Source organism: Ictidomys tridecemlineatus, chromosome 3 (genome assembly GCF_052094955.1).
Source record: "Ictidomys tridecemlineatus isolate mIctTri1 chromosome 3, mIctTri1.hap1, whole genome shotgun sequence".
In the NCBI taxonomy this organism is placed as follows: domain Eukaryota; kingdom Metazoa; phylum Chordata; class Mammalia; order Rodentia; family Sciuridae; genus Ictidomys; species Ictidomys tridecemlineatus.
This window is the reverse complement of record NC_135479.1, coordinates 44721873-44792758: the sequence shown is the minus strand read 5'-3', so window position 1 is coordinate 44792758 and position 70886 is coordinate 44721873. Positions and strand designations below refer to the sequence as shown.

Sequence of the window (70886 nt, the reverse complement as noted above, 5' to 3'; positions counted from 1 at the left end):
TCAATCCTCTAGGATTGACTCCAAGATTAATTTATGGTAAAAAGGTCACACAATTTTTTTTTTAATATTTATTTTTTAGTTCTCGGCGGACACAACATCTTTGTTGGTATGTGGTGCTGAGGATCGAACCCGGGCCGCACGCATGCCAGGCGAGCGCGCTACCACTTGAGCCACATCCCCAGCCCCAAGGTCACACAATTTTGACATTGTTTTATTATTTGTCTAGCTTGTTCCTTAGTTATTTTAAAACGCTTTTGTAAAGTATTAGCATTGACATGGAACTTTTTATGAAAATTTGTAGCTTCTTCTAGTGTAGAGAAAATATGTATGTCGTGTAGTTTTATCTGCTAAATCATTGCCCAAACTAAGGGCTCCAGGCAATCCTGTATGTGCCCTGATATATCCTATAAAGAATGGATCTTTTCTGACCCAGATTAGACTTTGTATAGTGGAAAGCAAGGAGAAAACAGTAGAGGAAGGGGAAATCCTACCAGCATCTTCAAGGGATACTATAGCATTAACTATATACTGACTATCGGAAAATAAATTAAATACAGAATCTTTAAACATCACAAAAGCTTGTAATACTGCATTAAGCTCTGCCTTTTGAGCTGATTGTTTGGGTACTAAAAATGTAAAAGTTTGATCAGGTGTAACTATTGCTGCTGTACCATTATTTGACCCATCAGTGAATATATTTGGAACATTCATGATAGGTGTTTTTCTTGTCATTTTTGGAAAAATTACAGGATGCAATGACCAAAAAGACAATAAAGGATTAGATGGTAAGTGGTTATCAAATGAAACATTAGATTTGCACATGATTATTGCCCAAGTATTTAACTCATTAGCTAACTCATCAATTTGATTCATAGTATATGGAGTAATAATTTTATTGGGAGAAATTCCAAACACTCCCTTTGCTGCTTTTATTCCTTTGAGTATTAATTGTCCTATAGCCTCAGGATACTTAGTAAGAATAATGTTAGGAGAATAAGATAAATGTATCCATAATAATGGACCTTCTTGCCAAAATACTCCTGTAGGAATTTTTTTTGTTGGTAGTACAATAAATAATAAAGGCAAACTTATATCAATTCTATCCAAATGCATATTTTCCATATATGTTTCAATGATTTTTAATGCCTTTCCTGCTTCAGGCGTTAACATTTGGGGTGAATTTGGATCTGATGGACCTTTTAGGATATCAAATAAAGGTCTCAACTCTCCTGTTGGTATACCTAGATAAGGCCTTATCCAATTTATGTTTCCTAATAACTTTTGAAAGTCATTTAAGTGATTTGAGTTGATCTACTCATATTTGAATTTTTGGTGGACGGACCATGGTTGAGGATAATAGAACTCCTAAATAATTAATTGGAAAATTTAATTGTACTTTATGTATTGCTATCTCTAGATTATAATTTTTTAATAAGTTTGTAAGTGTGGCATAACATTCTAACAATGTGTTTTTTATCTTTGTGTGCTAATAATACATCATCCATATAGTGAAATATTTGTAGTTCAGGATTTTGATTTCTAAGTGGCTGGATTACTTTGTTAACATAAATTTGACACATAGTTGGGCTGTTAGCCATTCCTTGAGGGAGTACTTTCCATTCATATCTCTGATCAGGACCTTCATGATTCAGTGCAGGGATAGTAAATGCAAAACGTGGACTATCCTCAGGATGAATTGGAATTGAAAAAAAAACAATATTTAATATCTATAACTAAAACATACCATGTTTTTGGCAAAGCAGACAATTGAGGAATCCCCAATTGAGCAGGTCCCATAATAACCATTTCATTATTAATGGCTCTTAAATCTTGCAGTAATCGCCATTTACCAGATTTCTTTCTTTTTTTTTTTTTTTTTTTTAGAGTGAGAGGGGGAGAGAGAGAGAGAGAGAGAGAATTTTTTAATATTTTTTAGTTCTCGGCGGACACAACATCTTTGTTGGTATGTGGTGCTGAGGATCGAACCCGGGCCGCACGCATGCCAGGCATGGCGCGCTACCGCTTGAGCCACATCCCCAGCCCCCCAGATTTCTTTTTGATGACAAAAATGGGAGTATTATGGGGAAATACAGAAGGTTTTATATGTCCTTCCGCTAATTGTTGTTTGACCAGGTCATGGGCTGCTTGTATCTTTTCTTTAGTTAGGGGCCACTGAGGAACCCATACTGGTCTTTCTGATTTCCAAGTAATTTTTATTGTCTCAGTGGCCCTTTCTGAAAATCCAACCCATGTCTGTCTGTTCCTTGATCTATTTGTATTGGTGCTGCTATACCTTGTTCTTGTTTTTCTAATCTTTTTCCTTTCCTAAAACCTTGTCTAGCCATAATAGTGGGTGCATTTTGATTGATGTTATTTCTTAATGTCAAACCTAATTGATCTAGGACATCTCGTCCCCATAAATTTACGGGAAGATGATCCAATACATATGGCTGTATAGTTCCCTCACATCCTTCAGGGTCCTTCCAATCTAATACCATTGCACTTCTATGGGGATTAGTCGCCACTCCTAGGCCTCGAAGTGTTTGAGTGGCTTGTTGTAATGGCCAATATTTTGGCCATTCTTGATGAGAGATGATGCTAAGGTCTGCACCTGTATCCAGTAGCCCATTAAATTCATGTCCTTGAATATTTAGTTTTAGCATGGGGCTAGAATCTAAATTTAAAGAAAGCATAGTCCAATCTACACCTGTGGAGCCTAATCCCTTGGAACCTCTTTCTACAGTACAACTGGAAAATTTTGTAGGCTGGGTATTATTAGTAACTGTGCTATTCTATCTCCTGGTGAAATTACTGATATACCCTTTGGAGAACTGGCTATAATTTTTATTTCACCTTCATAATCGGGATCAATTACCCCAGGACTTATCATAAGTCCTTTTAGAGTAGAAGAGCTTCGTCCCAATAATAATCCTACTGTTCCTTTGGGAAGAGGTCCTTTTACCCCTGTGGGAATGATTTGAACTCCCATCTCTGGAGTTAGTACTGCTCTGGCGGAGGCGCAGATGTCCAACCCTGTGCTCCCTCTGGTTTGTCTGATGAGGAATCTGATGGACAATGTGTCCTGGGCACTACCCTGATGGGGTTGCTGGGTTCCGGGGGCCCCAGCAAACTTCCAGCTGCCAGCAAACTTCCAGCTGCCAGCTGATGATTGGCTCACAGTGGCCCCTTTGGTTGTGGCTCTCAACAGTAATTAACTTTTTTCCTCTTAGCACTGCCTTCATAATGTCCCAGAGATTTTGATATGTTGTATTGGTGTTCTTATTTACTTCTAAGAATTTTTTAATCTCCGAAATATCTTTTGCAACCCATTGTTCATTCAATAACATATTATTTAGGGTCCAGGTGTGTCTTTGTCTGGTTTTGGAATCAGGATGATATTGATTTTTATTGGAATAGCTTTTATTTTTCATTTTATCACTGATTTCTAATTTCTTTTTTTCTTTTTTTTAAAGAGAGAGTGAGAGAGGGGGACAGAGAAAGAGAGAGAGAGAATTTTAACATTTATTTATTTTTTCTTAGTTCTCGGCGGACACAACATCTTTGTTGGTATGTGGTGCTGCTGAGGATCAAACCCGGGCCGCACGCATGCTAGGCGAGCGCGCTACCACTTGATAGCCACATCCCCAGCCCACTGATTTCTAATTTCATTCCATTGTGGTCTGAGAATGCAGGGTAGTATCTCTACTTTTCTGTATTTACTAAGAGTTACTTTGTGGCATAACATATGGTCTGTTTTAGAGAAGGATTCATGTGCTGCTGAGAAGAAAGTGTATTTGCTCATTGATGGATAATATACTCTATATATGTCAGTTAAGTCTAAGTTATTGATTGTATTATTGAGTTCTATAGTTTCTTTATTTAGTTTTTGTTTGGTAGATCAATCTATTGATGAAAGAGGGGTGTTAAAGTCACCCTAAATTATTGTGTTGTGATCTATTTGACTCTTTTTTTTTTTTTAAAAGAGAGAGAGAGAGAGAGGGAGAGAGAGAGAGAGATTTTTTTTTTAATATTTATTTTTTAGTTATTGGCGGACACAACATCTTTGTATGTGGTGCTGAGGATCGAACCTGGGCCGCATGCATGCCAGGTGAGTGCGCTACCACTTGAGCCACATCCCCAGCCCCTCTGTTTGACTCTTGAACTTGAGAAAACTTTGATTGATGAATGTAGATGCTCCCTTGTTTTGGGCATATATATCTATAACTCTTATGTCTTGTTGATATATGATTCCATTAAGCAGTGTGAAATGTCCATCTTTATCCCTTCTGATTGACTTTGGCTGGAACTTTATTTTATTTGATATGAGGATGGAAACCCCTGCTTGTTTATATAGGTCATGTGAATGTTATATTTTATCCCAACCTTTCACCTTCAGTCTGTGGGTGTCTTTTTCCTATGAGTCTCTTGAAGGCAGCATATAGTTGGGTCTTTTTTTAATCCATTCTACCAGCCTATGTCTTTTGATTGGTGAGTTTAAGCCATTAACCTTTAGGATTATTATTGAGATATGATTTGTATTACTGGTCAGTTTTGTTTATTTTTGGTATTTAGCTTTACTTGGTTTCTCCTTTGGTTGGCTTTTCTTTTATTGCAATTCTTCCCTTTGCAGATTTTCATTGTTATTTTTTATTTTTCCCTCTCGTGGAATATTTTGCCAAGAATGTTCTGTAGTGCAGGCTTTCTTGCTATAAATTCTTTAGCTTTTGTTTATCATGGAAGGTTTTTTATTTCATCATCAAATTTGAAGCTTTATTTTGCTGGATATAAGATTCTTGGTTGACCTCCATTATCTCTTAAGAGTTTGGTATTTGTTGTTCCAGGATCTCCTAGCTTTGAGAGTCTGGGTTGAAAAATCTGGTGAGATCCTAATTGGTCTTCCCTTTTAGGTAATCTGATTTTTCTCTCTTGCAGCCTTTAAAATTCTATCCTTATTCTGTATAATAGGCATTTTCATTATAATGTGTCTTGGTGAAGATCTGTTGTAATTTTGTACATTTTTGTGTCCTATGTGCCTCTTGCATTTGATTTTCCAATTCATTCTTCATGCTTGGGAAATTTTCTGATATTATTTCATTGAAGAGATTGTGCATTCCTTTGGTTTGAATCTCTGAACCATCCTCTATCCCAATAAATCTTAAATTTGGTCTTTTGATGGTATCCCATAATTCTTGGATGTTCCATTCGTGGTTTCTTATATCTTCATTGTGAGGACAACTTTATTTTCAAGATTGTATATTTTGTTTTCATTGTCTGAGGTTCTGTCTTCCAAGTGGTCTAGTCTGTTGGTGATTGAATTTTTTAATTGGCTTATTGTTTTTTTTTTTTTTTATTCAAGGATTTGTGTTCTGTTCTTTTTCAGTACCTCTATCTCTTTCTTGAAGTAATCTTTTTTTTTTAAGAGAGAGAGAGAGAGAGAGAGAGAAAGAGAGAGAGAGAATGAATGAGAATTTTTTAACATTTATTTTTTAGTTTTCGGCGACACAACATCTTTGTTTGTATTTGGTGCTGAGGGCCGCACACATGCCAGGTGAGCGTGCTATCGCTTGAGCCACATCCCCAGTCCTTGAAGTAATCTCTTGCAACCTGAATTTGCTCTCTTATCTCTTTGTTGGAGTGATCTGTTTTTGCCTGTATCTCCTCACTTAGGTCGTTCTTTAATTCTCAAATCATTTTAGTTATGTATATTCTGAACTCCTTCTCTGACATTTCACCTACTTCACTATCTATGGATTCTATTGTTGTAGTGTCTTGGTTTGTCCGGGGCACTTTCCTCCCTTGTTTTCTCATGATGTCTATGAGTCTTCCTCTCTTGCATGTAGATTCGAGGTATGAAAGCTTCTGCCCTATTGTGTTATAGTATCCCTATAGGTTACCAATACCTCACTTTTAAGGGAGAGATCAGTATTACAGCACTCAATGTACCCAATGTGCAGCCATAGATCAGTTAGCTTCTATTTTTACATTTACAGTTTTGTCACTATGAACAGAAATGATGAGTTCTGTTACCTTCTACCTTATAGTCAATGGGTTACATAATGGTTTATAGTTTCTGATGGTGGAAGGGGGAACTGAGGTAGGTTGTGAGAATATAGAGGTTTTTGATTATATGACAAGTGAGAAAGTCATCGTAAGATGTTGGCTATTAGTAGAAGAAATGAGATAGGCAACCCCATGCAAGACTCCCTGTTCCATCAGCAACAGGCTACCTGTTAGCATCCCTAGTAGAGAAACCTCTGGTGCAGCCAGGCCCACAGGGACCTTGGGTGAGGTCTTATCACGTCTTTATTGTTGTCCCTTGATAGAAGCGGTGATATCCCAGTTTTGTGGCAGTGGCAGCTCAAGCCTGTATGTTTCCTGGTGTTGGACTGTGGAGCCACACTTTGGTGCCCAGCACGGTGGCTCTCAACGTGGGCATGGGGTGGCTTTGCCTCCAGAACGCCAGGCCGTGGTAGCATGGGCCCTGGATTTCATTTTTAAGTATTTGATTCTTTTCATTTCCCTTAAACAGTTTTAATTTTCAAAATGCTGCTACTTCTAGGAATATTGATTATTATATATTCTGTGACCTTGTTAAAATTATTTATTAATTCTAATAGTTTGATATAGATTTGATGGGGTTTTTTTTGTTTGTTTTTTAGTACTGGGGATTAGTACAGGGATACTCTATTACTGAACCACATCCCTAGTCCTTTTTCTTTTTTCTTTTTATTGTTTTCTTTTATTTATTTATTTTTTAAAAATATTTTTTATAGTGGATGGACACAAACACCTTTATTTTTATGTGGTGCTGAGGATCAAACCCAGTGCCTCACATGTGCTAGGCATGTGCTCTACCACCTGAGCTACAAACCACTATTTTTTATAGTGGATGGACACAAACACCTTTATTTTATTTTTATGTGGTGCTGAGGATCAAACCCAGTGCCTCACATGTGCTAACTGAGCTACAAACCCAGCCCTTATTATTTTGACATATGGTCTTGCTAAATTGCCTAGGCTGGCCTCAAATTAGCCATCCTCTTGTCTCAGCCTTCTGAATTCCTCAGATTTAAGGCCACTGTGTCTGACTTCTCTCAAAACTGTCAAGAAGAATTGTCACGAATTGGCACTAGTTTTTCTCAGACCTGTTCCAGAAAATTGAAGAAGAGATAATACTTGGCTGGGGCTGAGGCTTGGGCTTAGTGCAGAGCACTTGCCTGACACATGAAGCACTGGGTTCGATCTTCAGCACTGCATAAAAATAAAGGTATTGTGTCCATCTATAACTAAAAAAAATTTTTAAAAAGAGACAATACTTCCTAATTCAATCTATTGCTCCAGCATTTCCCTGATGCCAAAGATACTATGGAGGGCTGGGGGTGTAGCTCAGTGGTAGGGCGCTTGCCCTGGATTTGATCCCACTGCTGCAAAAACAAAAAGCAAAAATCCTAAGATGCTACAAGGAAACTACAAACTGGTATCCCTTATGAATATCAAATACTAAAAAGCCCAACTCAAAAGCATGTTAAAAGGATTATAGGGGCTGGGGGTGGCTCAGTGGTAGAGAGCGCTTGCCTGGCATGTGTGAGACACTGGATTTGATCCTCAGCACCACGTAAAAATAAAATAAAGGTACTGTGTTCATTCATCTACAACTAAAAATAGAAAAAAAAATATTTTAGAAAAAGGATTATATAGGTTTGGGGATATAGCTCAGTTGGTAGAATTCTTGCCTCACATGCAAGAGGCCCAGGGTTCAATCCCGAGCACCACACCCACCCACCCACCCACACTTGATTATATATCACAATCAAGTGGGATTTATTCCTGTGATACAAGGATGGTTCACCAGATGAAGATTGATGCCACATATACCTCATTAACAGAATGAAGGGGAAACCACGTGATCACTTCAATTAATGCAGACAAAATAGTTGAAAAAATTCAATACCCTAAAATTAAAAAAATTCAATAAACTAGGAATAGAAAGGAACTATCTAAATATAATAAAAGACATATAATAAAAGATACTAACGGATATCTCTCTCTGTATATACCTTCCAAACACACATATATGAAAAGCACTATTCAATGGTGAAAGACTGAAAATATTTTTCTAATATCAGAAACAAGACAAAGATGACTTTCATCACTTCTATGCAACATAAAACTAAAAAATCTACCCAGAGCAATGATTCAAGAAAAAAGAAGAGGCATCCAAATTATAAAGCAAGAAGTAAAATTATCTTTGTTGATAGGTGACATGTTTATGTAGAAAAACCCTAAGAGTTACCAGTTCAACAATACACAAAGTCAGCACAAGTCGGTTGCGTTTCTATACTCTAGCAACAAACATTACAAAAAATTATCTTTATAATAGCTCAAAAAGAATAAAGTCCTTAGGAATAAATTTAACCAAGGAAAGACTTGCACACTGAAAACCTGAAGACATTGCTGAAAGAAGTTGACAAAAACATAAATGGAAGTTGTGTTCATGGATTGGAAGACAATATTGTCACCCAAAGTGATCTACCGATTCAGTGTAATATCTAAATATTCCAAGGGTGTTTTTTTTTAAGTATTTTTTTTTTTACTTTTAAGAGGACACAATATCTTTATTTTTATGTGGTGCTGAGAATCGAACCCAGGGCCTCATGCTTGCCAGGCGAGCGCGCTACCACTTGAGCCACATCCCCAGCCCCCCAAGGGTGTTCTTTTCCCCCCCAGAAATAGCAAAGTCCATCCTAAAATTCATAGGGAATTTTAAGGTAATTCAAATAATCCAAACAATTCTGAAAAAGAAGAAAATAATTGAGAACTAATTTTCAAGTGTCTTTGAAACTTACTAAAGAGCTGCAGTAACCAGGCTCAGTGGTGCACGCCTGTAATCCCAGTGATTTGGGAGGCTGAGGCAGGAGGATTGAGAGTTGAAAGCCAGCCTCAGCAACTTAGTGAGGCCCTAAGCAATTTAGTGAGATCCTGTCTCAAAAAAATAAAGAGGGCTGGAGTATGGCTCAGTTGTTAAGCACCTCTGGGTTCAATCCTTGGTACAAAAAAAAAAAAAAAGAAAAGCAATCTGCAGTAATCAAAATAGCACATACTAATATAAGGACTATCATATAGACCACTGGGCTAGAATAGAAAGCCCAAAAATAAATCCTTACATCTATGGTCAATTGATATTTTGAAAAGTGTGCCAACATCAAATATTGGGGAATAAAATCTTTCAACAAATAATATTGGGAAAACTGGATATCCCCTGGTAAAGAAAGAAGTTGGATCCTCACCATATACCATATAGAAAATTGAACTCAAAATGGATCAAAAACATAAGTGCTAAAACCCTCAAACCTCTGAGAAGAAAATGGGAAGACCTTTATGACATTTGATTTGACAGTGGCTTCTTGGATATGATATCCAAAACACAAAATTAAGAACATTTTAGCATAAAAACAACAGGAGTCAGGTATAGTGGTTCTCTGTAATCCCAGTTACTTAGCAAACTTGAACCCAAGTTCAAGGCCAGCTTCAGGGAGACCCTGCTTTAATAAAAATTTGGCAGAATTACCAGGAGATGTAGGTAAGTGGTAAAGTGCCCCTGGGACCCATCCCTAGTAAAGGTTGTGGGGGAGATTAAAATGGTAAATTTAATGTATATTTTACCACAATAACATACATTGAAAAAGTAAAAAGATTGCACTCTACACTCAAATTTAATCCTTTGTTCCCTTCACATCATCACACTTTTCCCAGATAACCAGCTATTATTCATCATTAAAAATGAAAATTGCTGCATAAATTTCTAGCCTTTAGATGGACCATAAGGGAATTTATTCATTCTGTGAATTATTGAGGTAATTTCCCTGTTTATTTTCAATGTTTATTTTTTGGTTTTGGTACTGGGCATTGAATTCAGGGGTGCTCAACCACTGAGCCACATCCCCAGCCTGATTTTGTATTTTATTTAGAGACAGGGTCTCACTGAGTTGCTTAGTGTCTCGCTATTGCTGAGGCTGGCTTTGAACTCACGTTCTTCCTGCCTCAGCCTCCCCAGCTGCTGGGATTACAGATGTGCGCCACCATGCCCAACCTCAATGTTTATTTTTTTGTGGTACTTGGGATTGGACCCAGCTGTGTTGTACTACTGAGCTACATCCTCCATCCTTTTTATTTTTTATTTTGAGAGAGGGTCTCACTAAGTTACCCAGGCTGGCCTTGAACTTGGGATTCTCCTGCCTCTCTCAGTCTCCTGAGTCACTGGACCTACAGGTATGCGCCCTTACTCCTCACTGTTTTGTTTGACTGTTTTCTATTCATTGTCTTTAGAATGGTCTCTGTACTGTGGCAGTGACTGTTGACTTCTGTCCCTTCTTTCCCTTGGCTAGCACTTCTCATTCCTCTTAGTGACTCAGGGACTTCCTGTGAAAGACCCTGAGCATCCTGCCTGTAGCCATGGGTTTGGCCATGTAAGGTCAACCCTTGCCCTTTGACCCAAGGAAGTGAGTCATAACTTGGACTGAGTTATTTCTGTCCTGAGAATATAAACTAAGAAACACAGTGTTAGTAGGTAGCTGTGGAGAGCCAAATAATTGAATGTCCACTCAAACGTGGGTCTGAGGCTACCATTTTGGATCATTTCCACGCTGATGAATCAGCTGAGGAAGTGAGTGTGCTGTAGCAACCCGAGTATCCATGGACAGGTCAGTGGATAAGGCAATGTGCTAGACACATACAATGAAATGTCATTCGGTCTTTAAAAAAGAAGGAAATCTTTTTTTTTTTTTAATAAAGGTTTTCTGTTTTTTTTTTAAATATTTTTAGCTGTACATGGACATGATATCTTTATTTTTTATTTTTTAATGTGATGCTGAGAATCGAACCCAGTGCCTCACACATGCTAGGCAAGTGCTCTACCACTGAGCCACAACTCCAGCCCCAAAAGAAGGAAATCTTGCCGTTTGCAACAACATGGATGGACTGGAGGATATTATGCTACGTGCAATAAATCAGTCACAGGACCAATACTATATGGTTCCATTTATATGAAGTATCAAAAATAGTCAAAGTGAGGCAGATGAGAGCTTCTGCCTGCAATCCCAGCTACTTGGGTGGGGGTGGAGGGACTGAGGCTGGAGGATTACAAGCTTGAGGCTAGCTTAGGCAATTTAGCAAGACCCTATCTCAAAAAATACTAGAGAAGTAGCTCAGTGGTAGTTTGCCCATGTGTTTAATCCCCAGTACTGGTGGGGGGTTGTGTGTGAGGGGAGCCAAATTTATAGATGTAAAGAATACAATAGTAGTTGTCAGAGGCTGGAGGTGGAGAAAATGGGAAATGGTTCAACAGGTAAAAATTTCAGTTTTGCTGGGCGGATGAATTCTAGAGGTCTGTCGTGTGACACAGCGCCTGTAATTACCAATACTGTATTGTGTGTTTCAAAATTGGTTAAGAGAATACGTCGCATGGTATGTCCATAATCACAATCCAAAGGGACACAAGGAAACTTTGGGATAGGTTGGATACATCCGTTTCTGTGATTGGGGTAACATTATCATGCCTGGTTTGCCTATGTTCAAAGTCATCATACTGTGCATATTAACTATGTACCATTCTTTGTATATCAAGTATATGTCAATAAAGCTATTTTAAAAAAGAGTACGTGCCTGGCACAGTGGCAAATGTCTGTAAATCCCAGCAAATCTGGAGGCTGTAGGCAGGAGGATCAAAATTGAGGCCAGACTCAGCAATTTAGTGAGACCCTGTCTCACAATAAAATCAAGGTGAGTGAGGATGTGAATTTGATGATGAAGACCATGACAAAAAGAAAGCAGGGAGACAGGGAGAACATGACTAGGTTTGTTGAGGGCTGGCCTCATGAAGCGATGGTATGAGAGCTAAGACCTAAATGTCCAGATTACATCAGAGCACCAGGCAGGGCCCATTGTTACAAAGAACAAGATCTCATTCTGGTTAACACAGGTAGAAAAGAAAATGCTCTGGAAGGGTATCAGGTAGTTCAGAGAATGGGCTAGAGGCCTGGAAAATCGAGTGAACCCACAGGTGGTTGCTAAGGGAGGCTGGCAGCCAGAACCTCCATCAAAGTCACTGGTAGCAGCGCCTGGTTAGAACCCAGCTACCACTGCTCTGGACATTAGGCCTGATTATCTGCCCCAGATTACAGGTTTAGTTTCTACTGGGCAGTCTTTCGATCTCTACAAGGTAGTCAGTTAGAAATGAAGACAGACCTCATCTCAGAATGAAAACCAGTCTTTTTAAAATCCTATGAGACCCCACCCCATTCTCCCCTGTCCCTGTCCCTTCTGCTCTCATCTGTCATCTTCCCTTGTCCTGTCCTGCTCTGGTCACACTGGCCAAGCCCTCCTCTTGCCTCCAGAGGTCCTGGGGTTTCTCTCCACCTGGAACACACTTCTCCGGGTATTCCCACAGCTCTTTCTCCTCTTCCAAGTCTCAGCTCAAAAGTCTCTGGAGGCCCACCTGACCTCCCTATTTCAGCACAATCTCCCCTCCCAACCTGATTCCTTTATACTCATCTTTTTTTTTTTCTTTTTGCTTTCTCATATATCATTATTGTTTTTGCTGCTTGTCGATTATCTCAATGAATGAGTGGATAGAAAGGTCACATACTGTGGTCCTGGAATCCTAGTTTTGTCATTGACCAGCTATGTGATTTGCACACATATTTTAAGCACTCTGAGCCTCAGTTTCCCCATCAGGAACTTGGGTCGCCGCCTCAAATGGATTATTGGTGAAGAGTAAATGAGACAGTGTGCCAAGTTCATTACTTTTCCCCCTCATTCCGCCAAATCTGTTAAAAATGAGAATCTCCTAAGTCAATATGATCGCAATACGACGTTCCATTTACTTTGGATTATATGTCATTATAAATATTAACAAATAAGACTTAAAAAGGACACCTTTGGGTAGGTCAGACGAAAGTACAAAAATTGTGGGGCTGCAATTTGAGGACAGTTTCTGCAGTCGACACGTGGTAGCAAAACGGTGTGAAGCAGTGCACGACAGTCTGCGTCGACGACAGCCAGAGTCCATGCATTGGGAGGTTCACTCGGTTTGAAAATGAACAAAGGGCAGGACATGCACGGCCCGGGCTCGGCAGGCGGGCGGGCCGGGGAGGTGCAGTTCCTCGCTCTCGCCACTAGAGGTCAGAAGGTTACCGCGTCACGGTTGGAAGACGGGCCCGTCGGGGATTGGCTAGTGGTGGTGGTGGGCGGGGCGGAGACCTAGGGCGCGAGGTGGACGCAGCGCTTCGGGAGACCCCCTGGTGAGTGACACCTGACTTCGGGATGATTATGATTTTTTTTTGGCATTAGATTTCTTATCTTTGTAGGGTTGATGAATTAGGGAAAAGACGCCCATTCGGGGTCAAAGGCAGAGACAATTCTGCAGCTTCTCAAAGTGCTTTTTCTTGTGCCTGGGTTTAGAACAGCGCCAGGATCCTGGACAAGGTTCTGTCACTTCCTACAGCCCTCCTACCTGCGCCCCTGCTTGCACCTGAGCCAGCTGGCCAGAAGCCCCGCCTCGTAGCCTGACTGTTCCTGTGATCAACAACTGTCTTTCAGGAGCAGGCCCACTTTTGCATAGCCTGTGGCAGTGGTGGGCCCTGGCTTGGGTGCCAGCAATCCTGGTTTGTTTCAGCTGATTTCCTTCCCCTTGCTGGCCTCAGTTCCCATGTGTCCAATGAGGAAGTCATACCAGGTGGGACTCAAAGCCCCTTTTAGCTCTTCCACCTCTTCTCAGGTTGCTGAGGCTCTAAGCTGAGAAGATACTCAGCTCAACTAGACAAAGGTCCCTTAAAAGTAGGCCACTTTTCACCTTAGGCCCCACAGAGTCTCCTTCCTTGCCCTTTTCCCCTTGATCACAGACTCAGAGGCCAAGGGGGCAGGTGAATTCCAGGGCAGGGGTGTGGGCTTTGGTAGATAGAGCCCTAAGTGGCACAGATGGTTTAAAGCCAACTAGAGGGTGAGGTGGCACCAGATTTTACCGAATCCCCAACATCCCAGGAGAGAAGGACCTCTGGGGAGTCCTGACCCCCAATCCATCAAAGAGTCTGTGTTTGCCTCCTAGTGTACCTCCTCCCAACTATGTGGCCTTGGCAAACTACTCAACTTCTCTGCACCTATTTTATGTATAAAATGGTGGTGACCACTCTACCCATCTTATAGGGTTGTGAAATTTCATTAGGGACAATGTTTGCTGACCCCTAAGATGGGGAAACCAAGTCTCCTTGAGCAACAAGGGAGGTCAGATACTGTGGGGGGAGGGAGGCTGGAGTTCTGTCTTCCCTAGTGACTGGGAAAGGACTAAGGGGCACTTGGACTTGAATTATCCCTCTGAACCTTGGATGGGTGATGTGCTTTGTGTCTGCAGCACAAGGTCCAGCCCTCCTTCCTGGGAGCCCTGACAGCTGTGTGGGTGAACAGCAGACAGGGGCAAGCCCTTCGATGGCAGCTGGCGGCCCCTACCCCGTGGACTTTGCTCCCTACTTTCCCTGAAATGTGGGGTTCAGAGTTCTGGGTTGGAGTGGCCACAAGTCCCCGTTCCAGATATGCTAGGGCTGCAAGTCCCTGGGCAGGTTACCTTCCCTCTCTGGGCCTTCGTGACCCGTTATGCACTGATGGGTTGAACACAGTGGGCTTTGCGACTCCTTGGCTTTGCATTTGTTTATCCAGCATTCCTGAAGGCTCCAGGATTGAGATGCTCTTAAACCCCTTCTTGGAGAATAAGATCAGCTCCCAGAGGACAGAGCCAGTCCCTGAAAGGGACATCATTGCTATGGTAGGACCGGGGATATCATGAGCAACCATGAGGGGCCCCAATACCCAGCTTGAACCCAGCAGGGAGGGGAGAGGGAAGAGGACAGGAGGAATGTTGCTTCTTTTTATGTGTGAGGGACCCTCTTCTCCTCTGTGGCTAACTGGGTCCATGGTGGAAAGAAGCAGGGGCATGGTCCATCTTTGAGGTCCCTCAGGAAAAGAGGTCAGGGTGGGAGAGCTGGGTCTGAGGACAGGACACCACTCTGAGCCAACATCATGGTGCTTCCGCCACTTCCCACCACCTGCCATAAGCCCAGCTCCTGCCCAACTTACCAAACCCCAGGGTCCGCACAGCTTCCTGGTCCCATCACCTTCTACTCCTCCTCTCCCAGCCTTTGCAAATCATTCCCCCTGCCTGGACGGCCCTTCATTTCTGCCCCCAAAGGCCCACTCACCCTTAAAGGCCTTGCTGAGGCACCGCCTCCAGGAAGCCCGCCCTGCCCCTCCCCACAGCTGCTAGCAGTGTCCACCGCACTGGTGCACAGGCTGGGCCGGTCTTGGCATTCCTTAACCCTCTGTCGTAATGGTTTGTGTCCAGCTCCCTGACTAGACGGTGAAGCTCCTGGAAGACAGGCCTCACGTCTCACCCCCAGCAGCTTATAGACCAGTGAGTGAAGCACCTGCCAACGTGCCCCTGTTCATTCTCGGAGTCTCTGGGACTCTCCTCACGGACTACTTCCAACTGCCCCTTGATGCTGGAGAGGAACGGATGTGGTGGAAACCTCCCTCCTCTGCTCTCTTTGGCTCCACTTAGAGCGCCCCTCACCTCTGCCCTCTCAGCCTGTGCCTTACTGTTGACCTCTGAAGGACCCTCGCCCCTGGGTGGCCCTGTCCCCTTGCCCTAGCAGGTGCTGAGGCCCAGGCCTTCTCCCACTGCCAGCCCTCCAGGGCCCCAGGGGGCTGAAAGCAGGCCCAGTCCTCCCTGGTCTCCAGGGTCCGTCCTCCCTGCCCCTTGGAGTGGCGAGGTGCTCCCTCTGTGTCCTCCAAGTCGGGGCTGTAGTGGCCGTGTGTCCAAGCAGGCATCCTGGATCTTGCCCAGTGTGGGAGCCACAGCCCTTGGTGGCATGTGAGGAAGCCCAGGGCCAGGCCTGTGTGTGGGGCCCAGGTGGCAGGGGCAGATGGCAGCAGGAGGGGCAGTCAGTCGCTAAGCACAGCCCCCGGGAGTTCGTTGGTGAGCGTGTGCCAGCGCTCGATCCGCTTGTCCTTGTTCTTCAGGCAGTCAAACCAGTGCTTCAGGCGCTCGCCCTTGGCATTGATGCCTAGAACCACACCGCCTGCAAGGGGGTCAGAGGGGCGGCCAGGGACTCAGGGACCACCTGACTCCCTGGGGGCCCTTGGGTAGATGCTCCCTTCTAGATTCTGTGCTCTGAGGGGCAAGGAATGGGGGCCAGAAAAGGGAGAGAAGGGCACTGTGCCCAGTTGTCATAGCCACCAGGAGCCAGGGGCCATGTGGACTCACAGTCCACCCTCAGCTGCTGACCAGCATTGTCCCAGCTCCCTCACAGACTGCTCTGTGGCCCTCCCAGGGCTCTTTCCCTCTCTGGGCCCGTCGCCTGTTCCCTGGGGACAGGCTGAATAATATCTAAGGCTCCATACATTGGCGGCAAGTGGTCCACAGCCCCAGCTTTCTCCAGAGGCCTGTGAGGAGGGGCTGTGGCCTGATTCAGAGCCACTGCCATTATCCAAACCCAGGACGAGCAATTGACTCAAAAGCATTCCCATCGCACCCTCTTCTTACCAATGAAATCGTTGGATTTTCCAATGTCATAATCCCAAACGGTGACCTCCAGAGTCTTTTTGGCCAGGTCCCCATGCTTAATCTCATAACAGAACTCCTGCTGGCCAGAAGGGGAGTGTCAGGGCCAAGGCCACATGGCCAGAAGGGGTCTGAGATGGGGTAAGGGCATGGAGGAGGGAGCAGGAGGGTTGGGGTTGCGCCCATCTGCTCCTCGGTTCCTGAAGCTCTTCTCTCCAGATGCCTGCAGGCCCCCTGACCCTGCCTCAGTGCACAGAAGGAGCCCTTATCATTTTTGACTTTACCCAGGCTGGCCTTGCTGTCCAGGCCTGCCTTTGAGGAACATTCTCTCCTGCCAGCTTTTGGGACCTTCCAAATTTGATATCCCCTCCTCTCTGGAAGCAGCTCCTCAGCCTCTTCTGCCTGCCCTGAATCCCCGGTGTGGCTCAGGCTCTGCCTGAGGGCCTCTATGATGCCTCTCACTGGTGGGGGACCCCCTTAGATTTGTCACCAGCTGTACCCACCCCCTGTGCTGAGGACCTAATTATCCACCTGGTATTCCCCCCCCCAACCAAGGTCACTGGGTATCTTGAATCCTCATGCCCCACCCAAAGCTTCTCCCATCTTCTTCATATCCCTCTCCCCATACCTGTCTCCTATCTAGGAACCCAGGAGTCCCCTCAAAGCTTCCCTCTTTCCACCCCTACATCCAACATGGCCGCAGTTCCATCAGTTGGATCCTCTGAAGAGGTTTCCAGCAATTCCCCATGTGCGTCACTGTGTCTGGGTGCAGCCCGGCCAGTAGGCGCTTCAACCCCCCTCCCACAGCCGGGGCTCCCACCCTCCTTCTCCCACCACCCTCCGGCTCCTGCTGTGGCTTTTTGAGAATTCAGCCCCTTCGGGCCCACCCACCCCAGGAGAGGGGTGCCCTTCGTGAGGCTCCAGCAGGCCCTCGTACCTCATTGAACTCTGGGTTCAGGGTCTTCTTCTTCACGGCTGTCTTATGTTTGGACTTCTTGTCCACATCTGGCTTCAGGTATCTGGAATTATAACCAAGGGAAGGATAGGGGATGGGGAGGGGTCATGGGATGCAGATCAAGCCAGCAGGGTTTGGCAGAGCTTTTTGTGCCTGGAGAGGGATCACTGGACCCCTTGGTAGAGCAGCCGGGTTCAATTCCAAACACTCATAAATAGATAGGTAGGTAGGTAGGTAGATAGATTAAAAAAAACTAGTATTTGCACACCAGCTGTGCACACCCTCTCTGTACTCTGTCACTGTTGATTCCTTACAATACCTAATGCAGTGTAAAGAGGTGTTGCACACTGGGCTGGGGATAGAGCTCAGTTGGTAGAGTGCTTGCCTTGCATGCACAAGGGTCTGGGTTCGATCCCTAACCCCACAAGAAAAAAAAAATTGCTACACCCTATTGCTTAAGGGAAAGTGCCAGGTAAAGAAGCCCAGGGGGTTGCAGTTTTTCCTTCAAATAGCATTTTCGATCCAAGGATTCGGAACCCACGGATATGGACAGCCAACTACATAAACAGTGCCGCGTCGCATGCACAGTTGTGTGGTTGGCTTTTGGCTCAGCACGTTTTGGGCAGCTGACTGCGTTGATTCATCGAGTGCCGATCTGTTCATTTCAACAGCACGACACTTCGTTTTGCTCACCGGGAACATTCTATTAGTCTATTCTGCTGACAAAGGTTTGGCTATTTCTGGTTCGTGGCTATTGCAAATGACTCTGCCACAAACAGCTTTCCACCTGCACGTGGATGTCCAGGACAGAAACCTGGAAGGAAGATAAGGTGGCCAACAAGAACACACATTTTCCAATTGTCTTGGACACTGCCAACTTTCTCTCCAATGTCATAAAGACAGCCTCCTGGGCCGGGCCAGGTGGCGCATGCTCTTAGCAGCTTGGGAGGTTGAGGCAGGAGGATGGAGAGTTCAAAGCCAGCCTTGGCAATTTAGCGAAGCCCTAAGCAATTTAGCGAGACCCTGTCTCTAAATAAAATATAAAAAGAGCTGGGATGTGGCTCAGTGGTTAGCCCCCCCTGGGTTCCATTTTTGATACCAAAAAAGTTTTCTGGTGGTCTTCTAACAATTGCAGTTTCCTCTCACACTGAAGTCTCTAATACACCCGAATACAATGTTCTGCTATTTTTTTTTTTTTTTTTGAGGCCAGGGCCCAATTTGCTGGTTTTCAAGTGGTAGTGCTCAGTACCATTTTCTGGGAGCCTGAGCTTTTTCAACAATGTAGCTGTCCCCTTCTATGTATGAGATCTGCTCCTAGAGCTGTGGGTAATTCAATTGCTTAATCCCAATCAATGCTTTATTGAAATATAATTCACATACTGAAGAATGCACCCTTTAAAAGTCTTCAACCAATGGTTCTTAGTATATTCAGGAAATGCACAACCATCCCAAGCACTTGTTGAACATTTGCATCACCCCTAAGAGAAGCCCAGTGCCTTCTGCAGTTGCTCCCCATTTTATCCTGACTTCCTTGCCCACGCACGGCCCTGGGCCTCTGCTCTTCTTTGTTTCTTTGTTGGTACTGGGAATTGAACCCAGGGACCTTTTACCACTGAGCCACATCCCCAGTCCTTTTTATTTTGAGACAGAGTTTCACTAAGTTGCTGAGCCTGGCCTCGAACTTGCCATCCTCCTGCCTCAGCCACCCCAGTTGCTGGGATTACAGGTGTGTGTCACCACATCTGGCAGATTTTGGATTTCTGATTTTGGGATTAAGGATGTTCAACTTGTACTTTATTACTTTCAGCGGCGGAGTAGTATTCCCTTGTATGGCTAAAACCACATTTTATTTATCTGTTCATCAGTAGATGGGGACATTTGGGTTACTTCTACTTTTAGCTATTATGAATAATGCCATTATGAATATTCATAGACACGGTTCTGTGTGGCATGTTTTCCGTGCTCTCTGGTGTAAACCTAGAAGGGAAACTTCTGGGTCACGTGGCAGCTCTGGGCTTAACTTTTGAGGAACTTCCAGCTGCTCTCTAAAAAGGCTGCATCATTTTTGACATGATTTAAAAAGTGACAGAAATCTGACGGTGGCCAATGGACATGGTGTCCCAGGACTGTGCCAAGAGAAGCGTGATTTCCCTGTGGGGCCAAGCTGTGCCCATGGCCTCAGTTCCTGGGCCTCCTCAGTGTCCCCTCTTTGCCCCCTGGGCACCCTCACCTCCTTTCAGGACAGTCTGCCAAAGAACTCAGACTATAGTCTGTTTGTGAAGAGCCCCAAGCAGCGAAGGTGGTCGCCAACCTGCTCATGACTCTGGGCCCCAGAGTCACAAGAGAGGCCTGACTATGGCATTAGGAGATAACTCTTCTCCGTGTGATCCTGGGAAGCCACTCCAGCTTTTCTGGGCCTCAGTTTCTCCACCTGTGAAACAGGCTGGCCACACTCACCTCCCAAGTTGCCAAAGGAGCACCCAAGACGACCCGGCCCTGTAGACAGATGCAGCAGTGCCCACTGCCCTTTGGGGCTCCCCAGGTGCCGCATGCTGGGCCACAGCTGGCCACGCGGGATTCCCATCCCTGGGACGAGGAGGGGAAGGAGGCCACCGCCACACACTCACGTTTTCACATAGGGGTCTGAGTAGCCGTTGGCGTCCATGGCGGCCAGGTGTGCGCAGCGCACGATGCCCACCAGCAGGCCCTGCTTCTGCGAGCTGTACTTAAGGGAGATGAGGATGCGGCCTCGCTCCTCCAGGGACTTGTCCTCCGTCTTGTCTACCTGTTGGTCAGGGAAGTCACTGGGCTGTCCTTGCCGGCTCCTACCCCCTGCCACTGAGGCCATCTGGGGCCCCTCACTTCCTCTGTCCACGTGCAGGGGTGCTGCCCAGTGGTCACAGCCCTGTCTTCTCTGTTCTTTCTGCTCATCTCTCCCCTCCCGAAGGGTCTTAGAGAAAAGCCAAAGGGTTTGTCCAGGCCACAGGAAGCTGGCTAGAAAACAAGGGGTCCCCTGACCTTAGAAGACCTGGGCTGCTTCCTGCAGCCTCTCAGGATGCTGGGGGACCTCAGCAGTGCCCGTGCCTGTCTCTGGGGTCAGACCCAACCTTCCTGACTCTCCACCTCATCTGCCCACCCCAACCGGCTTCTCCATTTCTTATCCCTGAGATGAGACTGTGCATTTCTTCCCCTCTGCTGCTCACCAGGAACCGCCTCTCTTCTGCTCTCTGCCCACCAGCTGAGCCCTATGTGCCCCAGAGGCCTTTCTCAGGACTCTGCCCGGCTCCTGTCCTGCAGGCCTGGCCTGTGCTCAGAACTGTGCTCTGTAGAGAGACGCAGCAGTTCCCACGGGTCCATGGCCAAACCTTCCCAGAGCTGAGACTTCTCAACCCAGCGCTCAGGCCGACGGTACCAATGGCTCAGACCGAGTGAGATTTAACTGTCACAGGGATGGAGGGCATTGGTGTGACATGTGAAAATGAATTGGTACCTATGAACAGAGACATTTTCTGCTCTTCTTTTTTCAGGCACTGGATATTATATTTGGGTTGTTTCATATGAAGACCAATAGATTGGATCTGGTTCCGTATTTACTTAGAACAAAGAATGTATACAGACGGTAAAATCTAAAATGCACATTCAACGTGCGTCTTTACTGACAGGGTTATCCCAACTGCCGTCCGGGGACCACTGTGTGACCCCAAACTGCTCAAAAAAGCTTGTAGAAAATTCAAGCAAGACTCAGCAAGGCCTGAACCAAGCCAGGGGCACACACGCACGTGTGTGTGCGCGCGCACACACACACACACACACACACACACACACACGCTTGTGCATCTACATGCACACACACAGGCACTTACGAACATCCACACAGACGCACGGTTACACACAATTCACACGTGCACACACATCCACGCCCACACAGTCGCTGATGCGCATAATCAGAACTCGGGAGGGTGCACAGCTGCTGCGAGAGACCACAGAGCCCTCCTCAATGATGCAGATCATCTGGAAAAACTGGGTTACCTGTGGTTAGTGACTAATAATAAAATAGAAAAGGTCAGATCCATCACACGAACGTCTGTGAGTGGGAGAGAAGGTGACAAGGGAATAAAACTTGATCAGGTTATACAAAAAGATGGGACAGGCTTCAGCGGGGAGCTCGGGCTGCAGTTGACTGGTTCCCGGGCCTTGGCTTGGGCTGAGCTCTCGGGGAATCCACATCCTCCCTCCCTTTCCTCTAGCGCAGGGGCTCTGGGGGGACGCTGTGCCACTCTCCAGTGTCCTGAACACTGGGCCGAGGAGGACCCAGTGTTTCTCTTGGCCCTAGGACACTGGGGACTCCTGCCGACCCCTCCAGCCCTCTGACTGGGGTGCAGAGGAGGAGGCTGGAGGCGGGGGGAGCGCGCAGAGACACAGAGACCGAGACACTTGCAGGGCTCAGCTGCCAGAGGCGGCCGAAGGGCAAAATCTGTTCTGACACTGTTTGCAAACAATTGCAATTTCTAGGAAAAAAATTATCTGCTGTCTCCTCTGGGGATCTCACAGACACTTCAAGACTAACATGGTCCAATTGAGCGCCTGAGCCCACGTTGCCCCAGCTGTTCCTAGTTAACAGCTACCTCATCTGTCCAGTTGCTCAAGCCCAGAACACCAGCACTGCCCCTGTCCTCGCCTGCCCGGGGGCCTGGCTGCTGGTGCATTCAGTCTGGAGCAAGCCTCACAGCCCACCTCCCCCTGGGCCTGCTCATCTCATGGGTCTCTGGCCCTCACTGTCTCCTCCCAATTCTTCCTGCCATTTTGAGCCCAGGAGGCAGTGAGCCTGTTAATATGTCACCAGACGCAAGGCCTGTGCTTCACATCCTCCTGTGTGCCCACGTCCTTCCCAGCTCCCCCGCCATCTCAGCTCCTGGGACTGCCCGCTTCCCTTGCTCTCTCTGCTCTGCTCATTAGCCTCGCCCGGTGCCTACAACAGACAGGACGTTCTGCTCATCTCCCAGGCACCTACAACCATGTGGGGTGCATAGTAGGTGCTTAGTAAATCCTCCTGGCCCCGAGCTCCAGCACAGAGGGCGCTGGATGGGTGGGCACAGCGTGGTGGCTGGAGGGCGCCCGGGGCCCACTCACCGGCAGCTGCTTCTCTAGGCAGATGCTGAACGTCTTGGTGTGGTTGGCTTTCAGCTTCTTCAAGGGCACTCGGGTCTCCCCGATGAACTCATTGTGGCGGAATTTGTCCTCGTCACACACAGAGATCCTGGAGGCAATGGGCACAGCCAGCACCTCAGACGCACTGTGCACCCCCAGTCTGCTTCCAGGGTCAGTGGGATTTGTCAAGGGTGGGGCTGTGTGTGGGCAAGGCGGCCCCCCGGGGATGGGGCAGCAGGGAGCAGGCACCCCGGGCTCTCACCCACCGCAGGGTCTTGCGGATCATGTCCTCGTCTGTGATCCCGTAATAAGTGAGGGTCTCGTTCCATGTGGGGTTCAAAGTGTTGCGCAGAGTTTTGGTTCTGAGCTTATTTGCCTGGAGAAAGGGGGAAAAATGATCTTATTAGCACTGAAGGCGTGCCAGAGGCAGAATAATGGCCCCAAAGATGACCACAGCCTAATCCCAAGGGACCCTGTGGACATGCTGTCTGACACACAAAAGGTGAGACAGAGGTGGCCGACAGAACTGAGATTGTTAATTATCGGACTTCAAAATAGGGCTGTCTGAGTGTGGCTTGGTGGTAGGCCGCTTGCTTAGCATATGTGAAAACAAGACCCAACCGGGGAGACTATCCTAGGTTATCTGGGTGGTCCCTGGTGATGGGGGGAGGTCCTTAAAAGCAGAAAGAGGCTGGTGTGTGGCACACACCTAAAATCCCAGCAACAACCTGGGAGGCTGAGGCAGGAGGATTACAAGCTGGAGGCCAGTCTTAGCAATTTAGGGAGATCCTGTCTGAAAAATGAAACTAAAAGGGATGGGATATGAGATGTAGCTCCGTGGGTTCAATTACCAGTATCACCAAAAAAAAAAAAAAAAAAAAAAAATTCAGAAGAGGGGCCAAGGAAGAGCCTCCGAAGGAGAGGTGACAGAGAATGGACTCAAGAGCCAAGGAACATGGGTGGCTTCTGGTAGCTGGAAAGGGCTGGGAAGCAGACTTCTCTCTAGGGCTCCAAAAGGAATGCGGCTCTCTGACGCCTTGACTTTTAGCCCATTGAGACCCCTGCCAGGTGTCCAGCCACAGAGTGGTGACAGAACAAATGTGTGTTGCTTTGAGCCCCTAAGTTTGTGGCGATTTTCTGCAGCAGGGACAGGAGGCTCAGGTGAGGGGGACCCCACCTTCAGGCCCCTGGTGGTGGGGCCTGGTCCTGCGGGAGGGAACCTGGCCGCGGAGCTGGATGGGCTCCTTCTGGCGCATCCCTGAAGCCCCCTCCTCCGTGCCTTTGCTGGGGCTTTCTTTCTGTCTAGAACCCATCCTCTCCTCGGGGGTGGCCTGGCCACGCTGGAATAGTGCCCCCACGCCCTCTGTGCTTCCACCTGCCTATTGTGGCATCCAGTATGGGAACAGGGGTTCAGGGGTCAAATAAATTGGGTAGGTGCTGCCATTGAGTCCCCCTTATGGAGAATTGCAGAGCAGCCCATTAATGTACTAAAGGCTCTGACAAGTCCTACAGTCAAGAAACCTGTTGGAAAATGTTTCACCATGTTATTGGCCAATTTCTTGGCATATAATTTTTTTTTAATAGTACTTGGAATTGAACTCAGGGGCACTCGATCACTGAGCCACATCCCCAGCCCTTTTTGTATTTATTTAAAGACAGGGTCTCACTGAGTTGCTCAGGGCCTCACTAAATTGCTGAGGCTGGCTTTGAACTCGTGATCCTCCTGACTCAGCCTCCCCAGCCTCTAGGATCACAGGTGTGTGCCACTGCGCCGGGCTCTTGGCATTTGATATTCATCTCCAGCTGAGGCTTCTTACTGTTCCAGAAATTCTCTAGAGAGGGGTGCTTTCCCCACTGATCAAATATGTGATGCTGACCCTGGAAGTCCTTGGAGAGGCTGGAGGGCGTGGGGCTGACTGGTGCTGGTGAAGGTCAAGGCTGAGATCCCCTGGGTGTCCCAGCCAGAGCATGCAGGCCTGGGGAGGAACCCCCTTACCTTACTGGCTCCTGGCAGCAGGTGGAGCTTGACGTAGGGGTCCGCCAGACCATTGTGGTCCATGGGTTTCAGGCCCTGAGCAGAGGGAGCAGCAGAGGGTATGACTTGGCCATTGAGGACACACACCAGCCAGGGCCTCCAGCAGAAATCGCCTGTCCCCTGGTCTGCTGGTCCTCTTCCCAGAAGCCCTCTGACCCCACACCCCGAGACGGGGTGCAGGAGGCTGACTCAGGGCCCATCAGTGCAACCTCCCCACCCTGGCCTGGGACGGCTATTGCAGGCCTCTTTCTCTTTCCATCCTCCCTATCATGGAGGCCAGGTGATTCCCCTCGCCCTGGTCAAGCCTCATCTTCCCACTTTGATCCAGCCCTTCCCTCTTCTGGACGTTCCTTTCCCACTTTTCTTTTCTTTTTCTTTTCTTTTTTTTTTTTTTTTTTTTTTTTTTTTTTTTTTTTTTTTAAAGAGAGAGTGAGAGAGAGAGGGGGACAGAGAGAGAGAGAGAGAATTTTAACATTTATTTATTTTTTCTTAGTTCTTGGCGGACACAACATCTTTGTTGGTATGTGGTGCTGCTGAGGATCGAACCCGGGCCGCACGCATGCTAGGCGAGCGCGCTACCGCTTGAGCCACATCCCCAGCCCCTTCTTTTTCTTTTCTTTGAGAGAGAATTTTTTTTAATATTTATTTTTTAGTTTTCGGCGGACGCATCATCTTTGTTTGTATGTGGTGCTCAGGATGGAACCCGGGCCGCACGCATGCCAGGAGAGCGCGCTACCACTTGAGCCACATCCCCAGCCTCCTTTCCCACTTTTCAAACACAGCTCCCCGATAGAGACTGCCCTCCCTGACCCTGAACCCCCATGGCCCTGTCTACCCGTTCACGCCTCCCTCGGTGGGTGTGGGAGAGTGCTCCAGGGCCTGGGAGACTGGCGAGACCAGACTTAGCTTCTTTCTGGGTTTATCCCAGGCACAGCCAGTTAGTGTCCACAGAGGTCCCAGGCTGCCCAGCCATCGAGGGTCCCTCCACAAGATGGCACCCCTCACTAACTTTGCTTTCAGTTCCTTTTGCAAACGAAGTTCTTTTGCACAGCCTGCGACCAAGGGAACCACAGATGGGGACTTAGCTGACCTCTTGCAGGGGCTTGTTTCTGGAAACTGCATCTTTCCCCCTTCTGGGGTGTCACGTGGGGATGTAGAGAAGCAGACAAGCCGCTGGGTGGGGGAGAGGCAGCTCACTGCTCATGGTCAGGCCCATGGCCATGGGCAGCCCCAAGCTCCTCTCCCGGGCCCAGACCACTTGGTTTGGAGGGGGGCCCAAGTGGGGGCCCCACACACTGCTTGTCAGCTTCTGGGAAAGGGCACAGGTTGGGAGTCAAACAGGCCTGAGTTCAGATCTTGACCTTTGCAATTTATTAGTTGGGTAAATGGACAAATTCCTTTGTGTTCTCTGCTTTAGGGTCTGTAAAAGGGCTTCATAATTCTGATTTCCAGCTGGGTGCCGTGGGGCTGTCATACCAGAGATATGGAAGGCTGAGGCAGAACTGCAAGTTCAAAGCCAGCCTCCAAACTTAGGAGGCCCTAAGTAATGTGGCAAGATCCTGTCTCAAAATAAAAAATAAAGAGGGCTGGGGGTGTGGCTCAGAGGGTAAGTGCCCCTGGGTTCAGTTCCCAGTACCACCAAAAACAAACAAACAAACAAAAAACAACAAAACAACTTCCTTGAGTCACAGCAATACAGAAGCAGGCCCGCTCAGGTGCCTGCCCTGTTCTCTGACATGCTAGGCCTTGGGAAGATGCCAGAGAAGCCGTGAAGGCTGGAATGGGGGTTTCTGAGCTACACCCAGAGTTGCTAGGGTCACAGGTCTGCCCTGAACTGCCCAACTCTGGGGTGGGGCTTTGCTTGGAGGCTCTGTGGGTGCCCATGGACACCAGGCTCCCTCAAGACCCACTCCTGGCCTCTCTTCCTTTCCCACGGAGTGCTCAAAGCCAAGTGTGGCGTTCTTCTGGGGAGTCTGGTGGTCCAGCCTGAGCAGGGCTGCTGCAACCAGGGCATGGCTGAAGGCTTCTGTCACATTTCTACAATTCTTTTGTTTTGATACCAGGGATCGAACTCGGATGTACTTAACCACTGAGTCACATCTCAGCCCTTATTTTTATTTATTTATTTTGGTACCAGGAAGTGAACTCAGGGGCACTTGACCACTAACCACATCCCCAGCCTTATTTTGTATTTTATTTAGAGACAGGGTTCCCCCTGAGTTGCTTAGCTCCTTGCCATTGCTGAGGCTGGCTTTGAACTTGCGATCCTCCTGTTTCAGCCTCCCCAGCCCCAGGATTACAGGTGTGCGCTACTGTGCCCGGCTCTCCAGCCCTTTTTATTTTTTATTTTGAGACAGGGTCTTGCTAAATTGCATAGGGCCTCACTAAGTTGCTGAGGCTGGCCTTGAGTTTTCAATCCTCTTGCTTCAGCCTCCTGAGCCACTGGAATGACAGGTGCGTGCCACCTCCTCCATCCCTACACATTTCTACAATTCTTACACATTCATTTGTTGTAGCTTAAAATGTCTCCATTGGGTCAAATTGGGTTTTCAGGTCAGGGAGCAAGAGGGTGGCCTCTTAGGTAGGCCTCCTACCAGCTTACCTACGAAAGACAAAAAGCTGACCCCACAGTCTAAGGGAGGGGCAGGCAGGTGAGGGGCTGAGGCGAGGCCCCGCGGCTCTTGGCATGGAGAGTCTTGCTTGGAGAAGAGGCTTTCCCCCAAAACCCAGGCCCTGGGCCTCTCAGAGGCTGCCGACCAGTGTTCAAGGAGAGGCGCTTTCAGGACTCGCAAAGGCTCAAGTTTTCCTCAACCTTAGAAGGAAGGGGCTCCAACATGCATGATGGGCCAAGGGACATCAGGCAGAGTGAAACAAGCCACCTCAAAAGGACAAACCCTGCAGGAGTCCACTCCCACGAGGTCTCCTGAGTCAAACTCCTGGGCACAGAGAGTCTGGTGGTGGTGGCAGGGAGAGGGACCAGGGAGCTGTTGAATGGGTAGACTTTTAGTACTGCAAGATGAAAAAGTTCTGGAAATGGATGTTGTCGATGTAGCTCCACAATATGAATCACTTAGCACCCCTGACCTGTACACATCAAAAATGGTTATGACGGAAAATTTCATACTTGTACATTTTACCACAGTCAGAAAACAGCAACTGCTGGCGCACACACCTGTAATCCCAGTGACTCGGGAGGCTGAGGCAGGAGGAATGTAAGTTCAAGGACAGCCTCAGCAACTTAGTGAGGCCTTAAGCAACTTAGCAAAAACCCTGTCTCTAAATAAAATATAAAACAGGGCTGGGGATGTGGTTCAGTGGTTAAGCATCTCTGGGTTCAATCCTGGGTACCCCAAAAAAAATTAGGAGAAAAGAAAAGAACAGAGTATCCCGGGACTGTGGTTCTGTTGGTGTTTCCCCAGCCCCTTCTGGGACTTGAGTGCCCTTGTGTCCATGTGTGCTTGGGGGTGCCTGTGAGTGTGCAGGTGGGTGCAGCCTCCAGGAAGGCGTTAGGCCCTGAGCACACATGAGCACTGGGGGCTGCGTTAGCCATTCAGGGGGCAGCAGGGGCCCTACCTTGCAGATGAATAGAGACTCACCTTCACTCAGGGTGGGTGTGGTCAAGTGGGTACAGCTTCCCCAGAGACCCTGAGAGGCTCCCATTTGGGGAACCCCCATTCTCCACCCTAGAACCCCAGCTCTACCCATGCCTGTACCCCTTTCCTGTAGAGCTGGATTTACTCCCAGAAAGAACTGGAGAATGGGGGCCACCATGGCTTGGGGGGTTTCTGTCCCCAGCCTCTGATGCCTTCAGGAATGGGCCCCCCGTGGACACCTATATTCGTACACATCAGTTTCCAACTAGATCTGTGCACCCACCAACACACTGGAGCACACACAAAACACACAAAACACTCACAAAACACACTGGAGCTGGGCAGAGGAGGCAGGGAAGAGCTCTAGTGACGGATGGGAAAGAAAAGGAGTGGGCTCTGGCTAGAGTGGCCTGACAGCTAGTCCCCAAGCCTGGACCATCTCTACAAAGCTGGCGGGGAGGGAGAGGAGAAGGGGTTTGTGTGGCCCTGCAGCCTGGCCTCCACCTTGGTGAGGCTGGAGGGGCACCAGATGCTCAGCTCTCCTCCTACAGGGTAGGTCTGGGCATGCCCCGAGCCGCAGCCTGGGGAGTTGCCACAAGAGGGCAGAGTGAGGGATGGAGCGGTGGCCCCCAGGTGGCCAGGCCCCTGGTCTCCATGTGGACATACTCATGCTCGCCCATGGCAGATCAAGGGTGGTGGCCCAGGCTGGGCTGGAGTATAGCCTGGTGGGTACAAAGCCAAGGTCAGTCCCTCAGTCAGCAGGTAGAGGGGAGGGGCAGAGGGCGCCTGCAGGTTGGGGCTGCAGGGTGTGGGCTCTGGGCCCAGGCTGCTCTGCAGGAAGCCCCTCCCTCTGAGCTGGGCTGTCCCAGGCCCCTCGGTAGCCCTTTTAGGGGGGCTCTGCTGGCCACGTGGGCCCTTACCTTGCGAGAGAACATCAACTTTGGTACCTTCCTCCCAAAAAGGAGCCATGTGGGGGATTAAAGGGAACAGCATGGTTGAGAACCCAGAGTGGCACACCCTGGCTCCAGGGCAGAGCCACAGGGAGCAATGGAGGGCCTGGCTGGGGGACCTCTGGGCCCCGGGGACCTTTCGGGATCAGGCCCAAAAGTTAACCCCTACCTGGAGTGTCAGCCTGCTTTGGTGGCACCCGAAGCATTCAGAGCAGGACAGCAGAGTCCGCCCAGGAAGCCCTGGAGCCGGGAACTTGGGGTCCAGGAGACCCAGTGGCATCAGATCCAACCCTCGCGCCCTCCTTTGCTGCAGGACAGGTCTTCCCTACTGACTCCCTTCCTGGACAGTCCTCCCAGTCTGCATGTCCCCTGAAAGCCCCATCAGGGCCTCCAAATACCCGTTCTCCTCCCTTTCTCCTGCTCCTTCCCTCAAATGCCCTATGGTGCAGAGTTTTTTGGGGGGAAGTGGGAGCTGAGATGCGTTAAGTAAGAATTTGCTCCCACAGACACCGTGAAGCCTGGACAGTAAGGACGGGGGCAGGACTGGCCTCCCCAGCCTTGGCCCATTCTCCAGAAGCCGCAGCAGGAGCGGGGACACTGGGATGCGGGAGCCTACCTTGGCCTTGCTGATGGTGCAGTGGAGGGCATTGTTCTCCTGGTCATAGAGCAGGCTGAAGTCCAGAGTGCCCAATGCGGCTGCAAACAGAGGGACAGATCACACACTGGCATCTTGGAGAAGGGACGCCCTCTCCTGTACACAATGAGCCACACTTTTTTTTTGGTACCCATTATTGAACCTTGAGGTGCTTAACCACTGAGCCATATCCCCAGCCCTTTTCATATTTTATTTAGAGACAGAGTCCCACCCAGTTGCTTAGGGCATCACTAATTTGCTGAGGCTGGCTTTGAACTGGAGGTGATCCTCCTGCCTCGGCCTCCTGAGCTGCTGGGATTATAGGTGTGCACCACTGCACAGGGCTCTCCTCATGCTCCTTCTGAGGATATCTGAATATGCAGGAGGTATACAGAATGTGGCCATCAACTCCAATTTCACAGAACATAAGTGGTTTACACAAATTAAACCCCCATACCCGTCCTGCACAAGCACTGCTCTATCTACCCCTTACAGATCCTTGCTGCATCGACGCTGTCTTCAGGGCTATTGTACAAACCGAAAAGCAAAACCATTTTTGTTCCCCCAGCTCTACCCTGCACTGGGGACTGAACTCAGGGACGCTCTGCCGCTGAGCTATATCCCTAGTCCTTTTTGCTTTTTAATTTTGAGACAGGGCCTTGTTAAATTGCCCAAGCTGGCCTTGAACTTGCGATCCTTCTGCCCCTGCTTCCTGAGTCACTGAAATCACAGGCATGTGCCACTGTGCCCTGTTTCATTTTCATTTTTAAATGGCTGGAATTAGTTAAAGCAACCAAAGTATTACTTTTATAGCAAAGCTTAGTAAAACGATACGAGGATACCATTAATAACGTTTTAAAATTACCCAAATGGCTTCGGTATTGAGATTAAGGAACTATGCATATTTGCAGTGCACACTGCTGGTTCCTTAAGGGCACAGACACATGTTCACAATCACAGCAATGAGCGTCGTCATTCCAGTCCACAATGCTTATGAATAAAGACAGATACACAGGGCTGGGGCTTAGTGCCTACCATACTAGAGGCCCTGGGTCCCATCCCTAAGCACTGGGAAAAAATAACCCTCGAGTTTTACAAAAAGAAAATGGAAAGACTACATTAGCAATAAAACTACTGCTTCCAGCTAACAGGTAAAAGTGGAGCGGCGGGGCTGGGGCTGGGGCTCAGAGGTAGAGCGCTCGCCTAGCATGTGTGAGGCCCTGGGTTCGATCCTCAGCACCACATAAAAAAAAAAAAAAAAGGCCCATTGACAACTAAAAAAATATTTTTAAAAAGTGTAAAGGCACTGATTCCCCCCTCCCCAATAGGCAGGAATGGAGGAGTCCAGTCCCAAGGACCACAGACACCGACTGATCTCCAATTATATGCTTCTTCATCCTCCCATCCCACCAAACCCTGGGAAGTGGCAATATTCTTCCCACTTTTCAGATAAGGAGCTGAGGTTCAGAGAGGAGAGGTTCATCCCCTGCCCCCAGATGGTACCCTGAATCACACCCAGTCAGCCTACAGCCTGGCCGTTCTCGAGGGCCGGCCTGGCCTTGGCCCAGTGTGGTGCCCACCTGTGCTAAGCACCCTGTCTGCCATGTACAACTGCTGTCCTGGGCTCTGGGCCTCAGTTTCCCTCACTTGTGAAGTGTCATAAGGATTGCGTGACAAGGCAGAGGTGATGGGGCTTTGAAAGCTACAGGCCCTGGGCTGACAGCTGATGCTCTCACTGCAACTAGTGGGACTGTGGAGCGCAGTCTCTCTGGCCCTTTTGAGACCCTGGGTGGGCTTCAAAGGGCCACCTGGGTCCTTGGGCGGCTGCTCCCAAGTCAGTTCCCCAGGGCCAGGCGGAAGTGCAGCTGTAACTGGGTGCAGCTGCCACCCTTGGAGCAGTCACTCAGAGCAGCGGTGGCTTTTCAGGCCCAAGTGGTTCCCAGCAGGAAGGCCAGCAGACCTTGGGGGCAGGTCCCAGACAGCAAGATGTACATTCACACGCCCTGATCCTGCTCCCAAGCTGCTGGGCTGATCAACTGGTGCCAGTGAGAGACAGAGAGTGTGTGTGTGTGTGTGTGGTGCCAGGGATTGAACCCAGGGTCTGTGCATGTGAGGCAGGCATTCTACCACCTGAGCTATATCCCCTGCCCCTCAACTGGTGTCTTGTTCATTCATTCTTTATTAACCCAGTGTTTATAAAAAGCTAGACTCTAGGGATCAGGAGAGCTATAAGGCAGGTCCCTGCCCCCAAGGAAAGCACAGATGGAAATAACTTGTCAGAACACAGGAAGGAACCAAGAGGAGGGTCACGGGGCCTCATGGCAAAGTGGGGCCACTAGGGAAGGCTTCCTGGAGGAGGTGAGCTTCACCTGAGCCAGGAAGGATGGTGGGAGTTGAGGAGTGGCACAAAGGGGCAGGGGGAGGGGATACTCTAAACACAGGCCACCTGGCCGGTGGGGGCTTAGTGGCTGCAGTGATGCTGGGTGAGGGAAGGGCCAGACACACAAGACTGTCTTCAGGCTGGGGCTGCCCTAGACTCTCAGCTCTGGTCTGGATGAGCTGCGGCCACTGGCCAATGCCAACCACACCCATCTGCATAGACTGCCCCAGACCATGGCCTGCAAAGGGAACATGGTTCCAACCTGAGCATGCTTCCAATCTGGGCCCTTGCAGATGAAGTCTGAGGACTTCTAGGCCCTTGCAGGGGCCCAGGGAAGAGGTTTGTTGAATCTGCAGGAAAATGAAGGGCCACATGGGCGGAGCTGCCCTTTCTCCTCTGAGCAGGACACAGAGCTGGATTTGCCTTGTTAACCAGGACCCAGCCAGGTGAGGCACACGGCTCACACCTCTGTCCTTGCCTGCAGCAGTGTGGAGTGCCACCCGAGGTCAGACTCCACAGGTTCAAATCCTGCTTGGGCACTTCCTTGCTGGGTGACCTCTTCCTGCCTCGGTTGCCTCATCTACAGATGGGAGACAGCAACCCTGGCACATAGCGTCTGGGGTACAGCGAGTGCTCAGCAGATAATTACTGCAGGAGCAGATTCATTTAGGTGACTTCTAGATAACTGTGCTTGCCCCTCTGAGACCCGTTCTGGAAGGAACCCGTTCTAAATTGGATCACCAAGTCCCCTAGCACCCTGCCTTTGGGGACAGGATATATGAATGGTCATTTAAGCTTTTCTAAATAACCCAAGTCACTGCTATGACGTATTCGCCTGTGGGTCATTGTTACCGCCCAGACATGGGGGGCCGTGTGAGGCGATCCCTCCACCTGGTGGTCCCAAGCTTGGTCCTTTGTTAGGTTATCCTTCACTTTTCCGCTTCCTCCTTTTGAATCATCCTGAAATCCTATTAGAGCACTTGCCTCTTGTAACACAAACAGCTCTCTCTCCTCATCAGTAGTTCCCTCCATGAAACCAGCTGATAATACTTGTTAGAACAGTGTCCAGACCAAGAGCCTAACATAAAGAATGTGTTGCCAGGCACAGTGCCTGTAATCCCAGCGGCATGGAGGCTGAGGCCGGAGGATTGCAAGTTCAAAGCCAGCCTCAGTAACTTAGCAAGGCCCTAAGCAACTTGGGTGAGACCCTGTCTCTAAATTAAAAAAAAAATTAAAATGGGCTGAGGATGTGGCTCAGTGGTTAAGTGCCTCTGGGTTCAATCTGTCATAACCCGTCCCCTTTTCCAAAAAAAAGAAAATGTGCTTTAGTGATAACTGGGTCTGGCCTTCTGCTGCCTGTAGCCTGGCTCTCACCTGTGGGTGAAGTGGACTCACCATCCCTGGAACCACTAACACAGCCTCAGGCCCAGGACTCACCCAGCCCGTGGTGCTTCTATAGTCATGTTCTCTGACCCGTTGATGGGGCACCATAGCCAATCAATCTGCCATTCAGCTTGGGTCCACTTGTTTCTTCAAGACATGAATGTCCTCAGGACAGGGACCCTGCCTTGGCTACCTCTGTAAGACTGGTCAGAAGCAGGTGCTCAATCCACACTGAAGGTCAGTTCACACCAACTTGCTCTCCTGGGGGGCACTGGAGTGGGGCTGGGTGTGATGTCACATATAGACACACAGTCCATGACAGCTACCTGCTTCCTGACCCCAGAGAGGGATGAAGGAGAGGGTGGCCTACTCCCTGTCGGGAACACAGCTCCAGGAGAAGGGAGGAGCCCCTTCCACGGCTCTGTCTAAAGATGCTGTCCTGTTCAAACTGGACACTTACGACCACTTCCTGGGAAAGAACCATATGCCTAGTGCATCCCTGGGAGGCGGGGTGGGCTGCTGAGGTCTTTGAACTCCACTAAAAGGTGTTTTTTGCAGAACTGGGTACTAGTACTAGGGATTGAACCCAGGGGGCCTCTACCACTACATTCCCAGCCCTTTTCATTTTTTTTTTTTTTTTGAGAAAGGATCTTGTAAGTTGTAGAGGCTGACCTTAAATGTGCGATCCTCCTGCCTCAGCCTCTCAAGTCACTGGGATTACAGTATGCACCACACTGCCAGACTCTACTCAAAGTTCTGTTCATAAGTAGAAGCTCAGTCACAATTCTGGAGTGGGGAGAGCTCTCTTAGGGGGCATATGGCCCAAACTGTTTCCTTTCCATTTGAAGATCTAAGGATCAGAGAGGGGAAATGGCTTGGCCAGTGTGGCCCACTAGGACTGCATAATTTCTCTCTTTCTTTTAGTTGTTGACAGACCTTTATTTAATTTATTCATATGTGGTGCTGAGAATCAAACCCAGTGCCTCACACATGCCAGGCCAGCACTCCACCACTGAGCCACCACCCCAGCCCCGATAATTTCTATCCTAAAGTCTAAGTAGCTTCTGGAAAATTTTTGTTTGCCACTTTGTTTAGCCAACATCTTAGGAAGAGGAAGCAGGGCTGCTGTTGGGCTGGGGGACTCCCGTGAAGGGCTTGAGATGCAAACACCCCCGGGTGGTGGCAGGGGTGAGGAGGGTCCTGGGGGCAGGAGAAGGTGCTTCACAGGATCCTGCTGTGTCCTGCCCTTGGGGCCACTCAAATCACATGCCCCGACAAAAGTTTACATCTCTGGAAAAATAATGAGGGTTGGTCACTAATGGGCCTTTGAGATTTGTCACCCGCTTGTCGATAATTATAGAGCTTTAATGGGGCTAATTCAGAGAAAATCAAGCTCCAGCCCCGGTTGGTTCCTCTAAAGCTAAACATTCCCCGGCTTCTCGGTGAAGACTGACAGCCTCATTAGGACCTTGGTTTGCACCTGAACTTGCCTGACCCATACACCCTTGGGAATGGGAAATCTGTCTTTTTTTTTTTTTTTTGAAGAAAAATGTTAGCCTCTAAAATAATTATGGAAAAAAAAAAACTGTCAAAAACCATAGAAAATTCCGGGTGCGGTGGTGCATGTGTATGACTGCAGCTAGTTGGGAGGCTGAAGCAGGAGGTTTGCAAGGTCGAGGTCAGCCTAGGCAACTTAAGGAGACCCTGTTTAAAAATAAAAAAGAAAAAAAAAGAAAAGAAAGAAAAGAAAAGAAAATGGCTGGGGATGTAGCTCAATTGTAAAGTGCCCCTGGTTCCAATTCCCTAGTACTGTTAAAAAAAAAAAAAAAAAAAAAAAAAAGAAGAAGAAGAAAAATTAGTAAGGCTAAGTCAAAAGCTTTCCCATTTGGGGAAACTGAGACACTGAGCCAGGCACCACATGCGGTGGGGGTGGGGTGGGGTGGGGGGAGAGGAATGAGTTAAACATTCCTGAATCCCAGGTTCTTAGAAGCAAAAGTTTAGGACTTCTATAAATCTTTTTGTTCCTTTGCTTAAAATTCTTCAAAGATCCTCTGTCACCTCCCAAACTCAGTTCAACTTCCTTGGTGAGGCATTCAAGACCCTTTGTGATATGACCACTTTGATCTCATCACGTCTTCTCCCTCTGCCCCAGCCACTTGGCTCTCTTGTTGCACCTCCGATGGGCTTGTTTCCAAAACCTCGGCACCTGTGCACACAGCTGTTCTTTTTCTTCCTTCCACTCTGCCAGCCTGCTTCCTCCTTCCTCTCAGCCTCAGAGCAGAGCCCTCTCTGTGGGTGCCCTCTGAGCAAGTCAAAGCTTCTTACTTGGGCTCCTGCCTTCCTGTCCCTAGCTGCTGGGCCGCTCATTTGTCTTGGTTTCTGTGAATACCTTGAGGTCAGAGGTCGTGTTCACAGGCATGACTTAGCACAGTGCCTGAATATGAAGAGGTCTGGGCAGAATGTGACTGAGGCCAAAAGAGGTCCCCGGATGGCTCAAAGGATGGGGAACCACATCCAGTGGGAAGTGGGATCTGCCCCCAGCCACAGAGAGCCTTTGGGGCTGACTCCTCCACTTCACCCCTCCTCCAGGCCTCTAGGGGCATCAGACCTGAGCTAGCCCCAGGGTGAATCATATAGGGGCAGGTTTAAGCAGGGGCATATGATGTAATTTTAGCCAATGAGACAAAAGGACAGGTCTCCTGGGAACTTTTGTTTTTGAGGGGTGGGGGATAAACCCAGGGCTTCGTGCATGGGAGGCAAGTGCTATACCACTGCTTCCCCCTCACACCCCAGGAACTTTTGGGAGAAGTTTCCTCAATCTTAAACGAACAGATGTGAGGAGGAAACTGATCCTTATCAAATCTAGGACCTTGTTGTTGTATGTGATGCCTGGACCCACAGCAGCCATCCTGCTCATCGGATGGGAGACCGACTGCATCATTAGAACCTCACCCATATACCCTTGGGAATAGAAATCTGTCCTGATTTTCAGCCCAAGAGGAAAAGAGCTGGCCAAGTGGAAAAACAGTATTGTTGCTCCTGATGGCGTGGAGGAGCCACTACAGCATTGCATCCAGGTGCCACAAGACTCTGTTCTTGTTTAAGCCACTTTGAGTTGGTTTTCCATGATTTGCAACCCAAAGCAACTAACTTAAGTCGCCACAGTTTTGAATAACGGAACAGGGTTCTGCGGGTGGAGATGGGATGGGACAGCATCTCAGGCAGGGGCAGCCTGTGCAGCCATGGGAGGGCAGGCAGCCCATCTGGAGGGAGCACACCGGTAATCAGCTTAGGACACCTGGGAGGGAAGCCAGGGGGTGGAGCTTCTCATTCCAGCACTCGGCCTTTTCTCAATGAGGTCTGCTGGGAGCATGTGGGTTGTGTGCATGTTCTTTGAGGTGACTACCAAAGGATGGGCTTACAGAGGGGGACAATGGCCAAGTCATAAACAACACTTCTCTCTCAGCTTGGACAACACAGCAACCGCCCTCATTTCTTTTTGTCAGAACAGAGATAATCCAATAATTAGGGCAGCAAATAGCATAACCCTGGCTAAAGCCGTAATGAACCATCTGGCTTGAATCATTTAGGCTTATTCTAGGGATCTGGTTGTCAGAGCTCAAAGGGGGCACAGCCGGGGGGCACTGGGTAGAGGGTGATAATGCCCTCCTAACGTTTTCCCTCAAGGACAGCAGCCAAGATTTCTGTGCTCCCAGCCACTGATGGGAATTAAGCCAAGGTTGGGCCGCTCTTAAAGGGGATGAGGCTAAGCCCAGCCACCCTGGATCAGCCACACACCCTCCTCCTTAGCTCTGCTCTCTCTCAGACTTCTTTTGAGCTCTGGTGATATGGGTGTGGTCAACTCCCAGTTCAAGCTGGCTAAATTGTGTCCAGAACTGTTTGTACTGTCCAACCATGTGAGTCTGTCCCTAGCTAGGACACCTGTGTGCTCTGGCCCGGGGACCCAGTCCTCCTCTCCTCCAGGGGGACTAGTGCTGAGTTGATAGACTGAGACCCTGGCTGCTGGCCTGGGCTTCTTACTTTCTGGCTCCTTTGTCACCTGTGGGTTTGGGGACAGCCTAAAGGAATGATCAAATTTCTCCACTCTTGGCTATATGTCATCCAGAGGGCCCTCTGTGGCAGCAGGAGGGTGGCCCGAAGCTCAAGCAGAAGCCCCGCCCACCTGGCTCACTCCCTTGGCACAGCACCCAAGATACTGGAAATAGGAACAATTTTCCTAGGCTTTAGATCCAGGGCAGGCAAAGAACTGACTTGGGTCCTGGTTCAGGCCTCTGCAGAGGCCAGTGAGTGAGGAGGTGAGTTTGCACAGGGTTCCAGGGCTGCGGGTGGGCAGATCCAGGGCACAGCCCTGCAGGCAATAAACTCTCCCGACCCAATTTCCCCAAGCCAGCAGGCAAGTGGAGGCAGAGGACTGCTCCCCAGTCCCACTCTTGGGGGCAGGGCCTTAACATGCTGGAGGCTCAGAGGGATGTGGTCATGGCTTCCAGAAAGTGCACCCAAGGTGGTTTCTCTACAGAGTCGGGCTTGGACTCAATGTTGCTGATAGGCCCTCCCCAGGTTCGGGGATGTGGGCTCTGCATACCGGTGGCACTCTTAACCCCCGCCTTCAGCTTCCAGAGGCACATGTTAAGCTCAGAGAATCTCCAGGCCCCGTCCAGAGGCCGGTGTGAGCCCTATTCTACCACTGCTGCGCGGGGGAGGGGCTACAGGCCCTGGGGAAGCCCTCGTGGGCCCCCAGCCCTGCAAGGTTCATATCCGCGGAAGGGCGAGGTTTTGAAACCAATTTTCCGGGTCTGAGGGACTTGGCTGGGGCCACAGCTGGGTTGGGGGCCTTTCACGTTGCGTTCCTACCCCACCCCCACCCCCGCGCAAACCTATTGGGCATGAGATCTCCGTATCTTCCCGCCTCGGTTTCCCCAACAGTACCAGATCCCTCCGGGCAGGCACACTCAGGGATAGCACAAGGCGCCAGGAGCGCCCGCCGGCCGGGCCTCGGCTCCGGGGACCCTGGCGCTTGCTTGCTCCTTGGGGTTCAGTCCCGAGAGGAGTGGGCGCGGGCTGGGGGTCCATCCTGCCGGGGGTGAAGCAGGTGTAACAGGTGGGCAAAGGTCCGCAGGCCAGGCGAGAGCGGCGGCGGGGTCCATGAACGCAAGAGGAGAACCGCCAAGGTTTTTCCAAAGGACAAGCGGCCCCGCGGTCCTCCTGGTCCTCGGCGCGCGCATCAGCAAAGCCGCTGCGCCGTGCGGGCCGCCGGGCCCACCGGGGAAGTCTGGCCGGCCCCAGCCTCGAGCTTCCTCCCCAACCTGCTCCAGCTCGACCCTCGGCTGCCAGGCTGCCGGCAGCTAGCTCGCGGGCGGGGAGCGACCGCGCGGCCAGCAGCAACTGGTGTCTCCCCGGGGCGCAGCTCCGCCCTTCCCGGGAACAAAAGCCGCCTCCCGCACCGGGTCTCCAGGCGGGAGGGCCGAGAGGGGGCGCGGCGCTGGCTCCCGGGAGCTGGGGCCCATAAATGGGACACCCCCGCAGGGCGCCCCCAAACTTCCCACCTCTTGCGTCCAGGTCGGGGGAGGTACGTGAGCGGGTCTGCAGGGCGCGCGGAGAGCGCACCGAGCTAGCAACGGGGCCGTGGCCAGCCGGGCGGAGGATGTACGCGGAGGGAGAGGGAGAGCGACGAGAAGGGGACCAAGGACACGCGCGAGACCCGCGGGGGTCACGCCCAGCCACGGAGAGGGGAGAGGGCGAGAAGTCGGCGAGTTGGAAACTTACTGCAGTCGTCCGACTCGTAGCCGTCGGCGTCCAGCTCATCCTCGGGCGGCTTGGCCGGCGGCCGCGCAGGACTAGGACCGGGGCTGGGGCCCGGGCTAGCGCCATAGGCTCCGAAGAGCTGGTCCACATCCTCGTCGTCGTCGCGGGCGCCGTCGGAGGGGCTGTGGCGGCCCGCGCTGGCCGCGGCCGGACGTGCGGGGGCGTCCGGGGGCGCCTCGGCGCGGGGCCCGGTGGCCTGGGGCAGGCCCCGCGGGAAGCGGGGGAAGTAGTCGGAAATCTGCTTGATGGGTCGGATGGGGCCGGGACACACGTCGATGGCCATATGCTCCTGGATGCTGATGGTCGCCTTCTCCCCGCGCCGCCGGAGGGTCATACAGGCAGCGCCGCCCCGCCCGGGCGCGGCCCGGCCCGGCTCTACCCCGGCCCGGGGGCGGCTCAGCAGGCCCGGCGGGGCGCGGAGGGGGCTGCGGGCATCGCCGGGGTGCCCCCGGACGGCCTTGACACGGCTGCTGCCTGCTCCGCGGCGGCCGGCGCGAGTGAGTGCCAGGGGCCGGCAGGCAGGGGGCGGGCCCAGCCCGCGTCACCCGGTAGCAACCAAGCAGTGTGAGTGTGCGGGCTGCGCGGGCGGGCGGGCGCCGAGCGAGGAGCGAGCGGAGCAAGTCGAGCGCCACCACACTCACTCGCACTCACATTGGCGCGCACGCTGGCCCGGGACCCCGCGCGCGCACACACACACACACATACACACACACACACGCGCGCGCGCGCGCGCTTTCCACTCACTCACACTTGCAGGACAAAGCGGAGAGACATCGGAGCATGGACCTGCAGGATGCACACTCACACATTCCCGCGTATACTAGCACATGCTGGGTACCATTCACTCTCACAGAACACACGCAGGTGTGCAGGGGGGCACTCCAAGCACACACAAACGTATACAGAGGTACTTAGTGGAAGTTTCCACCCACTCACGGCTGCAGACACACTAAACATGCACATATACAGAGTCGGGGAGGTTGCTGGGGCCCAGTACTACTCCCCAGCACCCCACCCCCCAAACTCCAAGAGAACACAAGAGAACACACACACACACACACACACACACACACACACACACACAGTGCTGATATCCAGGGTCCAGTTTTCTAAGCTACCTAACAGGCAGGACACATACACACACTCATAGAAGTCATCAGAGGACCGGAGCCTGGCATCCTAAAATCTGTACCTCATTTAGCAGGACACACAGCCACACTTCTAGGAGTGAAAGGACAGGCTGTGTATACACTAACTGGACATATACACTCTCAGTTGTCCAGAGCACTTCTGGCACAATCTAGGCACACTTCCTTTCAGGTCACAAACATGCACACTCTGTAACCTCAAGTCAGATCTCTTTTGGTCAGTGAGCAGTTTGAAGGACCCAGGAGGACAGGCTGAATGAGAACCTGGACCAAGGCTTGGTCAATGAGAGGGTGAGGACAGGCGGGGTCTGGCAGAGGATGCCCTCCCAGAACATGACCAATGAAGCAGAGGTAGAAAGGCAGGGTGTTACCTGCCCACCCACTCAGGCCACCCACAGGGTCAGATAACTAAATAAATCCCTGACAGCCCAAGTCCTGCTGCTGCCTAGCTTTCTGAAAACAAAGCTCTCTTGGGAACAGGCTGCTGCTGATACAGGTGTGTCCCCAGAAAGCCCTGGCATGGATGGAATCCTGTTTACCCTCTGGTTTCCATTGACGTGTCAAGAGACGCCTTATCTTCTTGGCTGGGTCTCTCCCTTGAATCTGAACGAGGGGCCCCAAGCCTGTGTCATTCCCCACCACAGACCCTGAGGAGGATGGGGAACAGAGAAAAGAAAGGAGAGACCTTTCCCCTTGTTGCCTCCAGCTACACCATTAAGGCAGGTCATTCGAGCCCTCTGAATCTCAATTTCCTCATCTTTGAAGTAGGACCAATTCTATCCTCACAGAATTGGGGTGAGCCCTCATGTAGCACTGAACATATCAGGTAAGAGTTACTCTGAGTTAGATGGTGGTGGTCACTACCCACCTTTGAAAATCATATCATACTGTGCCAAGAATGTCCAGGGCTGTCATGTTATTGATCCCTTTTATGACCTCATTCTGTAGGCAGAGTGTGCTGTTAAGGCAATGAAGGCTCACAAGGTGCAGTGGTGCACCTGTAATCCCAGTTATCCAGGAGGTGGAGCCCACAGGATCACAAATTTGAGACCAACCTGGGCGATTTAGGAAGACTTGTCTCAGAATAGAAAAATTAAGGGTTGGGGGTGTGCAGCTCTGTAGCAGAATGCTCCTGGGATCAATGCCCAGCACTGAAAATATAAATAAGTAAGTAAAATGGAAAAAAAGGTGAGGGGTGGGGTGGGGTTCAGGCACAGAGACTTGACTGGGATGACTGTGGCGAAGCTGGGATTAGAATTCAAGTATCTTCAATGGCTTTGTTCCCACGATCCCTTCCACCACTCCCCCTAGAGGGGGGCTCAGACAGAGCTGGGGGCACAGGTTAAAACCTTGTTCCTCCAAGTCCTCTTGAGGCTTCTTGAACAAGGACAGCCCATAGGAGGAGGAGAAGGGGGAGAAGGAAGAGGGACCTGAACTTGGCTCTCCTCTCCAGGGATCACCGTGGAACAACCTAGCCTAGGAACTCCTAGGATGATCTGGGATCCTGATGGAGTACATTTCAGTCTTCCAAGAGTCAAAGGCCGAGGGAAGGACAGGAGAGCCTGGAATCTGTGAGGTTCTCGTTCTAGGATTAATTAAGGGGGGTTAATTCTTACACAGGCACACAGTGACTTTTTCTTTTTTTTTTTTTTTTTTTTTTTTTTTTTTTTTTTTTTTTTAAAGAGAGAGTGAGAGGAGAGGAGGGAGAGAGAGAGAGAATTTCCAACATTTTTTATTTCTTAGTTCTCGGCGGACACAACATCTTTGTTGGTATGTGGTGCTGGGGATCGAACCCGGGCCGCACGCATGCCAGGCGAGCGCGCTACCGCTTGAGCCACATCCCCAGCCCCCACACAGTGACTTTTTCTGTGCCAGAGGTGGCTGCATCATAAAATGACTATGTAATAATATGGGTATTAAAATAGCGACACTCAACCATCATTTCACAAGGAGGATATGGTCATTATTTTGCAGATGGGTAAATTGAAACTTCAGATGGTCAGGTGACTAGCAAGAGCCTAGATATACTGACTCCTGACCCTGTGCCCTTTTAATGGCAAAGTTTAGCTTCTGTGTTCTGTGGAGTGGGGTTAGGGAGGGGGATGGGGGAATGGAGAAAGGTATCTGACCTCTTCCTCCTGGCCTCTTCATCTTTTGTGGGTTTTGCTTTTTGGAGGATCAGTTCACAGCTCTTGGCTCTGCAGGAGCAGGCTCTTGGGGAGGGTCTGAAAGAAGTAGTGCGGAGGGCAGCATCCTCACTCACACTCACACCAGCCCCCATGCTGGCCTGGGACCCCACACATGCACACACATGTAGCCAGGTGGGTGGGACCCTTTTCACTTCTGCATACTCACAGGACAAGAGGTGAACCAGCTGAGCAGGGACCTGCAGGACGCATGCTCACACATTCCCATGGGCACCAGCACATGCCGGGCACCACTCACTCTCATGGGACACACACAGGTGTGCTAGGGCACCACCCCATATGGGTGGGGGGAGAAGTGGTATTATCTGGAGATATATCCAGTTTCTAGAATCAGGGAGTGAGACAGGCTTAGATTCCAAAGCCAGTGTCGGTTTCCTCCAAATTGTGTCTGATTTTGTGCAACTGGCTTCCCTGAGGCCCTTTGTCTCATCTATGAGAAGGAAAATTTAAAAATCATGGGAGCATTAAAGGTGAGGAGGGGTACAAAATGGCCGGCATGCTGCCTGGCAGCTACAGGTGCTCAGGGGCTGGAGCTCTCGTCCCACCTTCCTGGTGCCACCCTCATTGTAGGCCCTGTGCTTACCTCAGTTCTTCTACTGGTAAAATACATTTGGCTGCTCTCCTTGCCCGTCACCAGGACAAGATGAGTATGTCAAGAGGAAGCGTGGGGGCTGGGGATGTGGCTCAAGCGGTAGCGCGCTCGCCTAGCATGCGTGCGGCCCGGGTTCGATCCCCAGCAGCACCACATACCAACAATGATGTTGTGTCCGCCGAGAATTAAGAAAAAATAAATAAATGTTAAAATTCTCTCTCTCTCTCTCTCTGTGCCCCCCTCTCTCTCACTCTCTCTTTAAAAAAAAAAAAAAAAAAAAAAAAGAGGAAGCGTGTTCAGAAGTGAATGTATTTGCCATAGCGGGCGCTGGCTGGCCTGTGTAGGGATCTTTAAGCAGCTGGACATGTCCAAGAGCCATCAATTATGTTGCAGGGGTGGGCAGCTCTGCAGCTGGACCAGTTAAGTGAGTAGCGTCTGCCCTTGTTTATAGCTATTGGGAGCCCCACATCCCTTTTTGTCCCCCACCTGCTTCTTTAAACAGGCTTCTGAGCGCTCCCTCAATTCCCACTCCCTACAGAGCTTGCCAAAGGCGCATGTCCAGTGTGGTAGAAGCAGACTCCTCAAAGGATGCTCTGGGCATTTATACCACTGGGATGTCTGTTCATAATGCAGATTCCAAGCTGGGTGCGGTGGTGTTCACCTGTAATCCCAGAGGCTCAGGAGGCTGAGGCAGGACGATTGCAAGTTCAAAGCCAGCCTCAGCAACAGCAAGGTGCTAAGCAACTCAGTGAGACCCACCTGTCTCTAAATAAAATACAAAATAGGGCTGGGTATGTGGCTCAGTGGTTGAGTGTCCCTGAGTTCAATCCCTGGTACCCAACCACAATAATACAGATTCCCGGTTCCCACCCTACACTCACAGATCCAGAGTATGTGCATGCAGACTCCAGATGTGTCTTAACAAGCACCTGCTGGAGGTTTGTTTTTTTTTTTTGTTAATGCACAACCAAGGCTGAGAATTGCTAGGTTAGGAAGTGCTAATAGTTTGACACAGTGATTCTCGACCTGTTTGGCTGCACCCATCCACAGCATCTCTCGATACTTAGCAATTCCTGTCTAGGGAGGTGAGCATCTGATGGGTGTTGGGATTTCTGAAGGGGTTTGGCAAAGCCACACTGGGGAGTCTGAAAGGCCCCCATGTGGATATCATGAACTCTTTCTTGTTGCACATCACTTAATGCCTTTGAACTTCCAGTAGGTGCCATGCATTTTTGAGGGAGGGATCTCTATGTAGCTCTTGGCTGGATGTCCTTGGTTGGCACCTCTGGATGGTGTCCATGGACCTGGCCCTGACCTAGCATGTTACCCATCGTTGATTACTGGAGGCGCTCTGGCAAGCTGTGCTAATAGAAACTTCTTTGTATTGATATTAATAGAAAATTTCAACCCAAAGGAGAGGCAATGGAAGAATTCCAAACACTGTTGCTGGTTGGCAGAGAGGAGCCTTCCAGGGGTCCTTGTCCATTCATTTATTCATGAATCCACGTTTCAACAAATGTTTACTGAGCGCCTCCTCTGCAACAGGCCCCTGCTGCACGCTGCAGGGGGCCCTGGTGATGAACGAAGCCCCAGTTTTCTTTCGATGATGGAGGGTAAGTCAGGATGGGATGTCGGAGTCATCTATTCTGGGGCCCCCACCTCCTTTGCACACTGGGGCCTCAGCATGGGGAGCATCGAAGAGCATCAACGCAAATGAGTCCACTTACGTGTTTGCAATATAGCTGTAGCTGCTGCGAGGCAAACTTGATATATTAAGTGATATTAAAAGTGCAGCTATTTCTGATAATTTATTATGCACATTCTCATAAACACATTACACTCGTCACAGTACATTTACAAGCACTAGGCCTGGCAGTGGGGACAAGTTAACACTTACCTAATGGTGTTTTGCAGATGTCAAACGCTTGGGAGCTGCAGTGATGGGTTCAATGGCCCAAGGAAGGGCTCCATCTTCTTTTCCTCCTGAGGCACCTGCCAACCACAGGTCTGGGAGCCCCTGGCCTCATTCGCTGTAGCTTTTCAGATGAGGAATCTGAGGCCTAGAGAGAAAGAGGACCTGGCCTCTGGTCTCCTGAGGCCGACCTGAGCCTTGCAGCCAGGTCTCTTGGGTAGAGGTACTAGGCTCTCTCTCTCTTTCTCTGCATGGCCAGGATCTGGAGGAGACCCAGATGAGAGGTTCACCTGCCAGGAGGAACTTAGCCTGGGGTCAGCTGCCTTTGGCAGATCACATACAATAAGGAAAATGCTGAGTTCTCTGGAAATGACCTCTGGGAAGAAGAGGAGTCTAGCCTGAGGCTCAAGGGACAGCCTGAATGAACCTCCATCCCCCCTCACAGGCTTGGGGGCCACTGGAGCTCAGGGTGTGGTTTTCAGGACTGGGGTGAACATCTCAGCATTATAAATGGATTAGAATGGGAGGCATTGGGGGCTAGGTGTAGCTCCTAGATGGAGTGCGTGTATAGCATGTACAAGGCCTTGGGTTTGGTCCCCAGCACTGAAAAAAAGAAAAAAAAAAATTGAAACCCAAGGCAAATGGCTTTGAATTAATGATGCAATTCAAAAGTGTTAACAATGCAAGTGGTAGCTTCCAATTATAACTCGTTCCACTTCTTAAATTTACAAAATGTTTCAGTCATACAAAAAAGGCCTGGGGTATAATATAAAGAAAGTCTGTGCCCATTGGTAACCCATTAGAAATGTTATTTCTAAAAAGAAATAATTCCAGATTTCTCAAAAAGCTGAGCATAGGGCTCAGGATGTGGCTCAAGTGGTAGCGTGCTCGTCTGGCATGCATGAGGCACTGGGTTTGATCCTCAGCACCACATAAAAATAAAATAAAGATATTGTGTCCACCTAAAACTAAAAAAAAAAAAAAAATGCTGAGCATAGCTGGGCGCAATGACACGCGTCTAATCCCAGCAACTTGGGAGACTGAGGCAGGAGGATCCCCAGTTTGATCCAGGATCACGAAGCAAGATCCTGTCTCAAAAACAAAAACAAAACTGGGTGTGGTGTTGATTGCCTATAATCTCAGTGCTGATTATAAGGAGGATTGCAAGTTCAAAGCCAGCCTCAGCAACTTGGCAAGTCCTCAAGTAATTTAGTGAGACCCTGACTCAGGCTGGGGATGTGGCTCAGTGGTTAAACCCCCATGTTCAGTCCTCAGTACCAAAAAAAAAAAAAAAAAAAAAGAAAGAAAAGAAAAAGAAAAAGTATGAAAAAAATAAAAGAAAATAAAGCCCAGCCGGACGTGGTGGCTCAGGAGGCTGAGAGAGGAGGATCCTGAGTTCAAAGCCAGCCTCAGCAATGACGAGGTGCTAAGCAACTCAGTGAGACCCTGTCTCTAAATAAAATACAAAAAAGGGCTGGGGATGGGGCTCAGTGGTTAAGTGTTCCTGAGTTCAATCCCCAGTACCAAATAAATAAATAAATAAATAAAAGCCCAGATTTATACCTAGAATTGAAAGGAGGGACTCAAAAAGGGTGTACTAATGTTCAAAGCAGCATTGTTCACAATTGCCAAAAAGTGGACACAACCCAAGTGCCCCTCAAGGAATGAAGGAATAAACAAAGTATGGTAATAATTAAACAATGGACTATTTATCTAACTATAAAAAAGAAATGAAGTTCTGACATATGTTACAACATGGATGAACCTTGAAAACATATTAAGTGAAATAAGACATAAAAGCACAAATATTATCATTCCACTTCCATGAAATGTCTAGAGTAGGTTGATTTATAGAGATGAAAAATAGATCAAGAGGTCCCTGAGCCTGCGTAGGGAATGGGTGAGTAAGTATGTACTGGGGAGGGAGTTTCTGTTTGGGGTAATGAAGAACAAACTTCCAGAACTAGACAGTGGTGAGAGTTGTACCATATTATGATGTGATCAATGCTACTAAATTGTATACTTAAAAATTATCAAGATGCAAAAAAAAAAAACAAATAAAAACCAAAACCTTTTTATTATCTCAGCTACTTGGGAGACAGAGGCAGGAGGGTTGCAAGTGGAAAACCTTGTCTCAAAATAATAAAAGAAAAGGGCTGGGGATGTGTCTCGTTGGTAAAGCCCCCCTACACATGCTGGGGTGGTTATTCTTCTCCCCCCCCCCTCCTGGCCTCTCCCTCCCTCCTTTTCTTGTAGGGGGTGGAGCTGGAGATTGATCTCAGGATCTTTGCATGCTGTGCCTTGGCCCACAGGTAGGAACATTTCTTTAGCATTTCCTGACAGGGGATTGCTGAGCTAAAGGACTGTGTATCTTTAGCTTGACCAGATAGTGCCAAATTGCTCCCCATATGAATTATAACCATTTTCGCCCTCGCAGTCATCTCTTTCATTTCAGTTCCTCTACATCCTCACCAACACTGGGCATTGTCAGATATGAATTTTTGCTAATCTGAGAAATGTAAGAGAGTATTTTTCTTTCTTTTTGGTACCAGGGATTGAACCCAGGAGCACTTAACCACTGATTCATATTCCCAGCCTTTTTTATTTCTTTATTTTTTTAAAATTTTGGGACAGGGTCTCATTAAGTTGCTTAGGGTCCTGATAAGGCTGGCTTTGAACTTGTGATCCTCCTGCCTCAGCTTCCCAAGCCGCTGGGAAAAGAGCACCTTCTTGCATTTCATTTGTTCTCCTTCTAACTAGGTGCTCGTTCATTTCTGCTGCTCAAGGTGGGCATGTGCAGTCAAGAGATAAATGTAACAAACTGAAAACCGGAGGAATTTCTATCAATAAGAGACTGGTTAACGACAGCATCATCTACCTGGATGATGGAACATCACACAGCCATTAAAAAGAATGAAGCAGCTCGTTGCAGACTGATAGAAAAGATATATTCAGATGTACTAGCGGTCTTTTTATCTCTCAAATTTATTATTAAATAAAAAGCAAGAGGCATAAAACAGTGTTCCCTTTGTCTATAAATAAAAGGACACATGTATATATACTTTTTAATATATGCATAGAAGAACCTCTGAAAGAGAAAACTGACAACATCAGCTTGTCTGAGAAGGGAACTGGGCACAGGGAAGTCGTTCTGCAGCACATCTTCACTGAATGCGTGAATTATCAGCAACAAAAATAAGGCCTGGAATAGGCAGGTCCATAGACAGAAAGTAGACTAGAGGTTCCCAAGGACTGGGAGCAGGAAGACAGGGGTGACTGTTTAACAAGTGTGGAGTTCCAGCAAGGGTTCCGGAAAAGGACAGTGGTGATGATTGTGCAACACCATAGACAGACTTAATGCAATGCAGCTGCAGCGATAATTTTTTGTTATGTCTATTTTAGCACAATCAAAAATACAGGAGGGGGCTGGGGTTGTGGCTCAGTGGTAGAGTGCTCACCTAGCACGTGCAATGCGCTGGGTTTGATCCTCAGCACCACATAAAAATAAATAGATAAAATAAAGGTATTGTGTCCTACTACAATTAAAAATATTATATATATATATATATGGGCTAAGGTTGTAGATTAGCAGCAGAGTGCTTGCCTAGCATGCGTGAGGCACTGGGTTCGATTCTTAAGCACCACATATAAATGAAACAAATAAAATAAAGGCATTTTGTTCATCTACAACTACAAAAAAAAAAGATTTAAAAATAGTAGGAAAAAAAATGAAGCCCACAATGAAAAAAAAAACTGAATTGCACCATTTGGAAAGTAATAATTATTGAGCAGGTTGTCACTCTCTGAATCTCCAGCTCCTGAGGCAAGTCTTAATCCCCGGCAGCAGGGATTGTGGGAGTGGGGGATGGGGACACTGGGGGGCCAGGCAGGACCCTCCACGGCAGGGGAGCTGGGATTTCCAGGGATCTCCCACAGGGTGGACATGCCAGCTCCTATGGTCTTTTGCTGCCTGAACACCGCTTAGCTCTTGTCCTCACGGATCTGGTGGCCTGGCTGTACCCTGCAGGACTGTGCTTCCTCAGCCCCCATACTTCCTTCCACTACTCTCAGCCCCGCCCTGCACCTCAGAGCCTCCCTGAGACCACCTCAGATGACCTGGACCTCGCCACCATTTGGCGTCAGCCAGGTCCTGTGATGTCCATCAGCTGTGCAGTTCTCCCATTTTTTTCTTTGAAGTTCCACCCATGACACTGTGCCACGCCCCCCATGGACACCCCCATAGCCTCCATACACCACCCCATGTCTTTGCCAGCCAGGTTGGTGGCTTTAGTCCTGCAATTAGAGCTAGAGACTTAGGGGCACAGGGTCCCTACAGCGACCTCAGCAATGACTTTCTTCCAGCCTCCCCGCTCCTGTGGCACCCTGCTGTGCCTTATGGTGCTTCCCTAGCTGTTGACCCTCCAGAAGTCTAGCCCATACCCCTCTCCATCCCGCTAGTAGGCACACCTGCTCCCACCCCAGGCCCTTTGGGTGTCCCAGGGTCTGAGGAACAGCTGAAAACCCAAAGCACAGCCAACAAGGGAGACCCCCTAGAGGGCACTTGCTCAGTTCTCTTGCTGCTGAACCACGTCTCACTTGGACCTGCGCTGTTATTTACTTTTCTTGTTTCTTTAAATTGACTCACTTAAAAAATGCACGGGTGGGGGGCAGGGAATGTAGCTCAGTGGTAGCCCTCATACAGGAGATCCTGGGTTCCATGCCCAGTCCTGCAAAAAATAAAAATAAAAAAGCAAAAGTACCCAGGTTAGAGCTTTATCCTAGCAATAGGATAGTCCTTTAGTAGAACTTTGAAATAAACATAGAATTATTACAACAAAATATGTTGCATTAAGTGAATGAGATTAAGTAAATCGCCCAAGCTTTCATTACTAGAAAGAGACAGAACCAACATTTGAGGCTAGGCAATCCGGCTCCAGAATCTACTCCTTGATCACCATCATCTTTGGGGTGTTTTGTCTTGCCAACCTGGGCTGTGACAGTTCTCTGTTCCCTGGCCCCTGGGACAGGCTGTTTGTCAAACACATTTAGACCAAAGGTGACAGAGCCTACCTCCTTATAGGCGTGCTAGGTTTGCTGAGGTTTGCTTAACATCCTCAACAGACCCTGCAAGAGCTGGGCTAACCCTCTGCTCCCTCGCTCCCAGGGACAGTGACCTGGGCCCTCCTCTCCCTGCAAGGCTGAGCCTCACAGCTCTCTCCCAGCCTTCCTCAGTGAACCCAGTCTGCACAGGTGAGGAGCGTGGCAGCCTGTGCCCCCCTGTGCTGCCTGATGGGGCCCTGACCCCTCTTCTGCCCTGGGGTCTTCCTGGCCAGCTCAGGAGGCATGACCTTGGACATGAACAATGAATGCTGAGAAAAACTTCAACAAAGGAGGAGAAAAAAGGGATCTAGGCAGAAGGAAGGGCCACACTGGAGCCCTGCAGGAGCTTGTAGCTGGGTCCTGGCTGGAGCTCAGGGCAGACAGTGGAGGCCCAGTGGTTTGGGGGCTTGGCTCCACACTCTCTGGTAATGATGTGGCTCTCCTGCCTCCTGGGTCTGTGGGCCGTGTATTGGTCCTGCAATTAGAGCTAGAGATTTGGGGCACAGGGTCCCTACAGCTCCAGATGCACTGCCCAGGGCTCAGACCACACCTGCCTGCTGGGGGGCCTTCACTACCCTGCCCTCCATGTTCTGCTCAGGTGCACAGCTTCATTTCAAAGCCCAGGCAGGTGAGCTTTCCACAATGGCCCTCTGGTGTAGTGTGTCTGCTTTCCATGATTATCCTTCCAGTGTCTGTCTTCCCAAAAGTGTCTAATTTCTTGAGGACCTCCTGAAGGTGACGTGTCCATCTTTGTGGGCTCCGGGCCATGGAGTCCAACCTAATTGCCTTAGTACCCCTTGGCAAGGTAAAAATGAGGCCTGGAATCAACCACTCTTCTGAGGCTGGAGATCAAGCAGGGTTTCCACCGAAGAGCACACCTCTGTTCACATGGAACCTGAGCCCCAGAGAGGGTTCCTGACCTGTCCTGGCTCCCACAGTAACTTTGAGGCACTTTGAGTAACTTTGAGAGTGATCCTGCCCTCCCCTTCCACCTGAGATTCTCTGTGCACAGCTCAGAGCTTGAGGTCCACCCTAAGGGAGGCTGACAGGAAGTTGTTTTAGGGACTGTTTCCTTGGCTCCTTCTGGGTTCCATTAGCCTGGGTGGCGATGTTATCTCAGCTCCCTTTCATTAGGCCTTGGCAGAGGACACTCGTGCCTGGGAATAACCTGTGTCCTTTATTTCATGTCAATTCTCCCTTCTCTCAGCCTGCCCAGGCTCACAGACTAAAGCCTGGGCCCACCTCAGGGCCTTTGCACTAGCGACTGCCTCCTTCTGGAATATCCTTGTACCACATCACCTTGAGGTGGTTCCTTCTTACCTTTCAGGTCTCAGCTCAAGACCAGACTCCTAGAGGGGCACGAGGAACCCATTCAGGGCAGCTGTGTTGTGTCCTGTTTGTTTATTGTTGGCAAGCTTCTTGGGGACAGGGACTGAGCCCTGGCCTGGCCCATGGCTGCTGGAGGGAGGCCCCTGAGCCCAGAGGCAGCTGTGGGGAGACCACAGGGTTGCAGGCAGGGCCACTTGGAGGAGGGAGGAGGGGACCCAGCAGAGGCCCACAAGCCCCATCCAACCCGGCTCCTCCCTGCCTGAGCTCCCACTCCAGCGGGTGGCCTTGGAGACAGCAGCATTTAGAGGGAGGAGGGAGGGAGAGTGGAGGGCCATCCATCAGCCAGAGGACGTGGAGAGCCTGGGAAATCAGGGAGGCTGTCTGAGGCCCCTTTGCAGAGTGTCTGACTGGCGCTTCAGTTCATCTGGGAGCCTGATGGGCAGGTTGCTCCCATGGGGGGCTGGGGACAGCAGAGGCAGCCCCAGGGCCACCTGATTGAGGAGGGGGGCTAGCAGGTGCTCCATGCCCCCCCCCCCCGGCCCCAGCCTCTCTCTTCAATGTGTCCCCCTAAAAGTAGCTGGCTCTCCATGCAGCCTTCAGCCCATCCTGCAAGGCAGGCCATTATTTTGTTTGAATTATTTTGAATTGTAATAAGAGATGGGAGAATAACATCATAAGCCCCAAAATGTAATCACCAAATGAATATTTTCATCTTTTTTTCAGAAAGTTTTTTTAACTGAAAAATTATGGGGAGGTGTAGTTCAGTGGTAGAGCTCACACTTAGCATGCATAAAGCCCAGGTTCTGTCCCTAGCCCCCCCCCTCCAAAGTGTGACTGTAGCATATAAAATTGCATAAAATGCAGATGCACACCAGGCACCGGGGTGCACACCTGTAATCCCAGTGACTTGGGAGGCTGAGGCAGGAGGACTGCAAGTTTGAGGCTAGCCTCAGCAATTTAGCAAGATCCTGTCTCAAAAGCTAAAAAAAAGGGCTGGGGATGTAGCTCAGTGGTTAAGCCCCCCTGGGTTCAATCCCTAGGACCAAAAAAAAAAAAAATTGCCAATGTATGGTGTAAAGAATGACTAGTTATATAGCACACAGCAGCATAATCACACCCCCAAGTGATAAAAAAGAAAATTGCCATTCCCCTCCACTCCACCCACTCGCTTCTCTCATTCACATGCCTCCCCTGCCCCTACTTTATTTATAATATTTATAGAATTTAAAAATTTTTCTTGTTAGCTAGTATTAGAGATTGAATCCAAGGCTTCGTGCATTACTGGGCAGGTGCTCTACAACTGAGCTACATCCCTAGCCCCAATATATATATATATATATATTTTGGTACCAAGGATTGAATTCAGGGGCACTTAGCTACTAAGCCACATCTCCATCCCTTTTTAATTTTTTATTTAGAGACAGAGTCTCACTGAGTTGCTTAGGGCCTCACTAAATTGCTGAGGCTGGCTTTGAACTTGTGATCCTCCCACCTCAGCCTCCTGAGCTGCTGGAATTATGGGCATGCACCACTGCACCCAGCCCCCTATTATATTCAGATGTTTATGATACCACGTCCTAGTTTCCTTGATCTTTCAAATATATAAAAAATACTTTATAGATTAAAAAAAAATTCCCTTTTTGTATCCTGCTCCTGGGGCAATCCCAGTTATGTCACTTACCTGTATCATTCTACATGGCCTGTGATATTTTTTACTAGTGTATTTGTATTAGAGAAGTATTTATCTTATATAGCTTAAAACTTTGCATAAAAGGCAGCAATGCTGTATATATTATTCTGCAAGTTGTTTTTCCATTCAGCTCTAAATGCTTTTTTAAAAACAGCTTTATTGAAGTATAATTTATATGCCATAAAATTCAACCATTCCAAATGTACAATTTAATGATTTTTAGTAAATTCACAGAGCTGTACAACCATCAGCACAATCCGCTTTAGAACATTTCCATCTCTCTTAAAAAGTCCAAATGCTTTTTGTTTTCTCTCTATCTCTAGATGCTTTTCATTTTTCCTACCGGGGATTGAACCCAGGGGCGCTTACCCACTGAGTCTCACCTCCAGCCCTTTTTATACTTTACTTGGAGACAGGGTCTTGCTAAGTTGCTTAGGGCCTTGCTAAATTGCTGAGGCTGGCTTTGAACATGGGATCCTCCTGCCTCAGCCTCCTGAATGCTAGCATTACAAGTATGTGCCACACCCGGGTGCTTTTGATACACATCTTAAAAATTACCCCTTAGAAAGCACCTTGTAGGTGTGGCTCACTGCTCTGAGGATGTTGATTATGTCACCTCATTGGCAACTCAGAAAGGTACATAGTCCTAGGGACAATGACAGGGAGGTGCAGAGAGGGCAAAGAGCAGCCCAAGGTCACCCTGCCAGAAACTGACAGAACAAACTGTGAGCCCTGCAGCCTGGCCCCAGGTGGAGCAGCCATTTGGTCCCAAGACGTGGTCACTCTGAACCTGTGCACTGTTCTGCTGTAGGGTATGTTGGGCAGAGGCTGGGGTCCCACATATGGATGAGAAACTGAGGCTCTGGAGATCAAGTGACCCGACCAGTACCACTGGGATGGGAAGTGGCAGAGCTGGATTTGGAGCAGGTCTTGTGACTCCCAAACTCAATGGGTCCCTGGCTAATCTCCTCTGCCATCTTTCTTTCTTCACAACACAGAAGGAAACAGGGGGAGAAAGGAGGCAGATGGATAGAGAGGTGGACATCAGGACAGATGTTTGGATTCTTTTACGTTCATCACACATTCACGAATACACTTACAGACAACACTCAGGTGAGGGCCCGTGTGGACCTAGAGCTCTTTGGGCACATGTACCTATACTGCGTGTGCACCCACGATGGTGTGTACAGATGTGTGTGTACATGTGCATGCACGTGGCCTTGTGTATGCATGTGCGTGTGTGTGCATACACATATATACAGACCCACACCCACACAGGCATGTGCACACACACATACGCCCATGTACACATTTAGCTGAACAAACATTCAACTAATCAGAGTTGGTGTTCAGAGGCCCTTTGTTGCTTAGGTTAAAGAGAGAGAGAGAGAGAGAGAGAGAGAGAGAGAGAGAGAGAGAGAGAGAGAGTGAGAGTGTGTGTGTGTGTGTGTGTGTGTGTTGGTGTTGAGGTGTATGTGTGGTAGGGGGTGGGAGCTCAGCTTTTTGGAGTCCCCCTATGGCATCTCTGTCAGGGTCCTGCCTTGAAGGGTACCTTCCAGCTGTGGAGGCTGGGTCTCTGGGCCCCACACCCCTCTTCCACTCAGGTGTCTGCTGGGAGCCTTCCAAAAATAGTGTTTTGGCACCTGGGAAATGGCACTGGGTGTGATCTCTGGGGACTATGTTGCCAGGAGTGACATCCACCACCTCTTCTCACTGGCCTGGATGCTTCCACACCTGAAGATCATTCCTGTCCCTGGACTCATGTGCACCTCCACAGGGCTGCAGGGGCTGTAGGAGCCCCAACTCAAAAGCAGCGGCACAGGAGGACTGAGCCCACTCCCTGTGCCCACGCATGGCCTCATTCAAGTCCAGCGGGGGGTGAGGAGGACCAAAGACCAAGGCTCCAGGTTCAAACCCAGGCTGTGTGTCTATACTCCTTGGATGGGGCACAGCCGGGCACCGAGGACCCCCAACCCAGCCAGAGCAGCAACAGAGGCCACCCCAACCTAGAGATCAGGAGTAGCCCATCTCCATGTCTTGGTGAAGCTGATAAGCTGACAGGTTCTTGGGGAGACCTTCCCCCCTCTGTGACAAAGAGGGAAAAGCAGAGGAAAATGGGGGTGGGGGTTTCACAAAGTCAAATTCTCCTAATTAAAAAAAAAAAAGGAGGCCTTAAAAAAAACTTTTCTCCATTTCTTTTACAAAACAGAATGATCTTATACAATGGCTGTGGTTTTGTATTCTTACTTGGCAAGATAAAAATGTGGGGTAGCGCACCCCTATAACTTCAGTGGCTCAGGAGACTGAGGCAAGAGGATTGCAAGTTCAAGGGCAGCCTCAGCAACTTAGCAAGGTCCTGTCTCAAAATAAAAAAGTTAAAAAAAAAAAAAAGGGAGGGGGATGGGAATGTGGCTCCATATTTAAGCACCCTGGAACCAAAAATAAATAAATAAACAAAAGAACAATGTGAACATGCCAGGCCCCAAAACCGGGGAAGATTTTTCCAGCCTACAGACACCCTCAGTCCACTGTGCCCGGAATCGGGTGCCCTCTGGGTTTTGCATCCCCCCCTCCAGTTCCGTGCTTGTATCTGTCCACACAACCTAGTTGAGGAAATCCTACCTGAGATTCAGACAATCGACTCTGGATTGAGTCAACAACAAATAGAGAAAAACTCTTTTTCTTATCCAGCATTTAAACTTCAAGGCAACTTCAGCCCCGGGAACTCAGCCAGTCCCCGGGAAGTGGCAGGATCAAAGGCCTCTAGACAGTGAAAACTCTTTAGAACAGAGCTCAGTCCCTCAGTCTCCCTGCAAACGCAGAGCAACAATTTGGTGGAGGTTGTTTATCTCTGTCCACCAGCGGAGGCTTGGTCTCCCCAGGGGCATGGGCAGCGAGTCCAAAGGAGGGTTTCTGAAGCTGAAATCTTCATGTATTTATTTAGAAGACGAATGTAGCTTAAGTCCCTGGGGCCATTTAGCATGGGGGCAGTTTTTTTCCAAAGCACCCTGAGAAATCACAGTGTTTTTTTTGGTGGGGGGTACCAGGGATTGAACTCAGGGGCACTTGACCCCTGAGCTACATCCCCAGCCCTACTTTGTATTTTATTTAGAAACAAGATCTCACTGAGTTACTTAGCGCCTCACTTTTTGCTGAGGCTGGCTTTGAATTTGCAGGATCCTCCTGCCTCAGCCTCCCAAACCACTGGGAGGGATTACAGGCGTGTGCCACTGCGAAAAATCCAAGTTTTACAAGACATTTATAAGTTGATCTGGGAAAAGGTGGTGCTACTAATCTATCTTGGAAAGATTTCCATAGGGGCTGGGGTTCAACTCTGCTTGGCATGTGCATGGCCTTGGGCTCAATTCCCAGTACCAGGAGGAAAAACTGATTTCCACAAAACTAGCTGAAAAGCAATCATAAAGCCAGATAAAATTCAAGCAGGCAAAGGAAAGGAAAAAGAATAAAGTTCAGTTCTTTAGAGAGTGGAGTGCACCCCAGGGTGGGTGTCTGGCTGGGTGGGAGGTGTGGGGGGGTCAGACCAGGACCCCAGAATCAGCAGAGTCATGCAGGGTAGGAGCTCACCTCTGGGAACTGTTCCTCTGAGCGGATGTGATGTCCTCAATAGTTCCAGGTTCCTGCATCCAACTGCAGCTTCTGTCATTTCTTGCTGCATTCACACCCAGAACCTGGCAGCTATTTTGTGCCCCACTGATTGTGGGCAGTGGGATGGGGGAGGGTGGGTGAGACAGGGCAGCTAACAGCTGCCATTTACTGCTGCACCATTCTGAGAACATATCTCACATTATTTCATGTAACCCTCACTGTTGTTATTTTCAGGATACCAAGCCTCAGAGAGGTAAAGTTACTTACCTAAATTCACACAGCTTAGAGTCAGAGTTGGGAGCAGAACACAGTTTGTCTGAACACAGTTTGTCTGACCTTGCAGTTTTCTGTCCTTGACCCCCTGGCCTCTTCAATCAGGGGGTGGTAAGTCCTGCTGCTTGGGGGGTCACTAAGGAGGACAGGCCTGCTTGGGGCCAGCCTGGGATTGACCTCACACTCATTTTTCACACCTGGGGGGGGGTGCACTGAGAGCCGCAGGCAGTAAGTTTTCATTTCTTTTTCTCCAGATACCAGCTCTGACACCTCCAATTTCCACCACAATCACTGCGTTTCTGAGTCAAGCAGGGTATAAGGAAAATCGCTCTTTTCCTGGAATAATTTATCATCTTGTTATTTCCATTAGCTGACCCTGTTGGAGCCTATTCCGTGCTGAGCTGTTTGAAATTCCCAGCTTGGAAATCCCTTAGGCTGGGCGGGAAAAGGCTGCTTCCGCCTTCCAGGGGATGTGGGAGGTTCTGCCTGCAGATGTGGGGGTGGGGTGAGGGGGCGGGGCCTGGAATACAGTAGGGAGGGGGCTAAGGACAGAAACGGGGGTGGGGGTGGGGGTAAGGGTGCATTTTCAATTCTGCTAAATCCCGCCGCGGGTGAGCTGCGGAGGTCCTCAGGGCTCTGCGGGGCTGCGGGGAGTGGGGGTGACCAGGGCCAGCTGGGAACTACAGCTGGGGTGAGGCGGGGGCGGTGCTGGTGTGACAGGAGGGCAGCGCATTGGCAGGAATGGGGAGGGGGCTCAGAAAACTCAGGCCCTTCTTGATCAGGCCCTGGATCAGGCACAGAGTAAGGCCGAGGATACTGATTTCAATTTTCTACCAGTTGAGCATCTTCAGGAGACTGAGTAGACAAGTATTATGTTTTAGATTTTTTTTCTTTCTTTCTTTTTTTGGTGCTGGGGATCAAACCCAGAACCCTGTGCCTGCGAGGCAAGTGCTCTACCGCTAAGCTCCTTACCCAGTCCTTCTTATTTTATTTTGAGACAGGTTCTTGCTAAATTGCCCAGCTTGCCCTTGAACTTGTGATCCTTCTGCCTCAGCCTCTCAAGTTGCTGGGATTATAGGTATGAGCCACCACCCAGGGCCATATCAGGGCCCTTTACCCAGGTTAGGAAATTTCTTTTTCTTTTTCTTTCTTCTTTTTTTTAAAAAATACTTGATTTTTTTTTTAAGTTGTAGATGGACAGAATGCCTTTATTTTATTGGTTTATTTTTATGTGGTGCTGAGGATCGAACCCAGGGCCTCACACCTGCTAGGCAAGCACTTTACCACTGGCTACAGCCCCAGCCTGCCCCCCTTTTTTTGAGACAAGGTCTCACTGTTGCTTAGGCTGTGGGCTCAAGTGACCCTTCTGCATCAGCTCCTGAGTAGCTGGGGTTACAGGCATGTGCACCTATGTGTGGCTTTATGTTTTGGATCTTAAGTGTCCCCCAAGGCTTGGTCCCAGTGGCTGGTGCTATTGGGGGGCTGGTAGAACCTGCAAGAGGTGGGCTTCTTGAAGGAAGGAAGTTAAGTCACTGAAGTATTGGGGTCCCGGCCTCTCCTCCCTCTTTCTGCTTCCTGCTGCTGTCAGGTGACAGCTTTGCCCTAAGTGCTCCCCACAGTGATGTTCAGCCTCTCCACAGTCCCAAAGTGACGGGCCAAGTGACAAGGGACCGAAGCTTCTAAAACAGTGAACAGAAACACATCTTTCTCCTTTTAAGTAGTTTATCACAGGTAGTTTGTCACAGTGACAGAAAGCTGACGGACATAAGCCTGCAATTCAGCTTGAATCTTTGTTCTGCCACTTGCTGGCTGGGCTGTCTTATGTGAGCTGCTTCACCTCGCCCCGTCTCAACTTCCTGGGCTGTGAAGTGGGGGAGAGTGTGGATTGGGGTGTTATGGGGATTATCGCCTAAGGTGAGGTACCTGAGGCTGGGTCTGGGCTCCACCAGGAGTGTGTGAGCACCAGTGCTAGTTGTTCAGGATGCTCACCTCTCCCCAGTTTGCCTGAGAACTTTCCTGGTTTTACCCCTGAAGATATAGCATCCCCCCAAACTCCTGAGTTCTGGGAAACTGGGATGGTGCCGGGTGCGGTGACATATGCCTGGGATCCCAGTGCCTGGGGAGACTGAGGCAGGAGGATCTCAAGTTCAGGACCAACCTGGGCAACCCAGTGAGACCCTGTCTCAAAACAAAAAAATAAAAAGGGCTAACTGGGGGTGCTGGGGAGGTAGCTCAGTGGTAGATCCCCTCCAGTTTCGATCTATACACTGTAAACTAACAAACAAGTTGGTGTGGTTGGTTGTCCTGGCTGTGGCCTTCAGGCTCCTCATTCTACAAAAGGTGCCACCAGGGTCCACATCAGTGGACCAAGGACCAAAGGCCTTGCAAAGTTTTCTGCAAACTGTTGGAGCTCTTAGCATCACCTCTGCCCTGAGGTCAGCCTTATCGTGGGGATGGATAGAAGTGTCCCCATTCGAGGTTCCTAATCACAGAGACACAGACGTGTCATGCTACCCCTTCAGCCCCCAAATTCATTTCCACAAGGCATCAGGACACATGGGAGACATGGTGGACATCTAGGGTTGACATCACTGCAGTGGAATCACCGTCACATGAAATGTGACACACTCGTCCTGCAGTGGGGGTTCCGGGGGGCGGTGGGGCTTCAATACAGAGTTCCCCATCTCCCTGACTTCTTTCCTCTAAATGCTATTCATTCTGTTGTCCCTTCTGTGTCCCTGCTGAAACGTGCTCTTGGGCTAATTGACAGTCAGCCTTTTAAAGTATTCTCCGGGAGCTGGGTGTGGAAGGGCATGCCTGTCGTCCCAGCGACTTGGGAGGCTGAGGCAGGAGGATTTCTTGAGCCCAGGTGATGGGGGATGGCCTCGGGCAACATAGTGAGACCATGCCTCTTAAGAAAATAATAATAAAAACGAAAGCATTTTCCTAAACAGAGTTTCCTCCTTGAGAGGAAACATGGGGCCATCTCTTCAAATAATCTAAGCATGTTCCACATGAAATTGGGTTGAATTATCTGCTGGGACTTGAAAGGCCCTCAGAGTTGGGAAAGGCTACTTTCATGGTCTATTTCAGGCTCCTTTGGAGGTAGAAGGCCCTGAGCCCAGTAGTCTAGCTGATTTCTCTGGGCCTGGGTGATGATCTTGTCCCCAGCTCCTACCATTGAGGGGCCTGGGAACCAGGTCTGTTCTTACCCCGTTGCCAGGGGGGAGGTAGTACCAAGTCACAGACCTTTAGGGCCAGCAGACCCTGGAGCTCATGCAGCTCACCCTAAGCTGAGGCCCACCCCGGCAAGGCCACCTGTCCATACTCCCAGGCTCTGGAGGTATCCAAGCCAGGAGAGCAGCACCAGAGCATATTTGAATGATTTATTTTAAAATACTTGTGTGTGAGTTTCTGTAGAGATCTGCATACACGTTTAGGGTTGACTAATGAACATGTGAAGTTAATCCCAGTTAATCCTCCGCTGCACAACCTCTTAGGGGTTGCTGATTGACATAAGGAATGCGGGAGTGGTTTTGGTGGATAGAATTTATGGGGTTTAAAGTAGGGGGTCAGGAGGGATTATGCAAACTCTGGAGGCGGGTAGCTGAGGTGGGCTGGGTATAGGCCTATGGAGCCAGGATCCCAACACAGTTCCTCCCCCTCTGCCCCTCAGCTCCTGGTGAACCAGTGTGGGTGGGTTCTGGCTGGGTAGTGGGTGAGTAGCTAAAGGGAAAGCAGGCCAGACCTGCTACTCTTTCCCCAGATAGTGGCTGCTTTAGAGACCTGGCCTGGTCTCCACACCACGTCATAATTAAGGCCCCCCAAACTGGGTCCTCGATGGCCTATGGGGCGTGTTTCAAAATCAGCTCTTTCTGGGAGACTTTTGGTCACTTTGAACTGAGTAAATCCCAGGTCAGGAATCCACAGCTTGTGGGAAGTGTAGGTTTGGGTTCATGAGCTGGTACCTTTTCCCTAGGGAAGGAGAGCAGGTTGGCCAGGGGCCTGGGAGTGTTTTCATCCCTTCGTGCTCCTGTGTCCATGCACGCACGCGCACATCCATCTTCCCAATGGGACAGCATCCATCTTCTTGTCCTTTGGTACAGTGATCCACTGAGAATAGCCATCCACCAATCTTTCCATCCATCTGCCCAGTGCCCCACCAATCCATTCCCCGTCTATCAACTCACCGGCTCATCTACCTTCCCATCCAACCATCCATCCATCCAGCCAGCAATATTTCTAGATGCTAAGCAGCAACTCAAATATGAATAAGACACGGCTTCTGTGTTTGAGGGGCCAGCATAAGACAGAGGCCCTAGGGAACATGGCCCCGCCCCACCACATCTAGAAGCAAGGCCCAGGCCGGTGGTATAGGGTGCTGATCTGTGTAGGCCCTGCCTTGGGGACAGGGTTCATACCACCCAGCTTTGGGTCCCCTTTTCCCCTGAAGGAGCCTGGGAGAGAGGGAGGAGATAGGAGGGAGGAAGGAGGGAGGGAGGGAGAGATGAGAGGCTTCACTTGTCAGCTGCTTAGCAGGTACAGTCAGACTTAAAATGTCCCCAAAGAGTGTCTGCTGAGATGCAGGGGGTGAGCGCACTGAGTTATTTCTCCAGTAATTGGCACTGAAGAAGCTGCAGACATCCTGGGGTCTGCATCAAAGGGCTCAGAGCTTCGGCCTGTCTTCACGAAGATGAGGGGAGTTTGTAGGGGCTCTTCCGGACTCTTGGAGCGCCCTCCCACCTCTCCCCTCCTCCTGCCTGCTCTCCTCTCCCCGCTCTGTGGTGCAACTTAGGGGTGGGGTGGGGTGGGGGGACTATGCGATGCTCTCCTTTCCTTTCGGCACCAGACAGCCTGGGGGTGGGGCTGGTGCAGCAGGCAGGGAGGCCTGGTTGGTTTTTCAGGGCCTGGAGAGCCCTAGGGAAGGGGGGAGGGAAGGAGCACAGAGGCCCTTTTCCTGGGGGTGGAGGGGCACCAGGATCTAGCCTTGGTGGGGCCTCTGCCAACGTTCTGTCTACAGGGTTGGGCAGGGTGTTTCTACCCTCCTGGTGTGGGCAAGGCCTAGTTTCCATTTGGTCTCATCCTTGACCTGTGCAGAAGGGCCACAGCTAGTTCTCAGATGAGCAGTGTGATCAACTGGCTGTGCTAGTTTATAAGCCATTGAATCTGTGTCTGTAGGTACTGGATGTGAGTGTGTGTGTGTGTGTGTGTGTGTGTGTGTGTGTGTGCACTCTCCTTTGGCAAGGGCCCTTCCCATTGCATTTTTGGCTGGTACCTGGGCACCTCTCCAGCAGCAGGGCCCTCCACCTGGTCACCTCATGCTGGTGGCTTCTCCCGCTGCAGCAGGAGAGGGCAGGGAAGGTGCAGCCTGGGGTTGGGGACCAAGACAGGTGGACCCCTCAGACCAGTCTCCGTGTCCATCCTGTTGTGGGATCCAATGGTTGGGGAGGAAACTTATCTTTTTCTTCTACCCATCTCGGGCTCATTGGCTGGGGCCCCTGAAACAACAGCCAGATTGACAAGAGAAAGCACGCACGTTTATTTAATATAAGTTCTATGTGACACAGTTGTAATTGGACACAATACCTTTATTTTATTTATTTATTTTTATGTGGTGCTGAGGATCGAACCCAGCGCCTTACATGTGCTAGTCGAGCGCTCTACCGCTGAGCCACAACCCCAACCCTTACTCTGGGTCTTTTGACCTGTTTCAAGGGAAGACCAGAAAACCCTTCCTAGGTTTTGCAGCCTGCATCAAGGGAAGATCAAAAAGAGCTTCCCCACATACAGTTCCTCAGACTCCTTCAGCTTTAAATTCTCACTATTCCAAGGTGCCAGAGTAGCAGGCCCTGAACACCACATGGTACCCTAGCAAGGATGTCAAAGGGGAGCCCTTATGTTGGCAGTAGGGAGTGGGACGGGTTCTGAGCCTCCCTCTGGATCTTCCCATCATCTGTTCCTGCTCTAGAAATTCTGGGGAAAACAATTAGAAAAGCATTTAATTCTTCTGTCCTTTACAGATGGGGTGGGGGGTAACAAACACACAGGGCTCACAACAGGTCCAGGTGAGGGCGCTGGTCCCCAGACACAGTCAGAGGCTCTTGTCCCTCAGTAGAGAGTTTGAGGACTCACCCAATCAGGCCTTGATAGCACATGATCTAGTTATTCCACTTTTGGGTTTATACTTAAAGAATTGGAAGCAGGGACTTGAACAGATATTTATACACTCAAATTCATAGCAGCATTATTCACGACAGTCAAAAGGTGGAAATAAATCAAACGTCCATATTTAGATGACTGGATAAACAAAATCCATCATATATGCAAAATCCATGTCTGTCTAGTGGCATGACACTCAGCCGTAAGGTGGGATTCAGTGATTTTGACACGGACCAACATGGATGGACCTTGACAACAGTATTCCAAGTGAAATAAGCCAGATACAAATGGATGAATGTGATGTGAGCTACTTAGAGTAGTCAGAAAAAAGAGGTGGACGGATGGTTGCCGGGGCTGGGAGAAGGAATGGGGAGTCATTATTTAATGGGTACAGAGGTCCAGTTTGGGATGATGGAAATTTCTGGAAATGAATGGGGGTAATGGTTACGTGATGCTGTGCATGTACTTAATGCCACTGAACCGTGTACTTATAAATGGATAGAATGGTAAATTATATGCAGTTTCACCACCAATTAAAATAGGCAGGTGCCCATGGGATGATGAGATGGCTATGGTCACTCCTGAGATGAGCTAGGGGCCTGTCATATTAGAGGGCTCCCTCTTGGAGCTCAGGTGACACCTCTGTGGCCCAGCTCCCATAGCCCTTGTGGAGTTGCAGGACAGTTGAAAGATAGGTCCTGGGCTCTGAAAGCTCCCACAAGGTACTTGGTTATTAGAAGCTTCTAGAAACCCTCTATGCCAAGTCCACCCCCACTCCCCATACACGGCTGGAAAAGGCAGCGGCTTCGTGAACCCACCCCCGGGTCCCCATGAAGGAAGACTGGCGCCAGTACCTGGGGTTCTCAGCCACCTTGGGTCGAGACAATTTCCAGGGTGGCAAAACCTCTGTGTAAGGACGGGGCTTTACTCTCATTTGTCACATCGGCAGTGGGAAATGTGCCAGTGGGACAAGGGGCTGATTGTGTCCCTTCCCATCCAGAAGTTTCCATCGGTGCTGCTGATACAACTCAGTATTCCTGCCTCAAGAGTCCTGATTTGTTCTCACATGCAAATCCTAACCCCGTAGTGCAGCTTCAAGGGCACAGTCTTTGGCATCTGATGACCCTGGATGCAAATGGGGTGTCTCTCTCTCTCTCTCTCTCTCTCTCTCTCTCAATATTTTTAGTTGTAGATGGACACAACACCTTTATTTTATTTATTTATGTGGTGCTGAGGATCGAACCCAGCGCCTCACACTTGCTAGGCAAATGCTCTACCACGGCGCTAACGTCCCAGCCCTGCAGGCTCTCTCGATCTCTCTGGGCCTCAGTTTCCCCCTCTGTGAAACGGGACTAGGAAACATAGCCTAGGACTCCCGGGCTGGTGAGGTTTCCCTACTTTCTCCCCAGGTGCCTGACTCAACAAATGGTGGCTACGATGGTTATTATCTTCCCTTCACAGCAAAATGCTTCATCTCTCCCTGGCCTTGGCTCGGTGGAATTGAGGGCTCTTGTTTGTTGTCAGCAAACAAAGCCCAGCCGGCGAGGGGCGGGGGCGGCTGAGGCGGCGAGGGAGCTGCAGCCCGGAGCCCTCCGTGGGGCTCCCTCCCCAGCCAGGCCGCCTCCCTCTCCGCAGCCCGCTGTGCCCTGCGCCCGGACGACAGAACGCAGCAGCGCAGCGGTGACAATTCGCAGGAGAGGCAGAAACAGATCATGCAGGCTTCTGGCATCCTGGAGAGGCAGCACCAGACAACGGGCCGTGTTCCCATTAGGGAGAGACGCCAGCCCTCACTTTTTGGGGGTGGAAATGGCTCTAATTTGCTGAGCCCGTGGGAGGTGAATCCGCCCGTGGATGCTCTTTGTTCCGGGGCTGCACAGGCTCAGGGCAGCGCATCTTTCTGGGGGGGGGGGGAAGGCACAGAGCAGCAGATCTGGGTTCAAGGAGTCAACTGGAGACAGGGGTTCACCCTTCAGCCTTCAGGAGGCTGCGGTTTTCTCTGCCAGCCTGGTCTCCACCTCCTCTGCCTCCCCTGCCAAGGTCTATGTCACATCCCCCAGTTGGTGTGGCTTTAGGGATGCTGGCCGAGAAAATGCAGGTCACCCTAGTGGGATCTACTGCATCAGAGCCCCTCAAAGTGAGGTCCCCCAAAGGGGAGCCTCAGTGTCACCTGGAAACTTAAAAATGCACCTCTCAGCCCAGCCATCTAGACCCCCGACCTGGAGAGGGGGGGACCAGTGATCTGTTTTAAAAGTCCATTGGGTGATTCAGAGGCAATAGGATGACGGGGTCATCTCTGTTTTGTGCACCATTAGAAGCCTGCCCTGGCCCTCAGCAGGGCATGGTTGAGATGTACCAATGAGTGAGACCTGCATCCTTGTTCCCAAGCCCCAGCCGGCTGGCACTAGGTGGCCGCTGAACTTCTCTTTAAGCTCTCCTTACCTCATCAGAGAGCAATGCCTGAAAATAAAATAAAATAAAATAAAATGATGCCTAAGGTAGGTGCTACATTTGGGTCCTATAGGAGAAATGACTGCTGCTATTGATGTGCTGATCAGGGTGGCAGGACTCTGCGTTGGTTTTCATGTTTTTTTTTTTCCCAGTACTGGGTATCGAACCCAGGGGTGCCCTACCCCTGAGCTACAGCCCCAGCCGTTTTAATTTTTTTTTTAAATGTTCATGGGCCTTTATTTTATTCATTTATTTATCTGATGCTGAGAATCAAACCCAGTGCCTCACACATGCTAGGCGAGCTCTCTACCACTGAGCCACAATCCCAGCCCCTCAGTGTTTTTTTGTTAAGAAAGATTTTCTTGGCTCTCAGACCAGCCCACAGAGAACCCTTGACTCTGGAAGTTGCTCCTCCTCATCCCCCATGGGAGGGTCTGGGTCCCATCTTCACCCTAAACCTGAGACTTCCAGGATTGATTTATGATAAATCTGTTTCTAGGACATGAATTTGGAATTCATCCTTGGGCTGCCGGGAGTGGGTCCCTGTCCTGGGCTAGGTCTGGAGGAGACCTGGGTTTCTGTCAGGGGCTGAATGTGGGGCTCATGCTGCTGCGAGTAGGAGAGGGATTGGTCCCTTGAAGAGGCACAGGTAGAGCACCTGTTGCTTAGAAATGGAAGCAACAGCCACTCGCAGGCTAGATGTTTCCCAGGTGGAGTTGTGGATACAGGAGTCCCTGGACTTTGGATGGGGTTACGGTCCTATAAACTCTGCTAATTTGAAAATCTCCTAAGGTAAAAATACATCGAATACACCTAACCTCCCAAACATCGAGGCTTAGCAACACCTGTGGAGTGTGGGTTGTTGCCCCTCCTGACTGTGGGGCTGCCGGAGAGCTCGCTGCTGCTGCTGCTGCTGCCCAACCTGGCGGGAGAGGACCAGCTACATGCAGATAGCCAGGGAAAGATCAAAATTAAAAAATGAAAGTCCAGTTTCCATTGAATGTGGATTGCTTTTGCATCATTGTCAAAAAGTTGCAGATTGAGCTGGACACACCTGTCATCCCAGTGGCTCAGGAGGCTGAGGCAGGAGGATCTTGAATTCAAAGCCAGCCTCAGCAAAGGCAAGGCACTAAGCAACTCAGTGAGACTCTGTCTCTAGATAAAATACAAAATAGGACTGGGGATGTGGCTTAGTGGTCCAGCGCCCCTGAGTTTAATTCCCTGTACACTCCCCCCAACCCTCAACCCCCAGGTTGAACCATTCTAAGTCCAGCCCAAGTCTGTACCTTCTCTGTCTGGCTAGACCTCACAGTCTCCATGCTTCACTCACTCCATATGGCCTTAGGGCTCTCACTGCCTCCACCCACTGCCCTGTGGGTTCATCAGGAATTTGGTATGTATTTTTCCATTATTATTTTTTTAATTGTTTTAAATGTAGTATGTAGTCTACAAAGGGCAACTGTCATACCACACTTACAACATTGAGTAGCAATTCCCTGTCACTTGGAGTCCCTCTCTAGGCAACCCCAAGAATTGTTCTAGCTCCTTTGTACCTAAATCTCATGCTTATTTTAATTCTTGATTTTTAAAAATTTTATATGATTATAAAATAGGATAGGATTCAGCTCTTAGGTGCAAATACACATGTTTCTTGTATATCCTCATCTATTTCCCCTGTCTGAGTTCCAGTCTGGCCAAGTCACACATCTTTACTATCCCCCTGGATATTCTCTGCCTCTCTCCTGAGTCCTCTTTATCCTCTTTTATGGTTTTCTCCTTTGTCTGGTTGGAGCATATCCTGCAGTAGCTGCCTGAGAAAAGAGCACATGAGAGGTGAAAATTTTCAAGAATTTCATTTTCCCTTCACACTCCACCAATGTTTGGCTGAACATAAAAGTCTAGATTAGAAACAATTTCCCTTCTGAATTCGTGTGTGTGTGTGTGTGTGTGTGTGTGTTTTGCTGGGGATTGAACCCAGGGCCTTGTTCATACGATGGAAGCACTCTACCAGCTGAGCTATATCACCAGCCCCTCCCTGCTGAATTTGTAAGGATATTTCTTTGCTGCGTTCTGGCTTCAAATTCTACTTTGAGATTCAATTCAAATTTTACTTTGTATGTATGGGATCTATTTCTTTTTCTCTTTGGAAGATTTTAGGATTTTTCCTATTTATCCTGATATCCTGAAATTTAATATAAGAAGGCTTGGATCTTTATGATTCAACCTTGGACCCAAAGGGAAGAGGAGAAGAATAAGGTCATCATGCACATGTCACTAGAGAACAACATACACAGAACTGATGGAGAGAGCAGACTCTTACAGAGATCTGAAAGTCAATTTCAATAAAGTTATAGGATAGAGTCAATATTTGGTTACTTTCAAGCATGCAGGATTTTTATTATTATTTTTTTTATCTTATGTCACTGACTAGAGACATCAATGAATGGTAGAATAGAAGCGGTAAAAATGAGCTTTGCCATTATTTAAACCAATATATATTGTTCAAGCCATTACTCAGTACACAATGTACAGAAACAACCTAAATGTCTACTGACAGACGAATGGATAAAACAAATGTGCTATATCCACATATTGGAATATGATTCAGCCTTAAAAAAGGAGAGATCCTGCCATTTGTAATAACATGAATGAATCTTGAGGACATTGTACTAAGTGAAATAAGCCTTCAGAGAAGGACAAATACTACATGATTCCACCTACGTGAGGTATTTAAAATGATTTAACTCATAAAAACAAAAAGCAGAATGGTGGCTTCCAGGGGCTGAGGGTGGGGAGAGGCAATGGGAATTTGCTGTCAAATGCATAGAAAGTTTGGGTTATGCAAGATGAATAGCGTCTAGAGATCTGTTCTACACCACATTGTGCCTGTAGTTAACAATGTCACATCATGTAATGAAAGGTTTGTTACAATGATAAAAAAGACTTGATACAGTTCCTTAAATTTTTTACTTTAAAAAATCTGACACAGAAAAATAATTTAAATGTAACATGTAATATGCAATGTATTCACATGTATAAAATATAATATGACATAAAATATATTACAATCTTTTTTTTTTAATTGGTACTAGGGATTGATTCCAGGGATGCTCCACCACTGAGCTACAGTCCCAACCCTTTTTTATTTTTATTTTACTTATTTCACAACTCATTAAGTTGCAGAGGCTGGCCTCAAATTTGTGATCCTCTTGTCTTAGCCTCCCTCATTGCTGGGATTATAAGTATGCCCCACCATGCCAGGTGAAAACCTTTAATTGCATCCCTTGTCTTCCCAAGTTGTGTCCTTAATCTGCTGTTTATCCTTCCACTATCTTTCTTTATTCTTTCACTGTATAAAAAGTATTTCAATACATTTTTTTTTTTTGGTACCAGGGATTGAACTCAGGGATGCTCAACCACTGAACTCCATCCTCCGCCCTTTTTATTTTTTTGAGACAGGGTCTGGCTAAGTTGCCCAGGCTGGTGCCAAACTTGCAATCCTCCTGCCTCAGCCTCCTGAGTTGCTGGGATTACAGATGGCACTACCCACCTGGCTAATACATAAAACTTTTGCATGTTTTAAAGTCTCTACATCATAACAAATTTATTTTCTAGCCATCTGTTTCTTTACTCACCATGTTTGTGAGACTCATCTATCTTAAGTATGGACTTATTTTCACCAGTGCGTAATATTCCACTCTTTACATATATTTCTGCATCTATTCTTCTGTGGTAGACTGTTCCCAATTTTCTGCTAAATATTCTATTCATGTCTCCTGGAGTATATGTAGAAGAGCAGGGAAATGGCCCTCAGCTCTCCCAGAACCCTGCTGTTATGTGGTGAACTTTAAAATTCCTCATGTTAAGACTGCTTCCAAAATTAAACCAGAATTTCTTATAGTGGATCTGGCAGGAATGCATTTAAACCTTCCCAGGTGATTTCAATGAGCAGCCAAAGGTGACAACCACCACTGGAGACCAGGGTGATCAAGGCATGGCCTCCCACCCTGTGCATCCCCTGGAAGAGTGTTAAGGTGCACTCTCAGCTGCTCAGCCAGTGAGGGGAATCTGGGTGTGATGTAATAGTACATGCTTACTTGTTAGTAGGTGCTGTCAATCAAATTCACCTAGGCTGCACAGGTCACAGTGGCAGGGAGGTGCCATGTTTCTGTGCTTGCCTTTAGTTCTAGGAAATACCCTTTTATATTTTCTGACCTATTTTCCTTTAATTTTTTTTTTTTAGTTTTGATAGACCTTTATTTTATTTATTTATATGCGGTGCTTAGAATCAAACCCAGTGCCTCACACATGCCAGGCAAATGTGCTACCACCAAGCCCCAGCCCCAGCCCCTATTTTCCCTTTCTGTGGTATGGGGGATGGAACCCAGGGCCTCTTGCATGCTGGGCAAGTTCTCTACCACTGAGCTACATGCACAGCTTCTTATTTAATTTTTAAAACTGATGCATAACATAAAATTATGCATATTTATAAGGTACCATTTGATTTGCATATACACTGTGTAATGTTTGAATCAGGGTGAGTATATCTCTTCAAATATTTATCATTTCTTTATGATGAAAATATTCAAAACCTTTTTTTTCTAAGTTCCCGCCTCCCCAGTTTTGTGGTACTAGGGATTCAACTCAGGAGCCCTGTACCACTGAGCTGCACCCCAGCTTTTATTTTTCATATTGAGGCAGGGTCTTTCTAAGTGGCTGAGGCTGGCCTTGAACTTGCGATCCTCCTGCCTCAGTCTACCAAGTTGCTGAGATGATGGGCGTGCACCACCATGCTGGCTTCTTCTACTTTTTAAGAATCCATAGTAGGTTATGGTTGCCTATAGTCACCCTACTATGCAATAGAACCCCAGAACTTCTTGCTCCTAACTCTAAGTTACTACCCATCTAGAAAACA

At 49.0% G+C, this 70886-nt stretch overlaps 1 protein-coding gene and 1 long non-coding RNA gene across 3 annotated transcripts; one reads left to right on the top strand and one right to left on the bottom strand.

Moving 5' to 3' along the window:
• Positions 1–14682: 14682 nt before the first annotated feature.
• On the bottom strand, positions 14683–40088 carry Doc2b (double C2 domain beta). Of its 2 annotated transcripts, XM_078042611.1 has the most exons (10): positions 39469–40088; positions 29904–29983; positions 29258–29284; positions 24706–24780; positions 22976–23085; positions 22692–22818; positions 20189–20346; positions 17544–17625; positions 16589–16685; positions 14683–16124 (listed from the first exon to the last, which is right to left on the bottom strand). In XM_078042611.1, exons 1-10 carry the CDS (start codon positions 39839–39841, stop codon positions 15988–15990), a joined length of 1266 nt encoding a protein of 421 aa, XP_077898737.1. In that variant the 5' UTR covers positions 39842–40088; the 3' UTR covers positions 14683–15987. The 2 variants fall into 2 exon arrangements, with proteins under 2 accessions (XP_077898737.1, XP_077898738.1); XM_078042612.1 differs by lacking the exon at positions 29258–29284 and having other exon boundaries at positions 39469–40085.
• On the top strand, positions 37832–48383 carry LOC144376137 (uncharacterized). Its single transcript, XR_013436246.1, has 3 exons — positions 37832–38000; positions 44852–45067; positions 48127–48383. It is a non-coding gene; the product is annotated as an uncharacterized LOC144376137 (long non-coding RNA).
• The last annotated feature ends 22503 nt before the right edge of the window (positions 48384–70886 follow it).

Bases quoted from the DNA above. Each gene is read 5' to 3' on its own strand.
- Doc2b (XM_078042611.1), bottom strand. From the start codon at position 39,841: ATGACCCTCCGGCGGCGCGGGGAGAAGGCGACCATCAGCATCCAGGAG. The intron at 17,626-20,188 runs GTGAGTGTGTGG...TTATAATTCCAG, and splicing joins TCAGACCCCTATGTGAAAAC to ATACCTGAAGCCAGATGTGG. The intron at 16,686-17,543 runs GTACGAGGGCCT...TCTGGCCAGCAG, and splicing joins TGAACCCAGAGTTCAATGAG to GAGTTCTGTTATGAGATTAA.